This window comes from Rattus rattus, chromosome 13 (assembly GCF_011064425.1).
Source record: "Rattus rattus isolate New Zealand chromosome 13, Rrattus_CSIRO_v1, whole genome shotgun sequence".
Classification (NCBI taxonomy): domain Eukaryota; kingdom Metazoa; phylum Chordata; class Mammalia; order Rodentia; family Muridae; genus Rattus; species Rattus rattus.
Window position 1 is genome coordinate 44,530,826 of NC_046166.1, and position 72,089 is coordinate 44,602,914.

The 72,089-nt window shown below is 42.5% G+C and overlaps 2 protein-coding genes and 2 pseudogenes across 2 annotated transcripts in view; 2 read left to right on the top strand and 2 right to left on the bottom strand.

The window, feature by feature from the left end:
* Window positions 1-9,468: 9,468 nt before the first annotated feature.
* Window positions 9,469-18,694, bottom strand: Triml1 (tripartite motif family like 1). Its single transcript, XM_032919477.1, has 6 exons — window positions 18,269-18,694; window positions 16,525-16,620; window positions 14,729-14,959; window positions 12,780-12,802; window positions 12,504-12,601; window positions 9,469-10,007 (listed from the first exon to the last, which is right to left on the bottom strand). Exons 1-6 carry the CDS (start codon window positions 18,692-18,694, stop codon window positions 9,469-9,471), a joined length of 1,413 nt encoding a protein of 470 aa, XP_032775368.1.
* A 6,621-nt stretch (window positions 18,695-25,315) lies between these two features.
* Window positions 25,316-27,213, bottom strand: LOC116914322 (annotated as a pseudogene).
* Window positions 27,214-27,378: 165 nt separating this feature from the next.
* LOC116914323 lies at window positions 27,379-38,282 on the top strand (annotated as a pseudogene).
* A 28,220-nt stretch (window positions 38,283-66,502) lies between these two features.
* Triml2 (tripartite motif family like 2) overlaps window positions 66,503-72,089 on the top strand; it is a 10,622-nt gene continuing 5,035 nt past the window's right edge. The window contains exons 1-4 of the mRNA XM_032919314.1: window positions 66,503-66,691; window positions 67,007-67,102; window positions 68,286-68,474; window positions 70,774-70,914. Coding sequence (XP_032775205.1) covers window positions 66,503-66,691; window positions 67,007-67,102; window positions 68,286-68,474; window positions 70,774-70,914 — 615 coding nt within the window. The remainder of the gene's footprint in view (window positions 66,692-67,006; window positions 67,103-68,285; window positions 68,475-70,773; window positions 70,915-72,089) is intronic.

Here is a 72,089-nt window from a genome sequence, read left to right on the forward strand (position 1 = left end):
AGTTTGAGAGGATCTGACATTCTCTTATATTTCTTTGGGCTCCAAGTACCCACATGCAAGCGAAATACTTATACATATAAATAAATGTTTTAAAATTTCTAAATTCACATCCAGGAAATTGGGGTTGGAGAATGATGCCAATAGGGTTAGAAAAGTCAAAACCGAAGCTTTCAAGAAAAATCACTTCAATCCCATGGAAGAACTCATAGGACAATGCTCTTGGCAAGGTCAATTTGGAAGAGCTGAAGGAATTAAAGCCAGAAATAGCATGATACTTAAGTCTTATAAGCCAATATTCCAAACTCCCCTTCTCTGAGGCAATAATGTGACCTTAATCAATGAAGACGTTCCTTGTGGAGAAATCAATTTTATTTTGATGTGCTGGTAGATCTTGAGATTTCCATCTTCACTATCAATTCATCCAACAGATTTCATCTCGTTCTACTTTTGTGCTAATATGAGTACTCCAAGAAGCAGATACCAGACCGAATGAACTGTGCAAGGATTTTAGTAGTTGCGATGCTGAAAGGTAATATCAGATCATTGTTTTAACAACCAAGCATCTAAAAATGGAAGCAGAGCCTGAATAGTCAGCCTTGTCTCTTATATATTATTCCATTGCAAGTTTCCACTGTGGTACTACTGAACCCCAAATTAAGAAGAGATATTCAGGGCATGCTTGAGTGTGTGTCAGTCCTGGGAACTCTATCAAGATGCTCTCTAAGGGAAATAAAGGAGATGCTTATAATAAAGAAAGGCCACACCTAAAGTAAAATTCAAAGGGGAAGGGGAAAGAAATGGAAGGTTACATGAGTGTCTTGCTAATGCTCTCAATGATTTCATAAGTCAAACTCAACCTTCAGAGGTCCGTGTGTGCCCAGAATTCAGTTCACACTGTGACTCTTGCCACTCCTCGTCAATCGTAAGATATGTTGTAGGAGCTACTGCCTGTCCATGGATCTCAGCCCCCTAATTTGACTGCCTTGTCTGGCCTCAGTGGGAGAGGATGTGCCTAGCTCTACAGAGATTTGATGAGCCAGGGTGGGGGAAATATCCTGGGCGGTGGGGCCCTCAGGGAGAAGGGGAGGGGCAGATGAGGGGGGGGAGGGACTGTGTGAGGGAGGACCAGAAGGAGGGGGGAAAAGTGAACAGAATGTAAAGTGAATGAATGAATGAATGAATGAATAAATAAATAAATAAATAGGAAAATATGTTTTAGGAAGTCAGGCTGAGGTGAAGACATGATGGGCTTCAGAGCTCGGCAGCTCGAATCGCTTGTGAACAATATTCTCTACAATTAGCAGTCTTTAAACTATATCCTCTTGGACTGTAGACCTTACAGTCCATTTCTTCCCATCCAAACTTGTTTTTACCCAGAATTCCTTTATCTAGTAAAAGGTAAGTATGGAGATAACTAGAACAAGCTAATCAGAAAGACACAAAGAAATATGGAGCACAGATTAAATTAAAAAGTACCCCCCAGAACAAGAGGAGAATTCTGAAGAGAAACCAAAGTAGTCAGATATGGTGTTGTGCACTGGAGTCCAGTACTTGAACAGCATAGGCAGAGGATTACAGCTAGTTCCAAGCCAAGCCAACCTGGTCTACCTGGTGGTACCCAGTCTCAATCAATCAATCAATCAATCAATCAATAAATGCCAGTAAGTCAAATGTAGACAAAGGCAAATTTCAAGGCTGGATGAGGGGGTTGGGGATTTAGCTCAGTGGTAGAGCGCTTGCCTAGCAAGCACAAAGCCCTGGGTTCGGTCCCCAGCTCTGAAAAAAAAAAAAAAAAAAAAAAAGGCTGGATGAGAAGGGTGATACACTTGCCTTATAAGCATAAATGACCTAGATTCAACCTTTATAGTCCACATAAGAAAGCTGGATGAGGTAGTCTATACCCGCAATTCCAGTGATGTGGGATTAGGAGGATTCCTGTGCTACCCAAACTAGCCTAATTGATGAGGCCCAAGCACATGAGAAACTCTGCCTCAAAGGAAATCAGCAGTATTCCTAAAGACAATACTGAAGATTATTCTATCATCTGTACCAAATACACATTTGCTGGCATTCACACACACACACACACACACACACACACACACACACACACACATATATAAATAAATAAAAGGCACATGGTAAAAGTCATATACACATAAATATTATTATATAAGTTTGAAGTGACAACCCTAGCTTAAAGTTCTGTGGCAGAACTATGTGATCCAAATAATTTTAAAACAGGGCTGGCACATAATGCATATCTGTTGAGAGGCTAAACCTATTATTCTATCTTGGAACTGGCCTATATTGGAAAGAAAGAAAGAAAGAAAGAAAGAAAGAAAGAAAGAAAGAAAGAAAGAAAGAAAGAAAGAAAGAAAGAAAGAAAGAAAGAAAGAAAAGAAAAGAGAGGGAGGGAGGGAGGGAGGAAGGAAGGAAGGAAGGAAGGAAGGAAGGAAGGAAGGAAGGAAGGAAGGAAGGAAGGAAGGAACCCTGAGAACTTGACTCCCAGCTGAACCCAAGCTCCACTCAAGTACCAGGAAGATCCCCATGGCTTGTCCTTAGCCAGAGTTACTCCCTAGCTACTTCCTAGCAACAGTCAATCAAACATTAGTCTGATTGTTTCAGATGTAGTTTCAGACCCTTTGTGATTGTGTATGCTCTTGCTTCCAACACCCACCTGTCAGATTGCAGTAGACATTCAGTTAGATGCTTGCCAGGATGGACTCCCCCCCACTCCCCACCCCTTGATTGCCATTTCCTATAAAACCTTGTCCTGATGAGAGTTCGGGGCTGTTTCATAATGGATCATCCATAAGCCCAAACTCAAGTCTAAATGGCTCATTGGTGGTGTTTTGGGGTTCACAAATGCTTCCTGGCACAATGTCCGTAATCTCAGCACTTGGAAAAAGGAGGCAGGAGAATTACCAGAATCTCAAGACCTGACTGGTTTATATGGTGAATTCCAGAGCAGTCAAGGTGTTGCCTGAATTTGTACTGAGGAAATTTGAACAAATGTCTACTCACCAAATGGGGCACCCAAAACAAAGAAACAATTCCACCTAAGTTTGCTGACACAGTGAGTTTTGTTGTGGTCACTTGTGAGCATTTATACCACTGGAAAAAAAATGTCTCAATGATTATTATGTGTCTGTAAGTGCTTGAGAAGAAGTGTAGTTCACGAGCCCCCACTTTGTGTCCAAGTTGGAAAGTGAATATACCCATTTGCACAAGCCCATAATGACAGTTGCTAACAGTTCAAAGGACAATGGCCATGTCCTGTTCAGAGTAAAGTATTCTACAGCAGAGGGCCACATAGCTAGATCAAGTCTCAAATGTAAATAAACAAAAACCTGGTGTTCATGTGTTGAACGCATGAATTTATTGTATTAAAGAACTCACCTACTTGAATTTTGAAATAAATGACTAAAAAGGCCAGAGGTCTAGAGACAGCTCAGTTGGTAGAGTAGCACACATGAGGCCCTGAGGTAGCTGCCCAGCGTTATATAAAACCATGAAGGTGCTACAGGCCTGTGATCGTAGGCCTTGAGAGATTTAGATAGGTGGAGTCGACGTTCAAAGTCTGCCTGGATTAAATTAGCAAGGTCAGGACCAGCCTAGATTCTGTGGAAAGCTGACTAAAAGCAAACAAAAGAGAAACAACAAAGCCAGAAGAGTCAACAGACCTTAAACCTCAAATTTCCCTCTTTAAGTTGACCATGGTTATGGGGTGGGTCCAGATACCTCTCTCACATTTCCTAATGAAGAGACCTGTGCCTTTTGTGGAAGTAGCCTAGGTAGATAATCTAGGCGGCAGAGAGCTACCAGGCTAAACTCAATCCCATGCCGCAGTCAGTTGTGGCTCTTAAACACTAAGACATTTCAGTTCTGTCTAACAGAGGTTTTCAATCTGAGTTGGGACCACTTTGAGGGTTGAGTGACCCTTTCACAGGGATATTTATACCACTGGAAAATACGGATATTTATACCATGATTCATAACAGTTACAAAATTATAGTTATGGAATAGCAATGAAAATAATTTCATGATTGGGTGTTACCACAAGGTAAGGAACTGTATTAAAGAGTTGCATTAGGAAAGTTGAGAACCACTGGAAAGGGTCATTTTCGCTTTAAGGTGTCCTCTGTGTGGGACTGAGGAAGCCTGTCTCTAGACCTTCACCTTCTATTTAGTCTCAGTAAACAGACCTGTTTCTCTCCTGGATTTCAAAGACCTCAGACTTGAGGACCCTCTTTAAAAGATAAAAAATAAATGACCTGCACACTACACTTCCTCTCAGTATGTTTCACAGCAACTTAAACAATGATGAAAGACAGCCATGTTTTTCCCCTTTTGAAACTTTTTACTAAAGTACAATTTACATGCAGAAATTGAACATATAAATTTCCACACCATTGCATTTTCATAGACTGCACAATAGATGCAAGCCGTGCCAGATAAACACAGCAATCCCAGCACCTCGGAGGAGACAGCACATTTCACAATTACTCTTTAAAATACCTCATAAAAATTTAACTAAGGCTAGCAGTTCTTCAGACCTATTCTGAAGAAACACAAACTTCTCCACTGCTAATTCGAGAGTCCCAAGCTCAAGGGAATGAAACAATTTTCAATTTTTAAGGCATAGTGTGCAGTGTGGCTCTCTGTGTTTGCATCACTTAAAACTGGCTTTCAATGGTGTTCACTAATTTAAAAAAAACTCATTATAAAAATAACCAGCATAGAGTAAGAGTAACATGAATCCCTCTGGCTTAGCCAGGGTCTCCTGGTTTCTTCTAGGGGAAAATGGACTTGGGTTGGGAAAAATATCTCAAAGCATCAGTCTGATCCTCTCTGCAGGTTTTCTGAAGCTCCTCTCTCATAGTTACTCCAAGGACATTGGCTTCCTGAAGTGACAGAAACAAAGCGCCCTAGAAAACCAAATAAGACTCTCTCCGGTAAACAGGTTTGAGAAACAAGTAACTAAATCTAGGAAGACAGGGAGGATTGGGACAGAAGTGAGGACTTGAAGGGGAGGAACACACACTGAAGGGACAAGAAAGAGGACTGAGAAAGAAACCAGACTGAACTTCTGCAAGGGTTTTTCTCCTACCACAGGCCCTCAGCACACATGCATGCATACTCCCAAAACACACACACACACACACACACACACACACACACACACACACACACACACACACACACACAAACACAGGCTTCCAGCACTGCTCAAACTCTTGTCTCTCCAGAGTACACTGCATTGATCTTTCCATACTGAGGGAGGGTAGGGAATCAGACACTTTGCAAAGAGGTATCCTGAAAGCATAACAGAGACTCTACGGTGAGCAGGAGGAGGCAAAGGAAGAGTGGCCCAAGCAGTAATGGGTCTGAACATGAGCAAAGTAGAAATGTACACATGCATAAAAATGCCATGATAAAATCTGTTGTTTTTGTATACTAATCAAAATATTTATATAATTTTTCAAAGGATGTTTATTTAATGTGTATGAGTGTTTCATCTGCATGTATCTATTTACACTACCGGTATTCTTGGTACCCAAGAAGAACAGAAGAGATCATTGGATCCCCTGGAGCTGGAGTTATATTTGTTTGGGAGCCACCATGTGGTGCTGAGAACTGAACCCTGATCCTCTTCAAGAGCACCAAGTGCTCATACGTAGTGAGCCCTTACTCCACCCCTGAGTATAATTTTTTGAAAAGAAGATGTCCCTCACCAAAATGAAACCTAACAAATCTTGATAGAGGAGGCTTTCCCTTTAAACTAAGACCTGTAAATCCAGCATGTCTGTACAAAACATGACACAGCAAGAGAACGGCAGCTGTGAGCATTATGCTCGCCCCATTTGAACTGGAAGGGAAAGAATGAACACATAAAATAAAAATCAATAGTGAAGATGCTCAAAATGTTTCTAGAAAAATGCCTAATAGACAAGAAGAATTATAATTAGGCTTAATGTGATAACTCATGCATACGATCAATACTAGGAAGCTGAGGGAGAAGATAATCCACAAACTAAAGACCAGACTGGGCTACATCCTGAGTTCCAGACCATCCTGAGCTAGAGAGTCTTACTCTGTCTGAAAATAAGGGAAATAATTTAAAAATTAGAATTATGGGCTCAGAACAATGAGTTATGAAATGTCATGATCCGGTCTGTTGCCTGGGAGGGCTTCTGGGATGGGCAACCTGAAGGCTACATGGGGAAAGAGTCAAGGCAGGCAATCAATGAAACTGGAATTCCTGTCAGCACTGTAAGATAGGGGTATCAGTCCGGCTGGTGTGTTGAATGTCAGAATAAAGGATGGATAATTGACAGCTACAGTGTTAAGGGAGGTGATGTTCTCTGGGCAAGTATTTATGCCTTTGAGGTAGACATTTCTACCTCATTTTACTGAAGAGACTGGGGCACAGGGAGACTAAGAGCCTAGCTTGAGGTAGTTCAGTAGCTAGGTACAGAGCCACAGCTGGAGACTGGGCTGTTTCACAGCCTCTATCCTTTGCTTTTGCACTTGGCTAACCAGAAAGAGATGTGCCACAAAGGGAATTTCTTTGCTTGAGGTCCTGGTAATATCCCAACCCTGTTATACCATTTGTAATTTTATTAATATTGTTCATCTTTTAAATGATGTTCTTCACTTGTGTAGGCTTCAGGCTTCATAAAAACTTGCTCCATACTGGAAGCCAATACCTCTCCCTCTCCCTCTCCCTCTCCCTCTCCTTCTCTCCACCTCTCCTACTGTCCCTCTCCTTCCGCCTCCCTCACCTTCCTTCTTACCTTGCCAGTATCAGGATTGGATTGTAGATCGTCTTAGTCAGGATTTCAATACATGCACAAACAAGACCAAGAAGCAAGCTTGGGGAGGAGAGGATTTATTTAGCTTACACATTCAATTGCTGTTCCTCACCAAAGAAAGTCAGGACTGTAGCTCACACAGGGCAAGAAGCAGGAGCTGATGATGATCATGGAGTGATGTTACTTACTGGCTTGCTTCCCCTGGCTTGCTCAGCTTGCTCTTTTATAGAACCCAAGAGTACTAGCCCAGGGATGGCACCACCCACAGTAGACTGGACCCCATCCCCTTGATCACTAGTTGAAGAAAATGCCTTACAGCTGGATCTCATGGAGGCATTTCAAGGGAGGCTCCTTTCTCTGTGATAACTCTAGCTTGTGTCAACTTGACACACAGAACCAGCCAGCACACAGATGAATGCCACTTTTCCTGCTTGGCCAAAAGGACTTCTGTGAAATATAAAAACCTAATCTACCAGGTTTTTCTCTTTTTCTACCAACTTTTACATGACCGTTTTCCCTCTTTACATATGCTTTAAATGTTTTGATGCCTCTACATTCCATATTGTACACATATCTTGTGCTTTTTCTGACCACTTTCCGAAGAATTTTTTGAAGTGCTCTTTTGAAGGGCAGAGGAGAACCAACAAAACGTATTGTCCGCCATGAAGGATTTGTCTTCTCACAAAATCCCCACACTAGATACTTCCCGCTTTTCAGAAGAGTGAGTCAGATTCAGAGTTGAAATGCTTTGTGATAAATCTAATTCTTGCCAGGCAATACATCTTGGAAGGTTGTATGGCACAGAGTGGATGCATTTTCCTTTGTCAAAGATCTGTGACTCTAGTCCACTAACACTAAAAGTGAGTAATACCCTTAGGCTGCCTAAACCTTCATGAAATATCTGTAAGGGTATACACCCACAAACACAGGGCCATGGGGTCTGCTGGACCCTGTCCTGCTGCAGGAGAAACAGCTGAGGGATCTTTAAACATACTCAAAGCCTCAGGTATAGCCACAAATAGAGAACATTCTACATGTTCCACAGTAGGAGGAGGATGGCATAAATTGAAAGTGGCCAGGCTTGTTGTCACTTGACTTCAACCCCAGCAACTCAGGAGGCAGGGGCAGACAGATCTCTGAGTTCGAGGCCAGCCTGGCCTACAGAGTGCATACTAGGACAGCCAGGTACACAGAGAAACCCTGTCTTTTAAAAAAGCTATTAATAGTAAATGGGAAACAAATACAAATGTGCAAGGCAAATAAAAACAGAGCAGAGCGGATCGCCTGGCATCTGAATCCTGGCTCATTCTATTCCCTGCCTTTCAGCAACACAAGTGTGTCAGGATCAGAGAGACAGATTTTGATCAGTCAAGGTGATGAACTCTAGCACAAAGTCCAGTTGCGGACTTCATGTGGGCCTTTCATGAGTAAAGGGTTTGTTTTGGTTTTGAAGCAAGTTCTCATGAAGCACAGGCAGGCCTCAAGTTTGCTGTATAATCGAAATTGACTTTGAAATACTGATCCTTCTGTTCTGCCTCTATCCTCCCTACAAATGTTTTGATTATAGGTTTGCACCACCATGCTTCGCTCATGATTCACACACACACACACACACACACACACACACACACACACACACACACACACACACACACACACCCTTTCAATCTACATTCCACTTTAGATACAACCCATGACAATTCCCCTTTAGGAACCTGTAATCAGGTGCGTGGTGGCCAAGCCCTATCAGTTGGCTTGTCTTTTCTACAACACTATGACTGGTAACATTCTCTAAAATAAAATAGATTTCTATTTTTACAAATAGGGACAGAAAAATACTCAAAAGGTGATGTCTGCAAAAGCAGGACAAATCTCTACAGACCTACCTCCTCCAGCAAGTGGTGTGAGAGTCACCCACTGGAGTACCACCTCAACACCATGCCTGTCCTCCTCGGAGGTGGGCAAGGCTAGCACCAACCTTCCAGGGGCTAAAGGACTTCTGCTCTAGCCAACAGTCTCAGCTAAAACCCAAACCATTTAGCACCCATTGCCTTGATACATTTACTGACCAGACCTTTAGCTGCAATGAACTAGAGAATGTTCTAGGCTCTTAAGATTATACTAATATGAATGGTCCTGATGCTAACAAATATTTACGGCATCCTGATCTTGTAAGCTTTCCTGAGGATGAATATGCCAGACCTCATGGAAAAGTAGCTTTCAAGACAGAGGCGGCTTAGGACTCAGCCAATGGAGGAAGTCATTTACCAGGTGGCTACACAGGCAAAGGTTACATATATTATGCTAGGAAAGCAAATACACAGACTGAAAAAATGCCATATATTTATATAGCTGTCCTATGACAGGTAGGTAAAACAGGATACTAACAGTGCTGTCTGTATGTTGAGTGACCAGCACACACAGTGCCGCTCAGATAACTGGATTAAAAGCAGGGTGCCATCTTTCTAGTCTTGGTGTTGAATAGATTTTTAATTGGCTCTTCATTGCAGAACTAGGTTTGTGGAAAGCCTTTGGGGAGGGAGTATTTTTTTTTCCAGGTAATCTGAGGTATGATGTCTTTGAATGCAGTAACCACTTTAGTGTCTCCTTGACCTTGTCTTCCCTGAAGGAAGGTTCAGGGCATGCTCCGTCAGATGTGGCAGATGATAAGAGGGTCTGTATTTGTTCCCTCATTTGGGAGACAAGGAGAAAAGATAGGTCTGAGAGCTTCGTGGAAAGAGCATGGAGGGAAACTGTAGATGAGGGACTCATCGGTCACATTGTAGAATGCTATGTGTCCAGAGTCATAGTCCAAGAACACCCCAACTTTATGCACTGGCTCTCGGACATGTTGACCTTTCAGGGGCGATGAAACCCAGAGACTATAATCGTCACCGATTTTTAAGCCTATGAGTGAGAAGAGGTCCCCAGGAGGTTTGGGGAGATTCCCCTTTCTGTTCACAGAGTCCTTGCAGATACCCACTTCCCACTCCGTCTTCTTTCCCACTTCCACCTCCCAGTAGTGTCTCCCACAGGTGAAGATCTGGGCTCCCAACACAGTGGCAGACTGATCAAATCGCTCGGGGTTGTCAGGTAATTGCTGTTTGGTCCCTCCGTATCGCACACTTTTGAGATCGTCGGACAAAAGTAGGTAAGCGTTGGCTGTGGCTGGATCTAGAGTTATATCTGCTGCAAGAAGAGAAGAGAATGAAGCTTTTGACATCCTTGGCAACCTCGCTTATATATAAGTTTTAAGCTAAACTCTTAACAGATAGTCTTACTATTATGTATTTGCTTTGGAGTCAGGATCTAACCAAGTAGCCCAGGCTGGACCTTAAATTGATAGTTCTCTCTCGCCATAGCCTCTTCTGTGCTGAGATTTAGCTATGACTACCAAGGCAGCTAGGCCTCTTTCTTAACTTAGGTGTTAGGCAGGCAAATAATTCCAGCACTCGTAAGACTAAAGAAATGGGATATGAGTTCAAAGCCAACCTGGGCTACATAGTGAGTGGAAGGATAGTGTGGACTATACACAGCAATATCTGGTTTCAGAACCGAGTTTGAGGCCAAACAGCTCTATTTAATAAATTCAAGACCAGCCTGGTTTATACTGTAAAATTCTATTTCAATTTAACTTCAGTGGATTTGATAAGATAGCCTCCTTTAGAAAAGAAAAATTCCACTTCTAACTGGACTTAATATCTTATGTCATGAACTCCAATACTTAGGAATCTTAGGCAGGTGGATTAATATGAGTTTAAGGCTAGTCTGGGCTATATCATAAGACCCTATCTCAAAATAAACAAACAGAATACAGAACAGAATCTCTGAGCTTGTTTTTACCACTCATGGAACAGACAGTGAGGCTGTAAGAAGAGACATAGTAGAGTCATGTGAAGAGAGATTCGGCACATCTGTGAGGATAAGAGGAAACTGGGTGTAATAAAAATGGTTTTCTAGACAGTTTTAGAATTCTGGTTCTCTACACAAGGATGCCCTCACTGTTAGCCAGGGCAGAATTCCTGCAGTTCAGATAGAAGACATTCTATTGACATTTGTTACACTCCTTCACGGTGCCAATTATTTCCTAGGCATTATTGTATGTAATCATTGTTGCAATTATAATATTCTCATATTACCTGCAATAATACATAGCGAATAGATAAATAACAAGTGCTAGCGAGAAGACTCCATAGTGAGGAGTACATGATGCTTCTCCAGAGGACTGCAGTTAGATGCCCAGCACCCATGTCTGGTGGTGTACAACTTCCTAGAGTACCGTCTCGAGGGGACCTGACACCCCTGGCCTCCTTGAGCACCCAAATTCATGTACATTCACACACATACGCATAGTTTAAAGTAATTCTTTTGTAAAAATAAAAACTTGAAAGAAGGGTTAGAGGTACCACACTGTTGGTGGAATGCCTGTCTAAACATGTCCAAAGTCCTGGGTTCGATTCCCAACACTTAAATTAAATAAATAAAACCTGATGCGGTCACACAAACTTACTTACAGTCACAGCACTTTGGAAGTGGAAGCAGGAGGATCAAGATCATCCTTAACTACATACAGAGTTCTGGGCCAACTTGGCCACATAAGACCTCTTTTAACAAACACAAAACAGTTAAGTAAGCAAAACTAAATTTAAAAGAAAATTGAAATTCATACAGGTTAACTTTACTAAATTACAGAATCATTGAATATTATAATAGTAAATTTCTAATTCGTGGTTTTCACTATGCCATGGTCAAATGTAGCTTTGCGTGAGTTGGCACCCCAGTGACAATGTCATATAGCACATGTGAGCAGGAGGCCTTCATCCCCACCCACCTGTGAGGAGGTCACATGAGAGGACTCAAATTGTCACTGACTGTGGGATAATTTGCCCCGATTGAGGCAGGCAAGCATAGGGATTAGTCCAGTTTGGGACCCCATTTAGTTTTGAGTTATTCCCATACACATCCAATTATAATAATGTACTAGGCATTCTAGTTCCTTTATCTGCATGAACAGGGTGCACACACCCCTCTCCAAATAATGCACCTAGTAACCTCAGGACCCCTACTACCCGACATGCATCAGACTGTATATAACCTCATAATTGAATAATGTTATCAGGCTATACATCTTTGACCAATGAGATATGTTTCCCATCCCAGATTACAATCTAATTCAGTTTCCAGTCAAAGGTTCTCAAAGTATCTGGGTATGATAATAGTGGGCCTGCCTCAAACAAAGTAGAGTTAAGACTAACACCCAAGGTTGTCCTACACTCATACGAATACACCCATACCATGGGTGTATACCCCCACTGCCTGCCCACACATGGAGATTAAAACAAAAGAATTCAACCTAGCTTTTGTCCTAATAGGAATAGAGCTGACAAAGCAAGAGCCACTGTAAGAGGGCTATTGTGTGTGGTGGGAATGGTGTGGACGAATCACAGAACCCTTTGATAACAAGCAGTGCCTGACAGAACATCAATCAAGGCTTCTCGTGTCTTGACTCAAGCGTAGGTAGTGTTTGCATCTTGGCGCCTTAGCACTGGCTCTAGATACTGCAACTGGGAAGCTTGTGTCAGGAGGCTCTTTTATGGCAGAAGAAGCTGCCCAAGAGCTCAGGGGTACCCATAACATGCGCGTAACTATGGAAATCCCTGGAGATGTGACAAGAAGATGACTTACTACTGAATTTTCTCAGCATCTCCCTCATCCCGGTGATGCGACACAGACTCAGTTCCGTGATGGTTGTCTCTGGACACTGAAACAACAGGGACTCATACCTTCCGAGAGAAAACAGAGCCTCATTCTCTCTGTGGCACATACCACATAACACGCTCCAGCTGGCCAATCCACAGCATCTCTCCCCGGCAACATCCACATACTCTTCCCCGCACCATCACTATTTCATCAGCACCAGATTTCCATAGACTACACTATGGAGACCTAATAGAAACCTACCGATCCATGGCTCCTCTGACTTCCTAGGGATATAAAGAGAGAAAGGTTACTATGCATTCATCTCCATCACTATCAAATAGTGAACTGATCCTCATCACAATCTCACACCAGTTCCATAGACTCTACTTCCATGATCCTAGCACATCTGAAGAGGGGGTAACAGATAGGATAGGAGAGCAAAACCTCCGCCTCTTCTAAGGATGGTTTGTAATGAACATGAGATGAGATGTTTCTCACTCTGACCAGAGAAGACTTTGTTCTCTTTTTTCACATCCAATCTTTTAATTAAAACAAAAGCAAATCTTTTTTGTAGGGAGTAGGAAATGCACTTTGTCACAACATGAATATGGAGGTGAGAGGAAAAATTCAGGGGAGTCTGTTCTCTCAGATCACATGGATCTCAGCCATGGACAGAATTCATGTGCTTAGGCTTGACAACAAGCATCTTTACCCACTAAGCAATCTCTTGCAGGCTCTTAAAAAGTCTTTTTTACTAGTAAGAGCACCAGTGGAAGGGGGAAGCCCTGGGTCCTGCTAAGACTGAACCCCAGTGAACTAGACTGTTGGGGGAGGGCGGCAATGGGGGAGGGTGGGGAGGGGAACACCCATAAGGAAGGGGAGGGGAGGGAGATGTTTGCCCGAAAGGGAAAGGAATAACACTCAAAATGTATATAAGAAATACTCAAGTTAAAAAAAGTCTTTTTAAATGTATTTTAGCATATATTCATTGTGCATAATAATGGATTTCATCCTGACAATTTCATACATGTATATATTTGATGCATTCATATAAGTATATAATGTATTTTTTGTGTATCCATATATGCACATAATTTTGATCTTGTCCTCTTTCCACTTCTATTCATCCCCTTCCTCTTCTCATTGTGTCCACAAGCGCATGACTTTGTTTGATGAACCAAAGAGTTTAATTAGGGTTATTTATGGGGGCATAGGTAAGGGTTTACTCACAGAGCATGCACAGCTTACATCACTGATGGGCAGTGACTACATCACTGAAAAAAAAAAAGTCTCTTCCACCCGCCTACCCACAACCACTAACTGTCTAGACATGTTCAGAGATGACTGGGGACTCCTAAGCCCTCCTTTAATATTTGAATATTTAATACTCAAGACCAAACATTAACCTCATGTCTCAGGGAACCAAAGATGCGCAAAGAAAAATGCCCAAGTGAGAGCTGAGACCAAGCCCATGTTTCTTCATTCCAATTTTAATATAAGGGCCTCCAAAGTGAGCACCCATGTTATGCTTCTTATTGTCATTTAGTCATTCAGAAGACACAAAATTCGACAGCACTCTTTGTAGAGTCTGATCATGAATGGGACCTAAAGCTGAAGTTGGTCCTGTGGCTTATGACTGAGAAGATATTAATGAATGCAGTCGTCTAGGGGTGCATTAGGCAAAGATTGACAGTGGGTTGGGCACACAAAACCCATGGATTCTGCTGCTTCGTAGCTGTAGGACAATCAGGTCTCCTTAACAGCCATCAATGTGATTATTAAATAGTTGCTACCCAAGGTCCCTTTTGTAAGTGATCGTCACCTGTAGGCTACATGATACTAGTACTTAACCCTCATCAGGTCTTTGAAAAGATTAAGTTTTCCATGCCCAGAAGCTTACAAATAAAGCACGAATTTCTAGACAAAGCTGTGTTTGCAGAAGCGGGTCCAGGAAAAACTAGTCATCCCTGGGTTTGTTTATGAAATTGTTTTTGTTTTCTCTTTTCCTCGTTTGATTTCTCATCCTCTTCAAGAATTTTTAATACCCAGGTTGTCAGTTCCTTAGGAAAACTCCTTTTAAGGCAGAATTTAATTTTTCAGATGACTACAGAAAAATTTAGTTCCTGTGGCTTGAAATACCATGGATGGGCCACTGTGCATTTGGTTTTTTGCATTAATTGTTCCCAGTGTCCTCGTGAATTTTGCCTCACCTCAAAAGACTCTAAGGTCAAGTTCTGATAGATGGACTCGATCCGACCAATCATTTTGTTGATGCGGCGGACTTGCTGGGTCAGATGGATCTCGTTTTCCCTCAGCTTCTTCACGTTCTCCTTTTCCTCCTTCTCCAGAAGCTGGAGCTGGAGCTGCTCCTCTTCCTTCAGGAACTGGTGCATCTTCATGTACTCAGACACGACGACCTGCTTACAGGTCTTTGTCTCCTCCTGCTATCACATGTGCACAAAGTTCACACACGCGCGCGCACACACGTTAGCAACAGAAACAATCCTATAATGTAGAATTTATATTGATACGATAGATGAAGAGTAAAGTTTTAAAAGGTACACGTGTACCCGATAGTCAAGAAAATTAGATTTTCTAAGCTAAGAACTGTCATTTCTACTGAACAAAACAAACGAAGTCAAACAACGTGACACAGAGTAATCAGCACTATTTGGAAATAAACTGGAATCTAAGAGGAAAACAATTGAAAATAAAATTTAAATTAATAGTAGGAATACACAATGAACTAAAATTTAGAAGGAAAAATTATGAAAGGTGTATGTGTACATTATTAGACAATATTGGTTTTAAAAACAAACTTGGAATCGAATCACATACTAGAAATACATCACAAAACATTGCACTTAATTCGGGATGTAAGCCAGTCTGGTGACACATGTATATAAAACTAGCACTCAGGAGACAAAGGCAGAGAGGTAGAAGCATTATATGTAAATTTGAGGTCAGTTTGTTCATCTCCATGGCCAGTTCCCAGATAGCCAGGACACAAAACAAACAAAAAAGAATTCAACATGTACAATGAAGGGTGGTCTATCACATTTGAAATCCACTTACCACTTGAGTGGCTAAGGTAGAAAAAAAACAAAACACGAGTTTGAGTCTAACCTGGGCTACACAGGGAAAGGCTGTCTCAAGCAAATATTCCTCATTGTCTTCATTTATTGGGAGACAAATATTCACTTTGAATGCCCTAGGATGTATGAGAGTGTGTGTGTGTGTGTGTGTGTGTGTGTGTGTGTGTGTGTGTGTGTGTGTGTGTGTGTGCACAATACATCTGTGCAGGCCATAGGACAACCTCAGGTGTAACCAATCTTCACCTTTGATTGGTTTGAAGCATGGTCTTACTGCTGTGTACCTCAGGTTAGCCTGCTATTGAGCTTCTGATGATTGTTGTGTCTGTTTGCCATCTCCTGGACAGGATCTCAGGGGGCCGCAAATACTTGACCTTCTGACTTTTATGAGGGTTCTGAACAACCACACTCACGTCTTGAGGCTTGCATGCCAAGTGCTTTTACCTGAGCAAATTCCCCAGCCCTAATATCTATACTGTTTGTACCATATTAAACATTTCATTCTCTGCTTGAACTGCTAGACATTTCAAATCCAAATCTGTGACTAACCTCATACATTCGTGGCAGTATAAGTCAATCTACTATTTTGCCATTGTCCCATCCTCTTTACTTGCTTTTAATTGGTATGCATGTTTTCCCCAAGCTCCCGAGAGACATTTTTAAAACTGGGTTCCATCCTAACTTGCAAATATGTTACTTGTATTTGAAATAATATCAATTAGATGCATCACAATAGATCAACCAAGGAAGACAAACAAGGAAAAACAAATCTACCTGTGGTGAGTGAACTTGAGCTAAACACACAATGGCTGGCAACCAAAGAGCAGGGAACTGTCTATGACAAGATGGTCCTTTCTCCCTGACATGTGACTAAGTATCCCACACACAAGACCAAACACTAGACAGACGCTGACCTTACACAGCATTACACGCTCCTTCTCATGGTTCAGAATGGCTTGAGCTTCCTTCTTCCTTTTCCGTAAAATATTTACGATGTCCTGGAGTTTTTCCTGCAACAGAAACAAACCCCTTGGCAAACAAGCAAGGTATCCAGTGGTAAAAAGATCAGGAAAACTAGCCATTGGGAGATGACTGAGGCTCTCAAAGAAAGGGTGGAAGCAAGAACCACACTACATGAAGGTATGTACCCATGGTTGTCATTGTGCCCTGAATAAGAATTAGCTGATAGGCAGATGCTGGCTAGGATGTGGAGAAAGAGGAACACTCCTCCATTGTTCGTGGGATTGCAGACTGGTACAACCATTCTGGAAATCAGTCTGGAGGATCCTCAGAAAATTGGACATTGAACTGCCTGAGGATCCAGCTATACCTCTCTTGGGCATATACCCAAAAGATGCCCCAACATATAAAAAAGACACGTGCTCCACTATGTTCATTGCAGCCTTATTTATAATAGCCAGAAGCTGGAAAGAACCCAGATGCCCTTCAACAGAGGAATGGATACAGAAAATGTGGTTCATCTACACAATGGAATATTACTCAGCTATCAAAAACAACGACTTTATGAAATTCGTAGGCAAATGGTTGGAACTGGAAAATATCATCCTGAGTGAGCTAACCCAATCACAGAAAGACATACATGGTATGCACTCATTGATAAGTGGCTATTAGCCCAAATGCTTGAATTACCCAAGATGCCTAGAACAAATGAAACTCAAGAGCGGATGATCAAAATGTGAATGCTTCACTCCTTCTTTAAAAGGGGAACAAGAATACCCTTGGCAGGGAAGAGAGAGGCAAAAGATTAAAACAGAGACTGAAGGAACACCCATTCAGAGCCTGCCCCACATGTGGCCCATACATATAGAGCCACCCAATTAGACAAAATGGATGAAGCAAAGAAGTGCAGACCGACAGGAGCCGGATGTAGATCGCTCCTGAGAGACACAGCCAGAATACAGCAAATACAGAGGCGAATGCCAGCAGCAAACCTCTGAACTGAGAATAGGACCCCGTTGAAGGAATCAGAGAAAGAACTGGAAGAGCTTGAAGGGGCTCGAGACCCCATATGTACAACAATGCCAAGCAACCAGAGCTTCCAGGGACTAAGCCACTACCTAAAGACTATACATGGACTGACCCTGGACTCTGACCTCATAGGTAGCAATGAATATCCTAGTAAGAGCACCAGTGGAAGGTGAAGCCCTCGGTCCTGCTCAGACTGAACCCCCAGTGAACTAGACTGTCGGGGGAGGCGGCAATGGGGGAGGGTGGGGAGGAACACCCATAAGGAAGGGGGAGGGAAGGGATGTTTGCCAAATGTACATAAGAAATACTCAAGTTAATAAAAAAAATAAAAAAAAAAAAGACTATACATGGACTGACCCTGGACTCTGACCTCATAGGTAGCAATGAATATCCTAGTAAGAGCACCAGTGGAAGGGGAAGCCCTGGGTCCTGCTAAAACTGAACCCCCAGTGAACTAGACTGTTGGGGGGAGGGCGGCAATGGGGGGAGGGTGGGGAGGGGAGCACCCATAGGGAAGGGGAGAGGGGAGGGGGATGTTTGCCCGGAAACCCGGAAAGGGAATAACACTCGAAATGTATATAAGAAATACTCAAGTTAATAAAAAAAAAAAGAATTAGCTGATAGGACCAGTTCTGTGTTCTGAAGTTGCCATTGAGCACCTCAACTTACTTTGTGCTGCTCCTCAGCCTCAGTTGAGAAATAGACCCTGTTCATGCCATGATTTGGAGGTGAGAAATTAATGACACTCTGCTCATCGTCAGAGAACACCCTACTGGGCCCCGGTGCTCTCCCACTGTTGCTCTGCTCGTCCTCGCTCAGCAGCACCTGGCATCTGAGCTGTCTGCCAATGTTAGCCAGTCGTCCCAGGCGCTCATTGGCTTGGAAATGAGGGGCTCCCAAAGTCCTCCAGCACTCGGGACAAGACAAAGGTGTGTTGTGCTCCTCCCAGCTCTTCAGGAGGCACGTCAGACAAAAGCTGTGCCCACACTCGGTGGTCACTGGACTGCTAAAATAATCTAAGCAGATGAAGCAGGTGAGCTCTTCCCTGAGGTTCTCCATCAAATCTGCTGTGGAAATTTTCTCATGGACAGACATCAGGACAAGGCGACACTTCTCGTCTGGGATTACAGGAGTCCTCTTCCGTCACAGCTGGATGTGCCGGAGCTGTGTGCTTGTTACAAGAAACGCTTGATCTCCTCTGTGCCTGAGTACACCAAATGATACATGTTCTCCAGCACAAAGCCAATTGTGACTTAATGTGGAACTCCTGGGCACTGACTCATCACCAGCCCCAACCTTTAATTGAATGTTTTTCTACGCATGTCACATGCTAAATGCTGGGGATCTGATATAATTGGATTTGTTTTTTAGCTAGTTCCTGTATGGAAATGATACCACAAAACCATTTACACACATGGGTTTGGGGTTCAGAAGATTAATTACTTAGTGTAAACCACCACAAAAAGTGTAGAAGTCTCTGCTATGTCAATAGGAAGTGTCTAAATCTTTCAGTAAAACCACACTTACAAAACTAGTTGGGAAAGAAGAAAATTACAGCATACATCCTTTTTCTTGTTAAACCCTTTTCTCTGCTTCACCAAAGCTTAAGGAATCACGTAGTCTGTGCATTTGTTCAGTTGTATTCATCTTAATAACTATACAATTAAATTATTCCTTGACGTTAGACAAACAATGAATGGACAGCTATGCTTATCCCTCTCCATGGAAAGACCATGCAGTTCACATGACCAAGAAGATCAAGTGATAGTCTTGAATATTTCCTGAAGACACCATTGCACCATGGAATGGATAGAGATAATTCTATCTTGGTAGAAATATAATTGTGTTGCTGATTTCCACCTAGAAATGTTCACACTAGTCATAAACCTCCTGACTCTCTTTTCTTACTTGGCAGAAACTGAGTGGGCAGACATTTTTCTTTTGATGTTTGAAAAAGCAAATGTGTAGTACAGGGATTTATGTACAGGGACCTCTACAATTAGTTCCAAGTGCTATAAAACCACAATGGCATGTGACCGTGAGTCGTTCTTGTCCTGCCCTCTACTTACATGCTATTTTCCAGGGTGTGTATCTAATGCTTCATTCAGTGCACCATACCAAGTTTATAGCCCCTGTTGCTATCCAGCTTGGCAACCTCCTGCACATCTATATAACCAAAGTTACCCCATTAACCTTTTGTCCCTGACTTTTAAGAACTGATCCTCTTTCCCCGCTCAATTCTTGAAGGCTATTGGGTGTTGTCTTATCTTCAACTTTGACAAGCCAAAACTTACCTTCCTGAAGTCACTGAATTGTCACTTCTTGACCTGGTGGCAGAGATCCAGGGTGAAGGCATTGATTCAAATATTTTAAATATGTGCGATTTGCACACCATTTTCAAAAATTAGGATTTGAATTTAAACGCACTATTAAAGAGTTGTATTCTCCACAGGAAGAGACGTGGCCTCAGGGAGACACCATAAAAGCACGTGGCTTAGGTGATTTCCAGACTATTTGGACACAGCTTCCCAATAACTGTTAGAAATTAGTCATAAGCAAAACTCTTCCAGAAAATTAATATACAATAACTCTAAATTAAATGCATCTTAGTAAAATGAATTTATGAAATGCTGCCACCATTCAATGTAATTCATATCCCAACCTAGAAGGAGTCCTAGAACAGGTCTCACAGTTGAGTTGGAGTACGTCATAGAGCCCACATTCCGATTTGGAATTAGGAGACTGACATCTTCTACCTTCAATTCACACTACTGTTCCATTTCACTTCTTTCTTCCAAATACATATGTGTCTTTTATAAGCTTCATAAAAGACTATCTGTGCCTTATTCATTTCTGACCAGGAGAATATTTTCCTACATATCAAGTGATAAAGAAATTTTTCAAATAAGGAATGATGAACCATGACCATAATTCTAGCACTCAGGAGGCTAAATCATGATGATTGCTTGTTACAAGCCAGCCTGGGGCAAGGTCCAAGCTAGACCAGCTTACAGCCTAGTGAGACTATCTCAAAACACGAAAATTAAATGTTTTAAATGAACAAACAAAAGAATCGCATTACTACATAGTTACAGTCTTCACTTGGCTGAAAAAAAACTCTTACACCCAATTACCTTCTGTAGATGAAAAAGAAAATTGAGGTTCCAATAAGTTGAGCTGAACCTCCATGCTTCGGTCAAATCAGGCTGGGAAAACTGGATTCCTCTCCACAGTCACTGTCTTTGCTCAGCAGATTACAATACATCTTGCTTGTTGCATTAACACGAAAACTTCCAATTATCTCAAATAAATGAATTCTCGCTGATGGTATCAGAAGTAAGTAGACAGCTGTCATTAAGGCATGAGTTTTACACCCAATGGCACATGTCCTTGTTGGGAATGCAGCGTTTGGTATTTCTCTAAATACACTGGGTAGGTCAGTCTGAGAGTGAGCTAAATCCTCAGAGAAGCCCACCCCGCCTAAAATATCCTCCACAGTCCCTCAAGGCATAGCGTTGCCTGACTCCTAAAGCCAACACCTCAAGTATCTTCCTCTGTAGTCTTACCTCTGTGATGAGTCTGTGATGAGGTCATGCTAAGGGATATCCCACGGTGTGAGCTGTCCAACTGTCACATGTGGCTAAAGTTGGAACTATAAAAAAAGAGAACGAGAGAGAGAGGGGGGGGATGACTAGCAGTGAGTTTAATGTAAAAGTGATAAGTTAAAAAAAATGAAATTTAAAAAAAGAACTTGAAAAATGCAAAGGTAATAATATCAAGCCCTTCATGCATATTAAGGGTCATTGGGATAGATTATGCTTATTTGGAAAATATCTTGTATGAAAGCCTAGTTTTAAAAATATAACTGTCATTTCACATCAGAGTGTAAAAGATAGATTATTCAACTAACGGTTTAGGATAAGTGAGTGTAGGCATCTGGAAAAATAAAGTAGAATCTCTATAAACAACCTACCCAATGTGTGTTCCACACGAAGCTGTGTGTGCCTGCATATGTTCCTCCCAGTGATGGACTTCAGACTACTTCCCGTTGACTTAATTATTTTATTTTGTTTTATTTTATTTATATGTGTTTTGTTTTAGATCAGGACTCTGTAACTCTTTTCAACTTTGAAATATTGTTTCTCCCAAGAAATCTGTATGACCCTGGGAAGATAGGTATATAAAATAGTTGTGCAGATCAAATATTTACTGATGATAAACAGAACAAGATGTTTTTAAGCAATTCTTAGCAAAAATACAATTTTTACCACTTATGAAAGATGAAAAATTTCATATTAATGAAATGGATGTGCTCATTTATTTTATATAAAAGATAAAATCTTAACTGAATAGCTGATACTGAAGGGCTATAACATACTCAATGTTTTTCAGAATTTATCTGTTTACATATTTATTTATTTACTCTGGTTTTTTGTTTGGTTCGGTTTGGTTCGGTTCGGTTTGGTTCGGTTCGGTTTGGTTTGGTTGGGTTTGAGAGGGTTTTGTTTGTTTGTTTGTTTGTTTGTTTGTTTGTTGTTAGAATCCATGTGGCCCAGGCTTTCTTCAAACTTGCTACCTAGCTTCAACTGGCCTTGAACTCCTGATCCTCCTATCTCACCTCTCACGTTCTGGTATTATAAATGTGTACTACCATGCACAGTCTGAACAATATTTTGATTTTACAATCATCAAGTTTTAAATAGTATGAAATGGGAGACATATGTTTAAGGGCCTTTTCAGAAATCATTGAAAATTCTGTCCTAATCTCAAATCCAAATATATTTATCAAGGACTAAGAAATGGGTATAAGGAGCTGTAGCACAGAGTGTAAGACATGTGACTGAGACCTGAAAATTCAAGAAAGCTAAAGGAAGAATGCATCATGTTTGAGGAAAAGCAACCCAGAAGCTTGAAATCCTTATACAGGACTGAGGCCAAGCCACGTCAGCCCAGCAAGTAGAAGGTAGGGACAGTGTGACCTCTGCAACACCACCTAGCCTGGGCCAACCACAAAACATTGTTTTTCTCAAAAAATAAGGAGGAGGTGAAGAAAATGAGGAAAAACAAGAATGAGGAAGGGGAAGAATTTTTTGAGACTTAAAGCATATTTTATGGTTACAGTCTAGACTAGGACTCAGATGTCAAATGCATGCTGACACCACCTTCCCCTAGTAGACTAGATGTCTGCCTGCTGGATCTAGACACACCATCAGTCTCTCTTAAACGTTAATTCTTAACAGTGTAGTAACTCCCTATCTTAACCCCATGTATGAGGCATCTGGAAAGGGAAAGGAAGAAAGAGAGCAAATTGAATTGTCATGGAGGAGGACTCAGATGGTGGTGTTCCATATTACCTGGAAGTTGCTAGAACTCTAAGCTGGAAACTCTTAGACCAAGACCCAACCTACAGGACCCATGACTTTTGATGACTCTGGTGTACTATAAAGTTTGGAAGGCGCACATTTGGTATCAAAACTGATATAACTCTCTGGGTGATTCTAACACTGTAAGAAATCTACGATCAAGTCTACAACTCAAAAATGACTTACCCATAAGGGCTGGATTGCTAGATATCTGGGGGCTAATCTCTAGAACACTGTTTTACATGCTCTCCTGCCAAAACCATTTTGCTTCTCCTGTATTACAGAGTTCCCAGAATGAACTGCAAGAGAGTAGTGAGACATTTAACGTCTCAGGCAACTTCTCTATCAGGAAAGCATCAGAAAATGAAAATGCATTCTGTCTCAAGAGCTGACAAATGTCTGGTGTTGAAAGTTAGGCATTCCTAGTTGAGCCTAGGCATGTGGTAATCTCTGCACTTGGGGAAACTGAGTCAGAGATGTATGGCAGAACACTCTCACAACAGAACATCACTTTTATTTAATCATTAATGTATTATTTTATCTACATTGTTTTTATGAAATACATTGATCATATACTTCCCTTTCCCCAATACCTCCCAAGTCCTCCCCACCTCCCTACCCACCCAACTTCATGCTTTCTCAAAGAAAAAAAAAAACCAAGCAAACTAAAAGAAAAAGAACCGAAAAACCCAACAACAAAATGTATACATGTGTGCTCAAGGACACACACACACAGACACACACACATACTACAGCACATGTGCAGAGAGGTCAGAAAACAACTTTTGGAAGTAGGTTTTTTTTTTCCCTTCATCTTTGTCTCCATGATCGAATTCAACTCCACAGACTTAAGCAGCAAACAGTTTTATCTTTTACTGGTTGACCCATATCTCCTGTCTAATAATGTCACTCTAGACTCAGAAAAATGAATGATAACTCCCCTTGCAGTTTTTCCAAGGAAGATGGTCACAGGCTGGAGGTATAGTCAAATCACCTTGTTCAAATGGGAAGACCCAAGTGGTACTAAAGGCTGGAAAGTGTAATAAGTTCCTGCCTGGAAGAGGCTAGCCCATTAAAAGAACCAGTAAAGTAGCTGGCCAGTCATGACTGAGAACTTATACCAAAATGAGTTTAGTGGGGCTACCCAGAAACGTAACCCAGGCACGGTTTCCAATAAATATTTAATGACTTGCTTGGCTCAAGCATAACTTTTTCCAACCTAATCAGGTTTGGAGAAAGGAAAGTAACAAAGCCACTGTTGGTGAGCACACAGAATTACAAAAGAAAGTCAATCAGTGTTCTCCTATTAGATCTAGATCTTCAACTCCTAGATCCTCCTGCCTCAGCTCTCAAATTCTGGGAAAATAAATGTTCACTGCCATGCCCACTTTGATCAATATTTTGATTTTTAAAGTTACAAATTGCTAGAATTCTACTTTGTACTGTTTGATTTTGTTATTAGGATGAGAATCTTAAGGCAGATTATTAGAATGAGAGGTAGGGGTGGAAGGAGAGATGAGGGAGGACAGAGGAGGGAAGGAGAGAGAGAGAGAGAGAGAGAGAGAGAGAGAGAGAGAGAGAGAGAGAGAGAGAGAGAGAGATTAGGCAGGCAACTTAGGACTGCAATCCCAAGTAAGATTATACATTCAAGGCCTACCTGGGCAATTTAGCAACCATTTGTCTTAAAACTGAAGCAGAAGAAGAGGAATTGGCAATACAGGTCAGCTTGCTAAGCATGCTCAAGGCCTTAACTTCAGTCTCCCTACTGCGTAGGAAGAGGAGGAGGAGGAGGGAGAGGAGAAGGAAGAAGATTGGAGGAAGAGGTGAGGAAGAAGAGGAGGAGGAGCGAGGGGTGGGCAGGAAAGAGTGGGTGTCGGGAGGAGGAGAGGAAAAATGGAAGGAGAAAAGGAGTGAAAAGAAGAAGAAAATTCTTTTGAAAAAGTACTATTGTTATTGTTAATTATATGTAGGAGCGCTCTGTCTGCATGTACACCCCCATGCCAGAAGAGGGCATCAGATCCCTTTATAGATGTCCATGAGCCGCCATGTGGTTGATGTGAATTGAACTCAGAACCTCTAAAAAACAGCCAATGTTCTTAACTGCTGAGCCATCTCACCAGCCCCAAACCGAAATGTCATTTCTTTTTTTACATTTAACATCAAACACCTCTATTACACAAGCTATGAAAGATAGTTTATTTGTCTTTCCGGGTTTCAGTCTTCTTTACCTTTCTTTTTTTTGGTTCTTTTATTTTTTTTTTTTTCCGGAGCTGGGGACCGAACCCAGGCCTTGCGCTTCCTAGGCAAGCGCTCTACCACTGAGCTAAATCCCCAACCCCCGGGTTTCAGTCTTCTACAGATAGAACTCCAGCTCCTTGCCTTTGAGCGCATAGCCATCTGCTCCACCACACGAGCCTGGTCTTGAGGCAATACAGGTGAGAAGCTTGCCCTGCTGGAACTGCTCCTCCAGAGACCGCTGGTTTTGGCATTCTTTTTCCGTTTGTCATATTTCCTTTGAATTTTCTTTGATTTTTTTTGTTGTTTGTTTGTTTGTTTGTTTGTTTGTTTTGTTTAAAATCTCTTCCTCCTCAGGAGTCGGCTTGGCCCCTTCCTCTGGTCCAGGAGCAGTGCACAGTAGGACTGGCACCACGGCCGATAGAGTGTGCTTGACGTCAATAAGCACAATGCAGTTCTTCACCGGGGTCTTGGTGTGGACAAGCTCGTTGTTGGATGCATTTTAGACAACATCAATGATCCTTGTTTTTTGAGGACAACACTCGGAGCCCAGGAAAAGTCCCCTACATCCAACCTCAAGGCACAGTACTTCTTACTGCTTCCTCGAACTCAGACTGTATGTATGTGGCGAGAGGCAATCTTAGTGTTGGCAGCCGGCCATCCCAGATCACACTTCCGCTTCTTGTAGTAGGGTTTTCTCTTATCCCCGGTTTGCGGCGCTTATGCCAGTAGTCCCGAGAGATGCCTCTCACTCAGCTCTAGCTGGAAAGAGCTGAAATGTAATTTCTTAAACTCCTACTTTTAGAGGCTAAAAAGTCCAAGATTCGAGGAGGTCATTGCTTCACCCTTTGGATGCAGGGCTGCCAGCAGATAGAATCGTGCCTAGTGCTAGACCTTGCTTCTTCAGTAACCCCCAAAGGTTCGTGTACGAGAAGCTTATTCCCCACCTTTGTGATATAGACAGCTGGGGGAAAAGTTTTCTTCGAGAAGTATGGCCTAGAGGTTGGGGAGATAGCTCTGTTCCTAAGAGAGCTTGCTGGGCAAACATGGGGACCCAAATTCAAATCATCAACACTCAGGTAGAACGCTGACCAGGACAAGGGACACCAGTAAACCAGGTGCTGCGGGACCAGGGTAGAAACAGGAAAAACCCTGGGGTTTGCTAGGGTCAGCCTAGCTAGCTCCAGCTTGGGTAGCAGACCCCATCTGGGAGGATAAGGTAGAAAGTCATAAAGCAGACAGACACTGGGTCTCTATGTCCTCTTCTGGATGGCACATGCATATGCACAGGGCATGCACTCTCTGACGTATGCACACACACACACACACACACACACACACACACACTGCACTCACATCTACATACATTTTTTTTAAATGAGGTTGGAAAGCAGTTAAGAGCCTCGCTGCTCTTGCTGTGACCAGAAGTTGATTCCCAGCATGCACATCAAGTAGCTCACAATCATGTGTAACTCCAACTCCTGGGACTCTATCAATGCCTTCTGGCCTCCACCAGGTACCCACACTCATGTACACATATGGACATACAAACACACACATACATGTAATTAAAAATATAAAATAAATAAATAAAATTTTCCTTTTTTGTTTTCAATCTATCCCTACCACAATTTCCCCTCCCTCCACTGTTCCCAGTGCCTCCCCCAACCTCCCTTCACACACGATCTCATTGTCCTCAATTTCCCTTCAGAGAAAGGCAGGCCTCCCAGGGATCTCCACTGAACAAGGCACAAGATACAGTAAGACTAGGCATATACCATCATATCAAGGCTCAATGAGGCAACCAGTAGGAGGAAAAGGGTCCCAAGAGCAGATGAAAGAGATTAAAATAAAATGAAAAATCTTTTTAAAAAAATGGAAGTGCAACCCAGTAGGGGTGGCATATTAGGTTTGGGCAGTGTGCCAACAAGGAGGACTGAGGTCCTTGTCTCTTCTTATTCTTTCTTGCCAACCATGTGATGAGGGGCTCTGTTGTTTTCCATGTCCTCACATCATTGCGTGCTGCCTCTCCACAGATCCCAAAGCAAGGCCAACTGATGACAGACTGGAACAGATTAATTTAAATAACCATTTTATCTCTAAGTTACCTAAGGTATTTGCTAAGGTATCAGATGGGAAGCTAACTGATACCTGCTATGTGATTATGGATGGTGGCCAGAGATGGTATGGTCAGCCAGAAATCCAGACAATAGTAAGTGTCAGACTCCTGTTAGCATAGCCCTCTCTGTAAGAACCAATGAAGGAAATCCCTTGAAAATGACTTCAAATCCCCTTGAGGACAACATGCACATATTTGGACAGGATGTCCCACAGATGTTCCACCTCTTAAAGATCCTACTATCTCTCATACTAACAACCAAGCTGCTAACACATGAGCACTTGGGGAGAAAAACGCATCCCAACCATCAAGTCTATTAAACCAAGGTAAGTTGTCTGGGGGAACAAATCAGCAGGGCTTTGCAAATATAAAGGCATTTTATTTCATTTCTGAGCAAGTTCATATTTGCAGATTGGTATGATCAGAGGTTAATGACTGTGACGATTGGGTTCAAAATAATTAAAACTGTCGCACAGCTTGACAGTTGGTTGCAGTTCTCAGCTAAAAGCTAAACTGGGGTGATAGGAGTGGGAATAGAGAGGAGTGAACTTTCCTAATGAAATTTAAAGGAGACTAGAAGTGCTAGGGCCTGATTAACTAGAGAATTGCGAAGGGGATAGTCCCTTGGAGTCAATAGCAAGACTCTTGCTTAACTGAGAGGATGTGTTCAGTTATAGAGAGAGGACAGTGCCTTTTTATATTCATAGACATCAGCTATGGGTGTGAGGGCTTTGAGATACCTGCATGGATCTCAGGATACTTTCAGGATACCTGAATGGAGATTTCTAGTTAGTACATATACATACGACTCAAATGATCAGAAGAAATACCTAAACTTTAAATGAAGGCTTGGCATCAAGGAGGCAACTGGGGAGTCGCCAAGATGGCTCAGCCAGTAAGTACAAGCACACACTACAGATAGATAGATAGATAGATAGATAGATAGATAGATAGATAGATAGATAGATAGATGACAGATAGATAGATGATAGATACTTGTTGAGAAAGAAGTGAATTGAAAACCAGAGTACAGATAATTATCCCTGAAAATCATGTAGAATGGAAAGTCCAGGTTATATTTTATAGTTGCTGGCTGCTATTGCTATTTCAAATAGAGCCTCGGGTCTAAGTAGAGTCAGCCTCTCGTTAGTCTTGAGTATTGGAGTCAGGTGTGGCCAAAAGAGAATCAAGCATCTTGCTGATAAAATAGAAGCAAATGGCCATTATTTATTGGATATTCCTGGTTTCCCATCCATAACCCCCATGCCCCTTCTCCCTACTTCTCTGAGGATGTTCCACCCCCAACTACCCACCCCTTCCTGCCTCCCTGCCCTGACATGCCTGTACACTGGGGGTCTAGCCTTGGCAGGACCAGGGGCTTCTCCTCCCATTGGTGCCCAAAAGGCCACCCTTTGATACATATGCAGTTGGAGTCATGTGTCTGTCCATGTGTACGCTTTGGGTTGTGGTTTAGTCCCTGGGAGCTCTGGTTGGTTGGCATTGTTGTTCTTATGGGGGTGCAAGGCCCTTCAGCTCTTTCAATCCTTTCTCTAACTCCTCCAATGGGGACTCAATTCTCAGTTCAATGTTTGCTGCTACTATTTGTCTCTGTATTTGTCATGCTCTGGCTAAGCCTCTCAGGAGACAGCTATATCAGGCTCTTGTCAGCATGCACTTCTTAGTATCTGCAATATTGTCTGGGTTTGGTGGCTGTATGTATATGGGCTGGATGCCCAGATGGGGCAGTCTCTGGATGGCCTTTTCTTCAGTCTCTGCTCTAAACCTTGTCTCCATATCTCCTCCAATGAATATTTTTGTTTCCCCCTTTAAGAAGGACTAAAGTATCCCCACTTTGGTCGTTCTCCTTCTTCTTGAGCTTCATGTGGTCTATGGATTGTATCTTGGGTAATTCGAGCTTTGGGGCTAATATCCACTTATCAGTGAGTGAATGCCATGTGTTCTTTTTTTGTTTGTTTTGTTTTTTTTTTATGATTGGGTTACCTTACTCAGGATGATATTTTCTAGTTCCATCCACTTGTCTATGAATTTCATAGAGTCATTGTTTTTGATAGCTGAGTAGCATTCCATTGTGTAGATGTAGCACATTTTCTGTATCCATTCCTCTGTTGAGGGACATCTGGGTTCTTTCCAGCTTCTGGCTATTATAAATAAGGCTGCTATGAACATAGTGGAGCATGTGTCTTTGTTATATGTTGGAGCATCTTTTGGGTATAAGCCCAGGAGAGTTATAGCTGGGTCCTCAGGTAGTACTATGTCCAATTTTCTGAGAAACCTCCAGACTGATTTCCAGAATGATTGTACCAGTTTGTAATCCCACCAACAATGGAGGAATGTTCCTCTTTCTCCACATCCTCACTAGCATCTGTTGTCACCTGAGTTTTGGGTCTTAGCCATTTTGACTGGTGTGAGGTAGAATCTCAGGGATGTTTTGATTTGCATTTCCCTGATGACTAAGACTTTACTGGAGTTGCCTCAGGACTGAAACCCTCTCCTTCCTCAGAGGAGGGACTCTACACTAACAGGTCTCCCATGAACTTGTCCCAGCAAAAGAAAAGTTTGAATTGGGATGTGAATATTAATGCCTTATAGTACTCATAGTACTACTATAGTATCTCATAGTACTACTGAGATTTTGAACTTTGTTCCCCATTCCTCCAGCACATCACACCTCTGTCACCCCAGCATGGCCTACTACTCAGAGTACCCATCTGCCAATCCTGGTAACAACTTTAAGGACCCACCCCTTCTTTCTCAGTTCCTTTCGGGGACAATACCTTCTCACCAGTATCCTTGGAAGCAGCTGACAACCTTCATCCCCAAGACACAACACTAATCTTCAAGTTGGGAACCAAGAGTTTTAGATCAATGGTACAAAGAGTCCCATGGGGCTTACCATCGATTCACAGGAACTATATGATTCTTTTCTTGACCAGAATTTTGAGGTGATGCCCAAATGGACCCCCAAGTTTTTTCACCTCCCCAAAGACTTCCCCAATATTGGGGTCTGGTATCTAGACCTTTGCACCTTCCTAGAATGTAAGCAATGACATCTATCCTGATGAGGCAGCAGAAAAGGAGTGACAGAAAATGGTACTGACTTGGTAGGCAGCCTGGAGCTGGAGGAAGAGCAGCCAGAACTAAAAATATGTGGCTACAATGGTTCTGACTCCTCTGTGGAGTCTTTACACCAAGAAGTCTCCACTCTGGTCTCCGATCCCACAGTGAGCTGTTTAGATGATCCTTCTCATCTTCCTGATCAACTAGAAGACTCTCCAATCTTCAATGAAGACTCCCTCATGCCCTATGACTCTCAGGCATCAGAGTCAGTGAGTGAAAGACTTTATGGTATAGATGACAAAGCGCTGATGGGTGCAGAGGACAAGCTGCCACCGGAGGACAGCCCTGTGATCTCTGCCCTCAATTGTTCTTCTCTCAGTAATGCTAATGCCTTCAGTCTCCTGGCAGACGACAGCCAAACAATTAGCTTCCATCTTTGTCAGCCCAACCTCCCCATCTGTCCTACAAGATAGCAGCTTTGTCCTGTGACTCTGAAGAGGAAGAAATGGAGACCCAGTCTTCAAACTTTCAACGTCCCCTGACTGAGCCCCTGACCAGCCACCTCGTATTCAACTACATCCAGCAGTCTCACCAACAGCCCCTCTAGCAGACTCCTTGGCAGCATCTGCAGAAGTCTTTCCAGCCTTCTCTCCAGTAGCATCCTCCCCTGACCCTCCTGAAATCTTTCCAGCAGTCTTTCCAGTTTCCTCACCTGCTCTCTCAGCCATCTCTTTGGAAGCCACTATAACAGCTCCAGTGACTTCTCCTCAAGGTTCCCTGAACCTTCTCCAGCATCTGCCTTCCAGTCTCCCCAGCAAGTAAAGATGCCAGCAATGCTCCTGAAGCTTGTGCTGATCAGGCAGAAATGACTGGACAAGCATCCACAGTCTCTGGTAGTGGTGATGTACTGAAAAGGCATATTGCTACCCCAGAAGAAGTTTGTCTTCCCCTCCAACATGGATGGTGAAGAGAAGTGTACATCAAGAAAGGCAGCCATCAAATAAAATCAATTTTCAACTAAAAGTCATCAAAAAAGATAAGGAAGGACACTTCATATTCATCAAAGGAAAAATCCACCAAGATGAACTCTCAATCCTAAATATCTATGCCCCAAATACAAGGGCACCTACATATGTAAAAGAAACCCTACTAAAGCTCAAAACACACATTGCACCTCACACAATAATAGTGGGAGATTTCAACACCCCACTCTCATCAATGGACAGATCATGGAAACAGAAATTAAACAGAGATGTAGACAGACTAACAGAAGTCATGAGCCAAATGGACTTAAGGGATATTTATAGAACATTCTATCCTAAAGCAAAAGGATATACCTTCTTCTCAGCTCCTCATGGTACTTTCTCCAAAATTGACGATATAATTGGTCAAAAAACGGGCCTCAACAGGTACAGAAAGATAGAAATAATCCCATGCGTGCTATCAGACCACCACGGCCTAAAACTGGTCTTCAATAACAATAAAGGAAGAATGCCCACATATACTTGGAAATTGAACAATGCTCTACTCAATGATAACCTAGTCAAGGACGAAATAAAGAAAGAAATTAAAGGGCTGGAGAGATGGCTCAGTGGTTAAGAGCACCGACTGCTCTTCCAGAGGTCCTGAGTTCAAATCCCAGCAACCACATGGTGGCTCACAACCATCTGTAATGGGATCCAATGCCCTCTTCTGGTGTGTCTGAAGACAGCTACAGTGTACTCATATACAAAATAAAATAAATAAATCTAAAAAAAAAAAGAAAGAAATTAAAAACTTTTTAGAATTTAATGAAAATGAAGGTACAACATACCCAAACTTATGGGACACAATGAAAGCTGTGCTAAGAGGAAAACTCATAGCTCTGAGTGCTTGCAGAAAGAAACAGGAAAAAGCATATGTCACCAGCTTGACAGCACACCTAAAAGCTCTAGAACAAAAAGAAGCAAATACACCCAGGAGGAGTAGAAGGCAGGAAATAATCAAACTCAGAGTGGAAATCAACCAAGTAGAAACAAAAAGGACCATAGAAAGAATCAACAGAACCAAAAGTTGGTTCTTTGAGAAAATCAACAAGATAGATAAACCCTTAGCCAGACTAACGAGAGGACACAGAGAGTGTGTCCAAATTAACAAAATCAGAAATGAAAAGGGAGACATAACTACAGATTCAGAGGAAATTCAAAAAATCATCAGATCTTACTATAAAAACCTGTATTCAACAAAACTTGAAAATCTACAGGAAATGGACAATTTCCTAGACAGATACCAGGTACCAAAGTTAAATCAGGAACAGATAAACCAGTTAAACAACCCCATAACTCCTAAGGAAATAGAAACAGTCATTAAAGGTCTCCCAAACAAAAAGAGCCCAGGTCCAGACGGGTTTAGTGCAGAATTCTATCAAACCTTCATAGAAGACCTCATACCAATATTATCCAAACTATTCCACAAAATTGAAACAGATGGATCACTACCGAATACCTTCTACGAAGCCACAATTACTCTTATACCTAAACCACACAAAGACACAACAAAGAAAGAGAACTTCAGACCAATTTCCCTTATGAATATCGACACAAAAATACTCAACAAAATTCTGGCAAACCGAATCCAAGAGCACATCAAAACAATCATCCACCATGATCAAGTAGGCTTCATCCCAGGCATGCAGGGATGGTTTAATATACAGAAAACCATCAACGTGATCCATTATATAAACAAACTGAAAGAACAAAACCACATGATCATTTCATTAGATGCTGAGAAAGCATTTGACAAAATTCAACACCCCTTCATGATAAAAGTCCTGGAAAGAATAGGAATTCAAGGCCCATACCTAAACATAGTAAAAGCCATATACAGCAAACCAGTTGCTAACATTAAACTAAATGGAGAGAAACTTGAAGCAATCCCACTAAAATCAGGGACTAGACAAGGCTGCCCACTCTCTCCCTACTTATTCAATATAGTTCTTGAAGTTCTAGCCAGAGCAATCAGACAACAAAAAGGAGGTCAAGGGATACAGATCAGAAAAGAAGAAGTCAAAATATCACTATTTGCAGATGATATGATAGTATATTTAAGTGATCCCAAAAGTTCCACCAGAGAACTACTAAAGCTGATAAACAACTTCAGCAAAGTGGCTGAGTATAAAATTAACTCAAATAAATCAGTTGCCTTCCTCTATACAAAAGAGAAACAAGCCGAGAAAGAAATTAGGAAACGACACCCTTCATAATAGACCCAAATAATATAAAGTACCTCGGTGTGACTTTAACCAAGCAAGTAAAAGATCTGTACAATAAGAACTTCAAGACACTGAAGAAAGAAATTGAAGAAGACCTCAGAAGATGGAAAGATCTCCCATGCTCATGGATTGGCAGGATTAATATAGTAAAAATGGCCATTTTACCAAAAGCAATCTACAGATTCAATGCAATCCCCATCAAAATACCAATCCAATTCTTCAAAGAGTTAGACAGAACAATTTACAAATTCATCTGGAATAACAAAAAACCCAGGATAGCTAAAGCTATCCTCAACAATAAAAGGACCTCAGGGGGAATCACTATCCCTGAACTCAAGCAGTATTACAGAGCAATAGTGATAAAAACTGCATGGTATTGGTACAGAGACAGACAGATAGACCAATGGAACAGAATTGAAGACCCAGAAATGAACCCACACACCTATGGTCACTTGATTGTTGACAAAGGAGCCAAAACCATCCAATGGAAAAAAGATAGCATTTTCAGCAAATGGTGCTGGTTCAACTGGAGGTCAACATGTAGAAGAATGCAGATCGATCCATGCTTATCACCCTGTACAAAGCTTAAGTCCAAGTGGATCAAGGACCTCCACATCAAACCAGACACACTCAAACTAATAGAAGAAAAACTAGGGAAGCATCTGGAACACATGGGCACTGGAAAAATTTCCTGAACAAAACACCAATGGCTTATGCTCTAAGATCAAGAATGGACAAATGGGATCTCATAAAACTGCAAAGCTTCTGTAAGGCAAAGGACACTGTGGTTAGGACAAAACGGCAACCAACAGATTGGGAAAAGATCTTTACCAATCCTACAACAGATAGAGGCCTTATATCCAAAATATACAAAGAACTCAAGAAGTTAGACCACAGGGAAACAAATAACCCTATTAAAAAATGGGGTTCAGAGCTAAACAAAGAATTCACAGCTGAGGAATGCCGAATGGCTGAGAAACACCTAAAGAAATGTTCAACATCTTTAGTCATCAGGGAAATGCAAATCAAAACAACCCTGAGATTTCACCTCACACCAGTGAGAATGGCCAAGATTAAAAACTCAGGTGACAGCAAATGCTGGCGAGGATGCAGAGAAAGAGGAACACTCCTCCATTGTTGGTGGGGTTGCAGACTGGTACAACCATTCTGGAAATCAGTCTGGAGGATCCTCAGAAAATTGGACATTGAACTGCCTGAGGATCCAGCTATACCTCTCTTGGGCATATACCCAAAAGATGCCCCAACATATAAAAAAGACACATGCTCCACTATGTTCATCGCAGCCTTATTTATAATAGCCAGAAGCTGGAAAGAACCCAGATGCCCTTCAACAGAGGAATGGATACAGAAAATGTGGTACATCTACACAATGGAATATTACTCAGCTATCAAAAACAACGACTTTTATGAAATTGTGAGGCTAATGGTTGGAACTGGAAAATATCATCCTGAGTGAGCTAACCCAATCACAGAAAGACATACATGGTATGCACTAACTGATAAGTGGCTATTAGCCCAAATGCTTGAATTACCCTAGATGCCTAGAACAAATGAAACTCAAGACGGATGATCAAATGTGAAGGCTTCACTCCTTCTTTAAAAGGGGAACAAGAATACCCTTGGCAGGGAAGAGAGAGGCAAAGATTAAAACAGAGACTGAAGGAACACCCATTCAGAGCCTGCCCCACATGTGGCCCATACATATACAGCCACCCAATTAGACAAGATGGATGAAGCAAAGAAGTGCAGACCGACAGGAGCCGGATGTAGATCGATCCTGAGAGACACAGCCAGAATACAGCAAATACAGAGGCGTATGCCAGCAGCAAACCACTGAACTGAGAACAGGCCCCGTTGAAGGAATCAGAGAAAGAACTGGAAGAGCTTGAAGGGGCTTGAGACCCCATATGTACAACAATGCCAAGCAACCAGAGCTTCCAGGGACTAAGCCACTACCTAAAGACTATACATGGACTGACCCTGGACTCTGACCTCATAGGTAGCAATGAATATCCTAGTAAGAGCACCAGTGGAAGGGGAAGCCCTGGGTCCTGCTAAGACTGAACCCCCAGTGAACTAGACTGTGGGGGAGAGGGGGGCAAGGGGGGGAGGGTTGGGAGGGGAACACCCATAAGGAGGGGGGGGGGGGAGGGGGATGTTTGCCCGGAAACCGGGAAAGGGAATAACACTCGAAATGTATATAAGAAATACTCAAGTTAATAAAAAAAAAAAAAAGAAAGGCAGCCATCGGGGCTGGGTATTTAGCTCAGTGGTAGAGCGCTTTCCTAGGAAGCGCAAGGCCCTGGGTTCGGTTCCCAGCTCCGAAAAAAAGAACCAAAAAAATAAAAGAAAGGCAGCCATTAGTGATAGGAGGAGACTTGGTATTATAGGAAGAAAATAAAGCAATTTCCAGAAGTCATCAAGTACCTGAGCCAAAGTGTGGTGCACAGTGTCCACCGTGAGCACTTCAGCCTCAGTCCCACATGCCTGTTGGATAAACACCAGTGGGCTTGCAGTGGGTCCAGTTATCAGCAGAGGAGACTCCTTCCAGAATTCAAGCAATCCTGGCAAATGGGGCCGACCTCGAAACAATGAGAAGGCTAAGAACAGGAAGTCCCCAAAGTGAAGTGGGGCCGAGATCGGCCTCCTAAGATCCGAATGCATGAGCTGTTGAATAAAACAGCTTCTGACTTCCAAAGAAACTGGAAACCCAAGAACTACTGAGTGAGGGGGATAAAATAAAGATGACTAAAAGCAAAGACAAGATGAGGAAGAAGATACAGGGGGAGAGACTCCTAACCAAGGGTAGCCTAAGCAGAGGTGCTTTCAGAGTTTGAGGAGAAATGACTTCCCTTATGGTTTACAGGCCAGAAACAAGAGGAAGCAAAACACCAAGAACTTAAAGCAGAAGGACACTAAGAAGAAATTCAAGACTGAGAAGGAGAAGCTGAGACAAAGCAGGAGAAACCGAAGGGAAAGGTGAAGGGGGATAAGAATAAAAAGGTAAAAGCGAAGGGAAAGAAAGAGCCCGGAGCGAGGCCATACTGTAAAGCAGACAAGACTCTTGCCACATGAGGGGGGTGGAGGAGTGGCAGAAGCAGCAGGTTATCTTGGAGGGGATGAAGAAGCCCACAGAGGAAATGTGTCTGCCTGACCACGAGCCCCGGCCTGACTTCACACACATCCCTGGTTTGAAGTGTCAACGTCCAGTAGGGCTTTCTCAGATTGCTTGATCATAGTGGAGTTCCTGCACAGTTTTGGCAAAGTGCTGGGCTCTGACCTTACCAAAGATGTTCCTAGTCTCATAGTCTTGCAGAAGGGACTTTTATGTTAAGGTTACAACTTAGACAAATTATAAGACCTGCTGGTACAGCTCCTGAAGGCTGCACTCTACAATCCTGGTCTGCCCTCCCATTGTCAGTTCCTAAAGATCTTGGGGGGGAAAGGTGTCATAGATCCATTGACCTATGTGAAAATGTGCCTAAGATACTGCACTGCTTCCTCATGGCATATAGAAGGGAGCCATCGGTCTATGAAGTCTGCATACCCAACCTTTTCAGGCCCAGCCACCTCAACAGAAGGCTGCTATTCTAGCCTTCCTTATGCATGAGCTCAACAGTTCCACCACTATCATCAATGAGATTGACAAGACTCTGGCAATATGTCTAGCTACAGGAATAATGAATGGATTGTTGTAGACAGACTCCAGAGACTGAAAACTACTCTGGCCAAGCAAACTGGGCGGCCTGAAGTTATGATGGAGGGGGCAGAAGATGGTCTGGGACGAGGCACAGTGCTAGGATTATGGAGGAAACTAGACAATCCATCCCACAGGATGGATTCAAACCCGTGGCATAGAAGAGGAGGAAGAGGAGGAAAATATAGCAGCTGCCCATGGTCACGGGGTCGAAGAGATGAAGAGGTTGATGTTGCAGCATCTAGTATTCCAGAGCTAGAGGCCAGATAGAAAAACCCAGTAAACGTCAGCTCTTCTTCAGAAAAAAAAAAGCTGTATCACTCATCCCAGATGCTTCGAGAAGTGTCGGTGGATCAAGACGCCATTACTGGGTATTATCTTATCTACTGGCGTCTTCGTGGAAGGATTGGAGGGGAGCACAGTTACTGAAGATGGAATAAAGCACGAAACTGAGTCCTTGACAGAAGCAGTCACTTCAACGCCCAACTCTGCCCGAGTCTCTGTAATGGGGGAGTTTTAACTGGCTCCACCGTCTCTACTTCTCCTACCTGGTCCCGAGCCTAACCTCGAAAGCCTAAGCCTGGCTCTCTGCAGCCTCAGCACTAGGGACTCAAGTTCACCCAGGACCTCAGCCCCAGCCCCAGCCTCGGCCTCAGGCCCCTACCCAGTCCCATCTTCAGTCGAGTAGCAGGTTCCTAGAGCCGGAAGGTTTCGCTTTCTCTCTGAGTCAGAGTCAGCACAAACTCAGTCAGTCTGCCTTCCTGTCTTGGCTGAGCCAGACTCAGAACCGCAACTCCCTGTTGAGCAGCTCAGCCCTCAAGCCCCATAGCAGCCCAGGAAAATTAGACTCTGCTCCATCTCGGGGCTTGGAGGAGCCAGAGCCTGATGAGGCCCCATTCCCTCAATTCTCAAAATTTTAACCCAGGATTGCTCCTTTCTAAAGGAAATACAGGGACAAAGTGTGGAGCAGAGACTAAAGGGAAGGCCACCCAGAGACTGCCTCTCCTGGGGATCCATCCCACAGGTAGCCACCAAACCCAGTCACTATTGCTGATGCCAAAAAGTGCTTGCTGACAGGAGCCTGATATGGATGTCTCCTGAGAGGCTCTACCAGAGCCTTACTGATACAGATGAGGATATTGGCAGCCAACCCTTCGACTGAGCACAGGGACCCCAAAGTTAGGGGAAGAGCTGAAGGAGCTGAAGGGGTTTGTAACCCCATAGGAAAAACAATATCAACCAACCAGACCCCCCCACCCAGAGCTCCCAAGAACTAAACCACCAACCAAAGAGTCCACAATGGAGGGACCCATGGCTCCAGCTGCATATGTAGCAGAGGATGGCCTTGCCTGGCATCAATGGGAGGGGAAGGCCTTGGTCTTATGAATGCTTGATGCCCCAGCATAGGGGAATGAGATAGGAGTGGGTAGGTGGTTTGGGGAGCACCCTCATAGAAGCAGGGAGGAGAAGGGGTGGGGGATAGAGGATTTGATGAGGGAAACCAGGAAGAGGGATAACATTTGAAATGTAAATAAAGTAACCAATAAAAAGTTTTTAAAAAACACATTTGATAAAGAAAAATAAATAAAGGGTTGGGGATTTAGTTCAGAGGTAGAGCGCTTACCTAGCAAGTGCAAGGCCCTGGGTTCGGTCCCTAGCTCCGAAAAAAAGAAAAGAAAAAAAAAAAAAAGAAAAATAAATAAGATTAAGCCTCATATGGTCCAGGTAGGGCTTGAAATCATTAAATAATCAAAGCTGACCTTGAACTCCTTAGCCCCCCCCCAATCTCTATTGGAGAGCTGGGATTACAGGTATATAATATTATGCATAGCTCTAATTAATTTTTTTAATTTAATTTTTTAATTAATTAATTTTTAATTTATTTTTTTAATTTATTTTTGTAGTGCTAGGGATCACACTTACAGCCTACTGCATGCAAAGCAAACCCGCAACCAAGTGAGCTCCATCTAAAGCCAGCACTCGGCCAACCGAGCTACATCTCCAGCCTCAGCAGTCTCTGCTTTTGTGATCATAGGCAGCAGGTGAAATTCAAAGTTCAATGAACCACAGAACATGCGTGAGGGAACCACTCCCACTGGACTGCACAACCAACTGATAGGCTAGAAATGACATGCAAAAAAGAGGGGCATCAGATTAGAAAATCACTTGGGTTTAACCATGGCTTTCCACCAGCCCGCTGGGATTTCTTTCCATGTAAAATCACGTAAACAGAGTACCTAGATCAGCAAAATTTACAATGCTGTAATGAGGGGACCTGTTTCCACAGTAACCAGCAACCCCACCCATTCTGTCTAGGAAAAGATTTGGGGTGTTTGGAATATCACAAGGCTTGACTATGTAGTCTACATTTGCTTTGAACTCACTATGCAGTAACTCATTTTGTACCCCAAATTCAGTGAGCTTCCTACCTCAGCCTGCCAAATGTTAGAGCAGGTAGGCAGGAGGTTTGTTTTGCTTTTTTCCACAAAACAGATTCTGCCTTTGCCACACTAACCCCAGTATTTCCTCATTTCCCTAAACTGTCAAGTAAAGGTTATTTCTAGAAAGCATTGCTTCAATATCTAATACATATTTGGTTGTTGCTGGAACTTCTGTCTTTGGCTCTGGGGTGTGTGTGTGTGTGTGTGTGTGTGTGTGTGTGAGAGAGAGAGAGAGAGAGAGAGAGAGAGAGAGAGAGAGAGAGAAAGAGAGAGAGTCAGGGTGGGGGGCTATTAACATTTTTAAGCATCTAGATTAAATTGACTAGTTATTGAATTTTCTGCTCTAACACATCGAAACACTTATTTTTAGTATGTGATTTGGCAGAGTGTGGGAAGTTGTGTTTGCTCCACAGGAAAACATGTTGCATACAGCAAAGATGCTACGTCCTGGAAAAAAATATCATTTTATCAGGATCAAACTCTAGGTGTAAATGAAAAGGTTACTCAAATGTATTAATAGCCAAAAATATGCAAAACTTCCCCAATGGCACGTGCACGCACTTCCACAATCCTGCACGTGTGACCTATGTTGGGAGGGAAGGATGTTTCAATCTTTATTAGTAGAAATGACAAAGGTCATGGGGTCACCAATGTATAATTAAAAATTCAGAGGTTCCTAGGAACGAGAGAGGGTGGCTCAGCAGTTTAGAGCACACACAGCTCTTAAGGAAGGTACAACTCATTTCCTAACACCTACATCAGCTGGCACACTACCACATGTGGCTGCAGCTACTGGGAGATCCTGACCCTTCCGGTTTGCTCAAACACACAATTAAAAATAATAAATAAAAATAGAGACTAGAGAGAGAGAGCTCAGCAGTTAAGAGCACTGGCTGCCCTTCCAGAGGACCCACATGGCACCTCATAACTGTCTGCAACTCCAGTTTCAGGGAATCTGACACCTTCATGCATATATACATGCATGGAGGCAAAACAACAATGCCCATAACATAAAAATAAATAATTTGTTTAAAATAATAATAATAATAATAATAATAATAATAATAATAATAATAATAATCCTTGAAAAGAAAATGATAGGACTGGAAGAGATGACTCAGTTGTTAAGAGCACATGATGAACTTTCAGAGGACCAGAACTAATAACCCACCCACCAAAGGGTGGTTACCAACCCACTGTAACCCTAGCTCCAAGGGATTGGGCACCAAAACACATATGATAGACACACAAACATGCATAAATATACATAAATCAAAATAAATCTTTAACAAGAAAAGAGGAATCTAGTATACCATACTTGGGCCTCTTATAGGGTTCCAATCAACAACCTAGTGGATATCTATCTGCTCGTTAGGAACCTTTAAGCAGGCTGCAAAATAAGTGGGCTATATATGATGTTGTCTCAAAAACTACTACTACTATTACTACTACTACCACTACTACTACTACTAGTAGTAGTAGTGCTACTACTCCTACTACTAGAAAAAATAAAAACATGATAGTAAATACCTCTGGAACCAGATACTCAGGAAGCTGAGGCTGGAGGATTCTAGTGTGGGAAACCAGGTTGGGTTTCAGTACTAGAAATTATCTGAAAAAGGAAAAGAAAAATGTACCTGCTTAGGGAGATTTAAATCAAGAAATTTATATAATAAATACTTAAATATATTTACTGTAAGGCTGGAAAAATAGTTATTTAGTGTCTTGGGGTTTCCATTACTGTGAAAAGAGACTGTGACCAAGACAACTCTTATAAGGGACAACATTTAATTGAGGCTGGCTTACAGGTTCTGAGGTTCAGTCTGTTATCATCACAGCAGGAAACAGACAGACACAGTTTTGGAGAAGGAAACAATGGTTCTACATCTTGATCCGAAGTCAGTCAGGAGAAAGCTGTCTTCAGACAATTAGGAGGAGGGTCTCAAATCCCACCCCCACAGTGACACACTTCCTCCAACAAGGGCACAACTCCTCCAACAGGACCACACCTTCTTATAATGCCATTCCCTGGGCCAAGAATATTCAAAGCACCACATTTAGTATCTATGCGGCTCTGGGTTCAGTCACCAGAATGGTGTGTGTGTGTGTGTGTGTGTGTGTGTTGAAATTGATGACTACATTTTTATAAATGCCCTAAACCATGGTAGAACTTCATTTCTGATATGTCTGTTGGGCTGTGTCTAAATGAGATTACGTATGGCTCTTGGAAGGTAAAGAAGATTCGTCTTACTCTAAGCAGACACCTGACAATCAGAAAGCAGCGACAGAGAGAACAAAGGCAAACTGGAATCTTCTCTGCGAGTCAGTTTACAGTTTTCCCCAACTGTTTTAGATGCTAGAACCACAGACTTATTGTCCTTGTACCCAGGAATACCTTAAGTATTACTAATAGGTTCTCAGAAAGTTGGCCTTTGGTGTAGAATTCCATCACTGATTTCCCTCATTCTAAAAGTCTTCCCATTTGCACAGAGGCATACCGCCAGCATCCCAGGACCTCCAACTTGGATGCAGCCATTCTTGGGATGTAGCTTCCATGACCACATGTGCCAATTCTTCATTAAATCCTCTGTCCTTTACCAAAATACTGTATGCTCCTGATTCTATCTCTCAAGGGAAGCTTCACCGATCAAATGAAATTACAGTTATCCACTAGTCATCAAAGAAACCCTTTCAAGAGCGAATGAAAAGATAACAAAATGCAGAGTCAGAGTGCAGGAGTCTATCAGACTCTACAGGAGAGACCTCTGTGGGAGATACTCTTGGAGGATCTAGTCTGAGGGGTGAAAGAAAAACTGACCCCATAAACAATTTGTGTTCATTTAACTAAATATGTGATTCACAGCACTGTCTTGTATGGATGGGGATAACTATAAACAAAATGAATATCTGCAAAATTAATACTTTGTATCTTTGCCTTTTGACTCAGGAAAGGGTTGTCCCCTTCACGAAAGAGGGTAAATTTTATTCCTCCATTATGCAAAAAAAATCAAATACCACCTGAGAATATTTTTATTTCAGGTTGAGTTCTCATCCATAGCTATCCTTGGCTTGCTTCAGACTACCACTCAAGACTAATAAAATAATTTTGTAACTGAGAACAGAATGCTTGATCTGTTCTCCAGGTCTGTTTTCTGTTTTATCCAATATAAAATGATAGTGTTGCTTAGAGAATCCATCTCTAACTCCATTTCTTTTCTTCCCTCAGGCACCAAGAAGCAGTTCACTGAAGTAAGTGCCTGTATTCATTTTCTATTGAATGGTAACAGATTACGAGAAGTTTAGCATCCTACTGCAGCACATACTCATGAGCTCACAGCTCTGTGGATATGCTGTCTATCCTGCGGTGACTTGATCCTCTGTTCATGTCTCAGGAGGTCACAATAAAATAGTGGCCAGGACATATTCTCTTCTGAAATCTAAGGACCTCTCCCACGTTCATTTATATTAATCAGGATTCCTCAATTCCTTAGGCTATACAACTAACCTGCCCCCCTCTCATATCTACTTTTTTTAAAGATTATTATTAATTATGTATACGTGGGTGGGTGGGCTTATGAATGCAATTGCCCACAGAGGCCACAGTCATTGGATGCTCCTGGATATTGCATATTACAGGTGGTTATAGCTACCCAATATAGGTTCTGCAAACTCAGTTTGATTCTTCTACAAGAATAGTATGTGCGTCTGGCCCCCAAGCCCCAAAGACACCATTCTTTTGATATCAGATGGCAGTTGTTTATACTCATCCCTCCTCAGAAAATATGTACTATCCAGGCATGGTGGCTGTTGCCACTCATCCCAAGAGGTTAAAGCACACAAAACAACAAAAGGATACATGGGTTAATGGTATCCAAAAAAGGAATGGAGACGAGGAACTATTTTCTGTTAAGAATTTTCAAGAAAATATCATCCTGAGTGAGGAAACCCAGTCACAGAAAAACACACATTGTATGCACTCACTGATAAGTGGATAATAGCCCAAAAGCTTGAATTACCCAAGATGCAATCCACGGACCACATGAAACTCAAGAAGGATGACCAAAATGAGGATGCTTCACTCCTTCTTAAAAAGAGAAACAAAAATATCCATAGGAAGGGATAGGGAGGCAAAGTTTAGAGCAGAGACTTAAGGAATGGCCATTCAGAGCCTGCCCTACGTGTGACACATATATATATATATATATATATATATATATATATATATATATATATATATATAAATGGATGAAGCTAAGAAGTGTATGCTGACAGGAACCGGATCTAGATCTCTGCTGGGAGACACAGCTAGAACATGTCAAATATAGAGGCAAATGCTAGCAAACCACTGAACTGAGAATGGGACCCCCGTTGGAGGAATTAGAGAAAGGGCTGAAAGAGCTGAAGGGGCTTGCAACCCCATAAGAACAACAATACCAACCAACCAGAACTTCCAGGGACTAAACCACTACCCAACGACTATATATAGACTGACCCATGGCTCCAACTGCATATGTAGCAAAGGATGGTCTTGCTGGGCACCAATAGAAGGAGAAGACCTTGGTCCTGCCAAGGTTGGACCCCCAGTATAGGGGATTGTAGGGGTGGAGTGTAAGGGGAGATGGATGGGGAGGGGAACATCCTTATAGAAGGGGAGCGGGAGGGGTTAGGGGGCACATGGGTAGGTAACTGGGAGAGGGAATAGCATTTAAAATGAAAATAAGAAATACCCAATTAAAAAGGAGAGGGGGGTGGAATTCTCTAAACTTGCTGGATACGGTGGTGCATGCCTGTAGTTCCAGCACTTAAAAGGCAAAGACAGGTAGATCTCTGAGTTACAGGCCAATGTGGTTTAGACAGTGAGTTCCAGAACAGTTAGGGCTACACAAAGAGATCCTGTCTCCAAGAACAAACAAACAAACAAATAAATAAAGCAAAACAACAACAAACAAACAGTAAAACGACTGTCTAAATGGAGACTAACTCTGTATAGACCCTATTCTGTGATTGTTAACTTCCCTGGGGTGGTCCACAGTCTAAGGATGATTAGAAAGGACAAGAGCTTTCTTGATTAAAGCTAAGCAATATTGTATTTTCACGATGAATATATCCCTGTGTGGGAAACCAGTCTTATCTCACTGTGTCAATTGACTTGGAGTGTATAGTTAACAGAGCCAAGTGGGACACAGAAGACTGTCTTGACAGATTTGTGTCCAAGTAAGTGGATGAATACCTTTAATCCTCCAACTTGGGAGATGGAGACAGGAGAATCAAGAATTTAAGTTTATTCTCACCTACACACCCTGTCTGAAGGTACCCTCAAAACAGGATATATAGAAATGAGAGAAACCCATACTGACAGATTTCTTTTCTGGCTTAGAGCTTCTTTACTGACTGACCCACGTCCTTAGCCCCACAATGACGCATATGATGACTCTGTCATTATGGGAACTTGAAATGTTACCTCTGGACTGTATTATTGGGAGGCAGTTGTGAGAGAGGGGAATGGGTTAGAAGCAGGAATCCGTAAGGTATCTTCAAGAAGACAGAATATTTCTCTCTCTGGCTGAGACTTAGAATTTGCGCAAACATTTGGCAAACAAAGCTTGTTACAAGGAGGTATGCTACTTAACATTCAGGAACTGTTCTACTCCACAACAGTATCAGAGGCAGCTTGCCAGCTCACTTGCCGAGTTTGACATGAAGACACTGCCTCTCATTGCCTGGGAACCCACAAGCCTCTCCAGCCAGAGAAGCAAGGAGAAGAGCAGACCTTCACCTATCTTTCCTCTTCTCCAATCCCCAAGTCGCACCCCAAGCTCTGTACAGTGGTCACTTGCTGTTGCTGTCCCTTCGAAACTCAGGGTTAACATCCATAAAATAGAATCAAACAGAAAACAACACAAAGACTCGATGAAAGAAAGAGTTAGTTGTTTAAGGGGAAAAAAAATAAGATTGGCAAACTTGATCCAAATTCACTAAAGTCTAGAGAGATGTCCAAGTTAACGAAATTAGAAATGAAAAGCAGAACATAACAACAAACATCAGGGAAATCAAGGGAATCATAGGACATGTTTTCAAAATCTATATGCCACCACATTGGAAAATCTCTTTAAAACAAAACACTTTTCTCGATATATAAAACTTGCTAAAGTTAAATCAAGATCAGGTAAGCAATTTATTTCTTGGTTTATTTGTTTGTTTTTCAAGACAGAGGTTCTCTGCCTATGCAGCCCTGGCCATCCTGGAACAAACTCTGTAGACTAAGCTGGCCTAGACCTCAAAGATCTGCCTCCGCCTCTCTCCGCCTCTCTCCGCCTCTCTCCGCCTCTCTCCGCCTCTCTCCGCCTCTCTCCGCCTCTCTCCGCCTCTCTCCGCCTCTCTCCGCCTCTCTCCGCCTCTCTCCGCCTCTCTCCGCCTCTCTCCGCCTCTCTCCGCCTCTCTCCACCTCTCTCCGCCTCTCTCCGCCTCTCCCCGCCTCTCTCCGCCTCTCTCGCCTCTCTCCGCCTCTCTCCGCCTCTCTCCGCCTCTCTCCGCCTCTCTCCGCCTCTCTCCGCCTCTCTCCGCCTCTCTCCGCCTCTCTCCGCCTCTCTCCGCCTCTCTCCGCCTCTCTCCGCCTCTCTCCGCCTCTCTCCGCCTCTCTTCGCCTCTCTCCGCCTCTCTCCGCCTCTCTCCGCCTCTCTCCGCCTCTCTCCGCCTCTCTCCGCCTCTCTCCGCCTCTCTCCGCCTCTCTCCGCCTCTCTCCGCCTCTCTCCGCCTCTCTCCGCCTCTCTCCGCCTCTCTCCGCCTCTCTCCGCCTCTCTCCTCTCTCCGCCTCTCCGCCTCTCTCGCCTCTCTCCGCCTCTCCGCCTCTCTCCGCCTCTCTCCGCCTCTCTCCGCCTCTCTCCGCCTCTCTCCGCCTCTCTCCGCCTCTCTCCGCCTCTCTCCGCCTCTCTCCGCCTCTCTCCGCCTCTCTCCGCCTCTCTCTACATCTGCACCACAAGAACTGGGATTAAAAGACTGTGTTACCACTGCCCAACTTTAGATAAGCAATTTAAAGAGAACTATAATAACACTTAGGGAAATAGGTGCAGTCATTAAAAGTCTTCTAACCCAAAATTGATGGTTTTAACATGGAATTCCTTAAATTACTCCACAAAATAGAGACATAAGACACAATGCACAATTTGTTATGTGAGGCCACGGTTGTCCTGATTCCCAAACCACAAAAATACACAATAGAGAACAAGAATTACAGACAAATTTCCCTTGTGAATATTCATGCAAAATTTTTTTAAAAAAAAATTAAAAATATTTGCAAACTGAATCCAACAATTCACCAAAACGATCATCCACCATGATCAAGTAAACTTCCTCCCAGGGTTGTATTCGTGGTTCAACATAGGCAAACTGATTAATATAATCTGCCACATAAACAAACTGAAAGAAAAACTATGTTATCATTTCATCCGTGGCTGAAAAGCCTTTGATGAAATCCAGCACCCCTTCCTGATAAGCATCTTGGAGACATCAGGGATACAGGGACATACCTAAACATAATAACGGCAATGTGTAACGAGCCTACAGCCAACCAACGTCAATTTAAATGGAAAGAAGCTGAAAGCAATCCCACTAAATCAGGAACATGACGAGGTTGTCCATCCTTTCATACCTTCTCATTATAGTACTTAATGTCCTAGTTAGAGCAATAAGAAAACTGAATGAGATTAAGTCTAGACAAATTGAAAAGAACATGTCAAAGTATCTTCATTTGCAGATGATATGATGATTAGTATATATAACTGCCCACAAAAAATATCCCACTGTGAAATTCCTACAGTTGATAAAAACTTTGAGCATAATTGGCAGACACAAAATTAATTCACAAAAATCAGTAGCCCTCCTACACCCAAATGACAAATGTACTGAGAAAGAAATCAGGGAAACACTTTTCGACAACAGACTCAAATAATATAAATGTCTTGAAGTAAGACTAACCAAGCAAGTGAAAAACTCATGAGATAAAAACTTTAAGACATGGAAGAGAGAATCAAAGAAGATATTAGAAGATAGAACAATCTGTCATGCTCATGGATTGCAAAGATTTATATAGTAAAAATGACCATCCTACCAAAAGCAACCTATAAGTTAAATTCAATCCCCCTCAAAATTCCAACATAATTCTTCATAGATGTTGAAAGGAGAATTTTCAGTTTCATATGGAAACACACACACACACACACACACACACACACACACACACACATACACACGCACACACTGACAGCTAAAATAACACTGAACAATAAAAGAACTGCTGTAGGTGTCACCATCCCCAATTTCAAACTATGCTACAAAGCTATAGTGATGAAAGCAGCATGGTATTGGGACAACAACAGACACGCTGACCAATGAAATTGAATTGAAATCCCGGGCATAAATTCACACACTTATGCATACTTGATTATACTTGATTTTTGATAAAGCATCCAGAAATAACACTGGGGGAAAGGGGGAAGTTTAACAAATGGTGCTGGTAAACCAGATAGCTACATGTAGAAGAAATACAAACAGATCCATACTTATCGTCCTGCACAAAGCTCAATTCCGAATACATCGATGACCTCGATGCAAAACCAGATACACTGAACCTAAGATATATAAAGTAATCAAGAACCTAGAATCAAGAAAAAAAAACAATTTTAAAAAATGAGGTACATTTGGAATCAATGTCACGAATATGAGGATCCCTTGAACAAATGCACTGTGACCCATGACAGTGGATCTGGGGAGTAAGAAGCCATGAGGTGGAGTGAGTGTGTGTGTGTGTGTGTGTGTGTGTGTGTGTGTTGATGGAACCCAGGCTGTATGATACAAGGCAAATGCTTTACCACTGAGCTTTTGTTTTTTTTAATTCAAGCACCAAAATTGCCAAAAGGAAATGCAGAGTTTCTGGATAGGGCTAGAGGTCAAGTTGGAGGAGAAGAAGGTGCAAGGCCAGGCCAGGACACACTCCTGCAGCCTGTTAAACAAACAGCTTCCTCCCCCAGAACTCTGAGCTCCCTCGAAGCAGAGGAGTATGGCATCATCATCCTTTTACTGAAGGGGAAAAGATGTGATTTTAGCTCAGACTAAGGATGACGTCTCTGACATTCAACCCCAACACTGCAAGGCTTCCAACTGTGAAGTATCACTCCTGTCTCTGTATCCCCTCTGATGAAACAGGACATAAACAGCTTCAGCTATGATAAAACTGTCTCCCACCATACAAGATCCTTAAGGTCAAGGCTATCTTAGGAGATGAGATACACTCATGGGATGGATGTGCATCGTGAGCAGGGCCTCGTCGCTCCCAACAGGATGGTTCAAAAAGTTATGGTGTGTTTGTGTTATGCTTTATGATCATTCAGACCTGTTGCTCCTAAGAAATGCCTAATGGTGTGAGAAAATGTTCACAGAACATGTATTATGTAAGTCCAGTCTGATAAATATGCAATAAATGAATTTATAGGCACACACAAAAATTGAGGCACAGGTCTAAATATAGAATTCTCAAAAGAGAATTCAAAAGCCAATGGTTGAGAAGCATTTAAAGAAATGTTCGACATCTTACGTTAGCCATCAGAGAAATGAAAACCAAAACTAATTTGAGAGTTCATCTAACACCAGCCAGAATAGCTAAGGACAATAAAACAAGAGACAGTCAGCTCAGGATGGTGAGGATTTTGAGTATGGGACAACTCATTCATTGCTAGTAGGAGTGCACACCTGTATAACAGCTATAGAAATCACCGTGAGAATTCCTCAGGAAAATAGAAATCAGTCTACATCAAGATCCAGTTACACCATTTTGGGGCATATACCCACAGGACACTTCGTCCTACCACAGAGACACTTCCTCAAACATGTTTGTTGCTGTTCTATTCATAACAACCAGAAACTGGAAACAAGCCAGGTGCTCCTGAATGGAAGAATGGGAAAAGAAAATGTGGTACATCTACAGGAGAGAGTATTACTCAGCCTTTAAGAAAAACTAAAATCATGAAATTGGCAGGTAAATGGATGGAACATAAAAATAAAATCAACTTGAGTGATGTCTAGACCCGGAAAAAGAAATATGGTGTATATTGGCATATATGTGAATATTGGTTGTCAAATCAATGATAATCAAGCTATAATCCATAGAACCACTGTGGGTAGTTATAGAGTAAGGGGCTAAAAGGTCCAGATTATTCTTATTATGAAAGAGAAATAGGATAGTTGTGATGGTTTGTATATGCTTGTCCCAGGGAGTGAAACTATTTGGAGGTGTGGCCCTGTTGGAGCGGGTGTGTCACTGTGTGTAGGGGCTTTAATACCTCAATCTTAGCTGCCTAGAAGCCTGTATTCTACTAGCAGCCTTCAGATGAAGATATAGAACTCTCAGTTCCTTCTCCTGCACTATGACTGTCTGGATGCCATGCTCCCACCTTGATGATAATGGACTAAACCTCTGAATCTATAAACCAGCCCCAACTAAATGTTGTAGTTATAATAGTTGACTTGGTCATGATATCTGTTCACAGCAGTAAAAGCCTAAGACAATAGTTATGAATAAGGAGGATAGAGTGGGAAAATCAGATAGGGAGTGGGAGAGGAGAGGAAGACAAGGGAATACAGGGAGAGAGCTCAAAATAAGGGCCTTGTGAGGGATAGTATGGAAACCTAATGCACATAGAAGCTTCCTAAAATATATACATATATGATGATGATCTAACTGCAGTTAACAAAAATGAAAATAAAATGGGTAAGACAGAGCCCAATTGGCCATCTCTTGTCACCAAATGAAGCTATGAGTCCCAGGATTGGGTTACTTCTAATTGAGTTGTTGAACAAAGGAGTCCCATGGGAATCCCCAACCAAACCAGGCTGTTGCCAAGACTATTGGTTGCTCTCCACAAAGAAGCAGCAAGACTCCATTGCTCAAGACAACACCTAAACCAATGGACCATTGACCATGGAGAAGTTAAGCCAGTGCTTATATAGAGCCTTCACGCCTATTTGCAAGTGTATTTGGTATAGGAAGATACTCTGCACAACACCAAGAGAATAAAGTAAAGATCAAGCCAACCACAATGCCTTTGACCTACAATGGTGTCCTGCCTGCAAGGAAACCTAGTGTGATGGTGGCACAAAGCTAGTGGGACTAACCAACAAACACCTAAAACTTAAGACCCACTCCATGAGATGAAACCCATACTCGGTACTCCTTGACTGGCCGTGAAGTTGAGACTAGATAGCCCAGAGACCGAAAGTAAAACCAAATATTATTGTTCTAAAAAAATGGAGAGAGAGAAGGAGGAAGAGAAGAAAACAAAGAAAAGAAGGAAGGAAAGATGGATGGACAGAGGAGAGAGAGAGAGAGAGAGAGAGAGAGAGAGAGAGAGAGAGAGAGAGAACCCACTACCAACAAAACAGCAATAAAATGATTCTTATGGTTATTCTGCTAATATTCTGCTTTATTCATAAATAAGTGCCTTTTTCAGCCATTATCATCAGTAAAGTGCCCCTTTGCAACAGGTAAAAATGCAGAGAACCACAGTCAGAAGTTATGTAGAGAATTAGAGACCTTGAACTCAGAGAGGCAGGAGGCACAGGGCCCTATAGCCCCCCCCAATATATATATATATATATATATATATATATATATATATATATATATATATATATATATATATACTAGTTTTGTGTGTCAACTTGACACAAGCTGGAGTTATCACAGAAAAAAGCAGTCTCAGTTGTGGAAATGCCTTCATGAGACCCAGCTGTAAGGCATTTTCTCAACTAGTGGTCAAGGTGGGAGGACCCAGCCCATTGTGGGTGGTGCCGTCCCTGGGCTGATGGTCTTGGGTTCTATAAGAGAGCAAGCTGAGCAAGCCAGGGGAAGCAAGCCAGTAAGTAACATCCCTCCACGGCCTTTGCATCAGCTCCTGCTTCCTGACCTGCTTGAGTTCCAGTCCTGACTTCCTTTGGTGATGAACAGCAATGTGGAAGTACTCTGAATAAACCCTTTCCTCCCCAACTTGCTTCTTGCTTCTTGGTCATGATGTTTGTGCAGGAATAGAAACTCTGACTAAGACTATATATATATGTGTGTGTGTGTGTGTATATATATATATATATATATATATATATATATATATATATATATATGGTTTCCAGTTTAGTGTTTTTATGGGATTCCTGAGTTACAAACAAGTGAGTTTCTGAATCTCAAACCTTCTCTTGGGCTCTTTTCCTCCTTCTCCCCACCCCATGCATTATTTCTGTTGTTGTTGTTTTAGCTTATTTTATTTTATTTTATCATTATCCCTTAGAAGCCTGCTTGTTTACTAATGAGAAACAGAGAGGAAATGGACCTGAATGGGAGGGGTGAAGAGGAGGAGCTGGGAGGGATCAGAGGGAGGGCAAACCATAATCAGGATGTCATGCCCAGATTCCAAGGTCCCCAGAGACCACCAGGAGTCCAACCTGAAAACAAAAGCAAAGAGTATTCAAGCTCCAACCTCTCTAGCACTGTGGATGGTGCAGAAGGTGCTGGCTGGTACAAGCTTTACTTATTATCATGGTTCCGGACAGGGTCAGAGACTTTCCAACTTGGCAGTTACATGATTGGTTGACATTTGTTTGGTGGACTTCTATTGGCTAGTAATGATTTCAGCTTGATATGAACAATGGCTGCTAACTTAATCAATCTACTTTAAGATATTAGGTATTTTCCCCTTAAGAACTGATTGGTTGTTGCTATGGAGGGAGTAGCTATATGCTCAGGGAAACTGTGACTGTTACCAGAATGACACGGTTCCTGGAACAAGTTGGGGTTTTTCCAGTGGCTGAGTTCATTCAGAGGGCAAGTTAATCATAAAATGGAGTCTGAAAGCAAAATGGAGTTTGTAATGTTAAGCTGGACCCTTCGCTGATATATTATGTGTGTGTGTTGGTGGCGGGCGGGGGAGGAATCTGTTTTTAATAAATGGAAAAAAACAAAACCTCTGTATCTTAGCGTAGTATGGTGGTGGCACATCCCCTTAATTCCAGCACTCAAGATGTCGAGGCAGGAAGATCTCTATGAGTTTGAGGTCAGCCTGGTTTACATCGCAAGCTCTAGGTCAGCAAATGCTACATAGATCCTGTCAAAACACAAAATAAATTCACCCATTCAAATAAACAAATAAAATCTTTTCTTAGGAATATAATAGGAACAGAATTACTTTTAAGAATTCTTTAATTCTTTAAGAATTACTTTTTTAGAATTTGAAAAATCTAAGTTGAGGCTGATATACTTGTACAAAGCAAAGTCTTAAAAAGTAGGCATTTGTTTAGGGTAGCAGATAAAGGTGGATTTCGGTTTGTTTTTGTTGTTGTTGTTGTTGTTGTTGTTGTTGTTTTGTATTGTTTTGATACAGGCTTTGACTCTGTAGCTTAAATTGGCCTTAAAATTGCCTATCCCCCTGTCTCCAAGTCTCCTCCATGCTGAGATATAGGTGTGTCTCACTGACACCTGAACTCTGTCCTCTTTTATGATCATGGATGTTCCGTTACTAACAAATCATCAGGAGCTCTCATCTACTGAATACCTGATTGAACCGAACGAATAGCTGGTTAAGTCTTACTAACTAACATTCCTATCGTCTCTGTATCTTCTGTCTTGGTGATCTTTCTACCCTGGTAAACATTGACCTGTAGCATAGTCCACAGCTAACTATCACCAATAAAATCATCATCACTGTGTCCCCCTTTCTAACACTCACCTTACCATGTTAACAAGAGTGCAAAAGGAAAAATTCCTTTATTACTCAAGTGAGTTTCGCTGCCACTCAGCAGAGAGATCCCCTCCCACCTAAGCTAAGCAGTGTAAAATTTAGACAAGGAATTAAGGATGTTAAGGAAAAGCCTTAGTTCACACTACTTAGGAATAATATGCAGGCTAATAAGACGTTAGATTTACCTTTTGGACTTTAAAAGATGATGCCTAACTCTGATTTTGTTGTTTGTCTCCTGACACTACCTTTGTTTGCATTTCTCCGGCAGTGAGGATGGGTAAAAAACAATACTGAATTTTCCATTGTCAGTAGCCCTGACCTTCATAACTCACCCCAGCTACATGCAATTCTGTGAGACTAACGCCCAGATTTTATACAATAAAATGAAGAAAAACATTTTTTTCAAGGAAAAAAAATCTATTCAAATTGATTGCTGCTGACATAATACCAGCCACTTAAACAGATTTGTGAAACTGGTTTTTCCCTCAAATCCGGGAGTTTTGACAATCCGTCCTAACAATGCTACCAGTTGTCTTTCCACAAGTGTGCTCCAGGGTCCTGAGGCCTGCAGCAGTAGTCAGCAGACCTTAGGCATTAATGGCAGCATCCGGAAGAGACAAAAGGAAGCCTCAGCAGCATAGCAAATTCAAGGCCAGCCAGGGCTATATGAGAACTGCCTCAAATTCAAGGCCAGCCCGGACTACGGGAGACCTGCCTCAAAATAAACAACAAACCAAGTAGAAGCAAAAGAACTGTGCCAAGTGTGGACAAGCACCCACTGACTTCAAAGGCAACTGTCATGGCTGTTCTTGGTTGTCAACTTGACCACATCTCAAATTAACTAAAATTCGCAAGTAGAGGGGCACACCTGTGAGGGAATTGTGCTTAATTTGAAGTGAGGAGTTCCACGTCTGATCCGGATTGTTTTTTGATGTGGGAAGACACACCCTTAATCTTTTTCACTGGGAAAACACACACCTCTGATCTGATACTTTCAGCTGGAAGTCTAAATAAGGGCATGGAAGAAGGAAGCTTTTGCTCTTTGCCTGCTTGCTCTCACCTGGCTGGCAAGTGCATCCCTTCACTGGCATCTGTGCCTACTTCTTTAGGATTCTAGGAGATACTCAAAACCAGGTGAAACTTTCAGCGTCCTAGACTAAACAACTACTGGATTCTTGGACTTTCCATTCACGGACAGCCATTGTTGGATGACGAAGACTGCAGCCTCAAAGTCATGCAAATAAATCCCCTCCTTTTTTTATAGGGGGATTCATTCCGTAAGTTCTGTTACTCTAGAGCAGTAGTTCTCAACCTGGGAGTCTCAACTTCTCTTTGGGGTGTGGGGAGAGGGTCAATGTTCCTTACACAGGTGTCACCTAAGACCATCAGAAAACACAAATATTCAGAATGGCTAAGATCCAAAACACAGGTGACAGCAGATGCTGGCGAGGATGTGGAGAAAGAGGAACACTCTTCCATTGTTGGTGGGGATTGCAGACTGGTACAACCACTCTCGAAATCAGTCTGGAGGTTCTTCAGAAAATTGGACATTGCACTACTTGAGGACACAGCTATACCTCTCCTGGGCATATACCCAAAAGATGTTCCAACATATAACAAGTACACATGCTCCACTATGTTCATAGCAGCCTTATTTTAATAGCCAGAAGCTGGAAAGAACCCAGATGTCCTTCAACCAGAGGAATGGATACAGAAAATGTGGTACATCTACACAATGAAGTACTAATCAGCTATTAAAAAACAATGACTCCATGAAATTTGCAGGCAAATGGATGGAACTAGGAAATATCCTGAGTGAGATAACCCACTCACAAAAGAACACATGGTATGCATTCAGTGATAAGTGGATATTAGCCCAAAAGCTCGGATTACTCACAATACAACTCACAGACCATATGAAGCTTAAGAAGGAAGACCAAAGTGTGGATACTTCAGTCCTACTTAGAAGGGGAAAGGGACCTGGGAGGGAGTAAGGAGGAGGGGGGAAGAGTGGGCAGGATCAGGTATTGCAAGTGACAGGAGAAAAGTACAGAGGGTCAGGAAATTGAGTAGAAATATGTAGGGGGGGCTGAGGAACTGGGGGTAGCCGGCCACTAGACAGTTCCAGACACCAGGGAAGCCTAATACCCACCAGTGGGGAGATAGAACCTGAATAGACCACCTCCAGGCCCCCAGTAGAGGGATGGGGCCAGTCACCCATCTCAAAATCATTAACCCAGAATTGTTCCTGACCAAAGGAAAGACAGAAACAAAAAAATGGACCAGAGACTGAAGGAAAGGCCATCAGAGACCACCACCCCACCTAGGGATCCATCCCATATGCAGACAACAAACAAACCCCACAATATTGCTGACACCAAGTGCTTGCTGACAGGAGCCGGGTATGGCTGTTTCCTGAGAAGTTCTACCAGCAGCTGACCAATACAGATGCTGATACTCATAGCCAACCATCAGACTGAGCCTGGGGGCCCCAGACAGGGGAAGAACTGATGGGAGCTGAAGGGGACTGCAACTCCATAGGAAGAATATCAACTAACTTGACCACTCAGAGTTCCCAGGGAATAAACCACCAACCAAAGAGTATACATGGAGGGAGCCATGGCTCCAGATACATATGTAGCAGAGGATGGCTTTATCTGACATCAGTGGCAGGGGAGGCCCTTGGTCTTGTGAAGGCTTAATGCCCCACCATTGGGGGATGCTAGATCGGTGAGGTGGAAGTGGATGGAGGAGCACCCTCATAGAGCCAAAGGGGACGGGGGAGAGGGGGGATGGGGTGGGGTGCTGTGTGGAGGGGAAACTGGGAAGGGGGATCACATTAGAAACGTAAATGAATAAATGATTTTAAAAAAGAAAACACAGATATTTACATTACAATTTGTAACAGTAACAAATTATAATTGTGAAATGTAATAAAAATAATTTTATGAATAGGGGAGTCACCATAACCTGAAGGACTGTATTAAAGGGTCACAGCCTTAGGCAGGTTGAGAACCATTGCTCTGGAGAACCCTGACTTTCTAGTCAGGAAATGGCATACTGCTCTGGTCAACCACATGTTCCATTCTTTTAAAAATTCATTTATTATTGCGGGTGCGTGGCATGTATATGTGTGTGTGTGCACATCGTGTACACATGTGGACATCAGAGGAGAAATCTGTGATGTTGGTTCTTTCCTTGAGACTTTACGCACGTAGGGTCCAGGGAAGACACTCTGCAATGCTAGAGCCTTTGTCTGCTGAGCTATCTCATTGGCCCAAATGTTCTTTCTTCGATGCCAACCTTTTAAAGGGCACAGCTGAAAGTCCTATATGGATTTCTGTACTGATTGGTTTTGTGTGTCAACTTGACACAAGCTGGAGTTATCACAGAGAAAGGAGCATCAGTTGTGGAAATGCCTCCATGAGACCCAGCTGTAAGGTATTTTCTCAACTGCTGTTCAAGGGGGAAAGGACCCAGCCCATTGTGGGTGGTGCCGTCCCTGGGATGGTGGTCTTGGGTTCTATAAGAGAGCAAGCTGAGCAATCCAGGGGTAGCAAGCCAATAAGAAACATCCCTCCATGGCCTCTGCATCAGCTCCTGCCTCTTGCCCTGTGTGAGTTCCACTCCTGACTTCCTTTGGTGATGAACAGCAATGTGAAGTGTAAGCTGAATAAACCCTTTCCTCCCCAACTTGCTTCTTGGTCATGATGTTTGTGCAGGAATAGAAACCCTGACTGAGACAACCTCTTAGAGATAAGCAACGACAAATAGATATGAAGGAAGCTAATGAAATCTAAATGTCTGTTTCTTTCCCCAGATTCATTTGTTTATGAAGATTTTGGCTGGTTGTAGTGGTGAGTGCCTTCAAACACCATGCTTGAAGGCAGAGGTAGGTGGACCTCTAAATTCAAAACCAGACCTGACTACACAGCAAGTTCCAGACCAGCCATGGCTATACAGCGAGAACTTGTTCCAAAAAGCAGAGGAGGTATGTGCACATATGTGCAGGTGAGTTTGGAGGCCACAAGAGGGCACCAGTTCCCTTGAGCTGGAGTAACAAGCACTGGTCAGCAGCCTAATTTGAATAACCGTGAACTCAACTCTGGTCCTTTGCAAGAGCTTTAAAGACTGATCTGTCTTGTCTCTGCTTCTAATGAACAAGACAAACTTCGAGAAAATGAGACAGATAGAAGCCAGTCCTTCCTTTCAGTGCACAGTGCTGTACACCTGAAATTTTCAGCACTATGGAAGCTGAGGCAGGAGGATTGACAGAAGTTCAGCTTTCTATACATAGCAAAAGGCTGTCTCAAAAATAAAAACAAGCAAACAAAACCCAAAAAAAGGTGAAAAAAAAGGTAAAAATTCTCACACATGCTTGTTTCCCAAGGCTTAGAAGAGATCGAGTATATTTAAAAATAAATAAATAAATAAATCCTCTCCAGACTAAAGGAATGTAAAAAAGTGAAGGTGGTTTATCTGAGAAAGGCTGGGGAATTCAGTTTAGGAAGAGGGTGTGGAGAGATAGGAGAGAGGCTGTGCTAGATGCTTAGGGCTGAATCTTATCTGGAAGATCACAGAGCCAGGTAGAAGGATTTGCACGTTGTCATGTCAACTGCTTTAAAAAATAAAATTAAATTTACAAAACCTCTCTCCTTTGCTTAGCAAGGATTAGTATATGATATAATCCCTGTCAAAGACAGGACTGTAAGATTAGGAAACTAGATAGATTTTCCTCTTCACTGGGCCCAGACCAACAAACACTAGCTGGGATTGTCCCCATCTGGGACAAAGTCCTTAGGCAGGCAGTTATCTTAGCATAGAGCAGTGACCCTTCCCTGAAGCAAGCACCCTGCAGACCCACAGCAGGGTGAGTCATTCTTCTCTAGTGAACAAGTATTTAGCCATTAAAGATAAGAGGTTAAGGCTAAGGGGAGAGCAAGCCAGACCTGCATATTAGTTTCATAGCCTGCGTTCCCATGAATGGCCGCTCTACATACCCGGGATGATCCATTTTAAAAGTACCTTTCTGCTTTGCTATATATTTTTTCTAAAATGTATTTTTAATTACTTTAGAACATGGCAGGTTTCTGTAAGGAATTAAAAAATATATTTTGCTTGAGTTGGCCCCCTTCGCCTCCATGTCCTTGGGGGATTCCTCCATTAAATCCTTTTCCCTCTGCTCCCATGCTCCCATTTCCTCGTTCATACCCCCATCCCAAAGTGCTTTCTCTCTCTCTCTCTCTCTCTCTCTCTCTCTCTCTCTCTCTCTCTCTCTCTCTCTCTCTCTCACACACACACACACACACACACACACACACACACACACACACACTTAAAGTCATTGTTTCCCTATTTTGGACTCCCTTCTGGTTTCCTGGCCCCATACACAGTCACCCTGGCATAAGTAACACTTAGAAACTACAGTCTGCGTCTGAGAGAGATCTTTCTGAGCCTGGGTCACCTCGATATAATCCTTTCCACTTCTGTCCATTTTCCTGATATATACCTGTCTTAGTCAGGGTTTCTATTCCTGTGCAAACATCATGAACAAGAAGCAAGTTGGGGAGGAAAGGGTTTATTCAGCTTACACATTCACACTGCTGTTCATCACCAAAGGAAGTCAGGACTGGAACTCACACAGGGCAGGAAGCAGGAACTGATTCAGAGGCCATGGACAGAAGTTACTTATTGGCTTGCTACCCCTGGCTTGCTCAGCTTGCTCTCTTATAGAACCCAGGACTGCCAGCCCAGGGATGGCACCACCAACAATGGTTCCTTCCCCCTTGATCACTACTTGAGAAAATACCTTACAGCTGGATCTCATAGAGTCATTTCCTCAAGGGAGGCTCCTTTCTCTGTGATAACTCTAGCTTGTGTCAAGTTGAAAATAAAAGCAGCCAGTACAATGTATTCCCTCCCCTCACCGACCCCCACCAAACAGGGACTATCTAGGTAGCTTCGGCTGTCCTGGATTTTTTTTTTTTTTTTTTCGGAGCTGGGGATCGAACCCAGGGCCTTGCGCTTGCTAGGCAAGTGCTCTACCACTGAGCCAAATCCCCAACCCCTGTCCCGGAATTTCTAAGTAGGCGCAGCAAGAAACACTGAACACAGCCCATCTCTGTAGAAAGAGCTAACAGGTTTTACTGCAAACTGATGAGCTCCTCCTCTGACAGCAGAAGGCAGTGCTGGCTGCAAAAGCTTATTGGGGTTTATAGCCTGAAAGAAGTGGGCATCTCAGACACAGAAACCCGGACTGTCAGAGAGGAAGTTCTGGGAATTGTGACCGGATAGATTAAGTGAGGGCTGCTGTGGCAAGGAGCGGTCCCCTAGTTGTAAAGGGCTTCTGAGAAATGCTTTTGGGGTTTTCTGGCATAATTAACCCCAGGTGGGACCCAATCCACCACCCTAAAAGCTTGTCATCAGTACCAATAGTTTGGGGCCCTAAGGCTCAACAGAACTGTGTAGAGGCTGCCCTCGATCGCATTGAGATCTTTCCTCGTCCCCCTCCCCTTCCCCTCCCCCTCCCCCTCCTCCCCCTCCTCCTGCCATGCCTGCCCTGTTTGTTTGTTTGTTTGTTTGTTTGTTTGTTTTGTTGGGGTTTTTTGTTTTGTTTTGTTTTTTGTTTGTTTCTTTGCTTGCTTAATAGAATTCCAGAATGAGTGAGTAGCATTTTTTCTATTCTCAGAATCTCTGTCTGTGGTCCAAGCTGGCTTGGAACTCACACTTTACCCTTAGCCCACTTCAAATTTGCAGCAATCCTCCTGCCTCAGCCTTTCCAAATCAGGGATTACCAGCACTGTGCTAGCCAATCCAAGAGGGACGGAGGTTCAAGGCCAGATTCAGTGTTTTTCCGGAATCTTCTTACAACTGTTTAGAAATGTAAATTAACCTACCCCAACAGGGCTCTACTGAGTCAGCAGCCTAGGAGGTGGGGCCAGATAAAGGTCAAAATGGCAGACTTATCTGCTGCCGCTGTGAGAGACCCTGAGGCTGCTAACTGACCTTTGCACAGAAGTCTCTGGTCTCCACTGGCTGTGATGTCTTTCCCTAAAGGAAATCCTTAAGATTTCAGGAAAAGGAGGTGAGTTTTCCACTTTGCATCATCGTTTCCACAATCGTAACTTTGTTCAACTGCTAAGCTTTATTTTTAAGCATTTCTTCTTTGTGAGCTTGTGTGGGGGTGGGGGTTTCGGGATGACCCGGACCCCGCTGTGAGGCCAGGCTTGTGGAAGTCGTCGGTTCTCCATTTTCTCCTTCCCGTAGGGCCTGAGTATCGGATTTAGCCTATGGGCTTGTCCGAAACCATTTAATATACTGAACCATCGGTGGCCCAACTTTTTTTTTTTTTTTTTTTTTTTTTTGGTTCTTTTTTTCTGGAGCTGGGGACGAACCCAGGGCCTTGAGCTTCCCTAGGCAAGCGCTCTACCACTGAGCTAAATCCTCAACCCCAGCGGCCCAACTTTTTTATGTTAAAATTAGTTGATTTATGTATGGGAGCATCGCTCTGCAAACATAACTGGTGCCCGTGGAAGCCAGAGGACAGTGTTGGATCCACCTAGAACTGGAGCGGCAGATGGCCGAGTCGACTTGGGGACACTGGACTTGAACCTCCACAGGTGGCCCAGGCTGGCCTTGAACTTGAGTACGTTTCTGGGCCACTATTAAAAAACTTAAACTTTCTTTTTTAAATGAGACAAGGTCTCGTTTTTGGTCTGTTGAACTTTCGAACTCCCAGGCCTGTACCTTAGCTGCTCAAGTGCTGGAATTAGAAGCCCGTGTGAGCTCTCCTGCCTGATCAGATTCAACAATGTAATTTTGGATGGATGGTTGATTGACAGATGGTAGTGGGGGGGGCAGTAAAAGAATAAATGAACACGGGAGAAAGGCAGGACAATAGGAAAATAAAACATTTGGGAAAAGCAAGCCCAGGGAGGCAGGAATTTCTTTTTGTTTTGTTGTGTTGTGTTTTGTTTGAGACAGGGTTTCTCTGTGCATCCCTGATGGCCCTCAACCTTCTCTGTACGTCAGGCTGACCTCAAACTCTCAGATCTGCCTGCCTCTCTGCCCTGCCACCTGACGCTAGGATTAAAGGCCTGTACCACCACAACTTGGCCTGAATTTCTTGTCTTTTTTTTTTAAAGATTTATTAATTTTTATTTATGTGAGTACACCGTACCTGTCTTCAGACACACCAGAAGAGGGCATGGGATCCTGTTACAGATGGTTGTGGGTCACCATGTGGTTGCTGGGAATTGAACTCAGGACCTCTGAAAGAGCAGTCAGTGCTCTTAACCGCTGAGCCATCTCTCCAGCCTGTTTTTTTGGTTTGTTTGTTTTTTTTTTTTTAAATTAATGTTTGACCTGTCCTTTGATTTGCTTTAACATTTTGCTGACTGGTAGAAGTCTTCCCCACCAAAACAAACAATAAGAGAAAAAAACCAACAACAACAAAAATACTGTTTTTAAGGATGGATGTGATGGCACACTTAATCCGAGTCCTGGGGAGACGGAGGCTGGAGGATCGCTGAATTCCAAGCCAGCTTGGTCTACATAGCAGTTCCAGGACATAGAGAAACCCTTTCTCACCATATATATATTATATATATAATATATATACAGTCTTTATAAGACAGGGTCCCATGTAGCCCATGGCTCTCTTGCAGAGAGCTACCTGCTCCTGCCTTCCTCATTGAAGAAAGATATCATCGCATGTCTTTATTATATTTTGAAATATTTGAGTACCTAATATGCTGTATACAGAGATGTAAGGAACTTGATTCCTTGTGAAGAATGTTCCATGGGTAAACCTTTTTCAGACACCCCAAAAATGGCGTCTCGAGACATTCCAGATCTGAATATTCACACCTTTAATCCCTGCACGCACTCGGGAGGCAAAGGCAGTTACATCTCTGAGTTCCAGACCAGCCTGGTCTACAAAGTTCCAGGACCGCTAGGAACCCAAAACAAAAAAAAGAGTGGGGAGGCCGTATGGAGCCAAAGACAGGAGGCTGAGACGCTAAACCAGTCAGTCTGAGTTCTGTCAGCAGATAGGATCTGAAAAAGCCTGGAGGAGGGGTTGGGGATTTAGCTCAGTGGTAGAGCGCTTGCCTAGCAAGCACAAGGCCCTGGGTTCGGTCCCCAGCTCTGAAAAAAAGAAGAAAAAAAAAGCCTGGAGGAAGGTCAGAAGCCTGCTACTGTGGCAGAAGGAAATAGGGAACCTGAGTGTCTTAAGTCACTGGGGCAGGCTCTGGAAAGCCAGACGATGGAAATTCTTCAAGAGCTTAAGAGGCCTGGGCAGATTGTGACTAGAGGAAACGCATTTGCAATTCCCATGGCTGCTTGTTGGACTTTTTGTTTTTCAAGCCTGGGTTTTAGTTTATGCGCAGGGCTGCCCTTGCTGGTGGTGATCCTCCTGCCTCCACTTCTCCTGCTGAGACTACATGACCTCCTACTTCTTCATACAGGCTACTGTTAAGTAGATAAGTATCTCTTTAAATTTGATTAAAAACCTGATAGAAAAGTGGATAAGAAAACTGAGCAGGCTCTTTTCTGTTTGAAGGTAAAAGAATAATAAGAAGTACTTGTGATAGTATTTCTTATCCGGCCAGTGGGCAGTAAAAAACGTTTGCCGCCTTCCTTATACATTGCTTGGAATTCATGTTTGTATAGCACTTGTGGCTAGGAGTTACAACATTACTAAAATCATAAATGAATTGCCTGAAACCCCTTTGAGAGAATTTATTCTTCAGGGCCATAATTCCCAATGATGAATGGCTGGATTTTATGTAGCCCAGGGTGGATTAAACTCCTGATCCTTGCCTCAGTTTCCCAGATGCTGGGATTACAGACTTTAGTCACTTTTTTTTTTTTTTTTTTTTTTTTCAGAGCTGGGGACCGAACCCAGGGCCTTGCGCTTCCTAGGCAAGCGCTCTACCACTGAGCTAAATCCCCAACCCCACTTTTTTTTTTTTTAAGACAAGTGTATGGTTTTTCTGTTTTGAAAAGTTTTTCCACTTAAAGCTTCTCAAAAAAAAAGTCGTTTCCTAGTATGTGCTTGACAATCTGCCTTTAGGAATAAATGGCTTTGGTTGGTTGTTTGAAATCTGACCTCACACAGGTAATAATTGGGAAAAAATTAGAGAATATTATTAATAGCACCTCCCGGTCATTGCTTATTTTCCTGTAATCTTGTCAGCTGATTTTCTTTTGCATGCTTGCATTAATTTTTATTTACTTTCTTATAGCTACCAGGGTTTTAAGTCCCGGGCCTCATGAATACTAGGCAAATATTCTGCCAGTGAGTCCCCTCCCTAACCTTGCTTTCTTTCCTTTGCCTTTTTAATAGAAACCTCACACAGGTAGACCTTGGACTCATCACCTGTGACCCAGGTATGTCTCAATTTAGGATCCTGGCCTGGATTCCCAAATAGCTTAAATTCTGTGCCCCTACACCAGGCTATTCTGTCACTTGAATCCTTCCTTCCTCCATGCCTAGTTGTGAAACCGCATACGTTAGTCATTTGGAAAAGGGCTCTCACGTTTGCAGTCCTCTCAAACACTTAACATATCAAATTCCTATCACAGCAGTCCCAACTCTGCAGGGATGTACCACCAACATAGCTTCAGTTCTTTAAAGGGTTAAAACAACAACAACAACAACAACAACAACAACAACAACAACAATACCTGTTACTCCGGTGTGGTGAGGCTGGTAATCCCAGCATTTGGGAAGAGGAAGGATGGCCAAGGGTTTGAACTGAGACACAGCCAGATTCGGGCAAACCTGGGCTATAAAATGAGATCTCGTCTCAAAACAAACATACAAGTAAAAATGCTATTAATAAATAGTGTCTCACAAAAAAAGTCAAGTAAAATAAAATTGGGACTGCTAGTGCATACCTGTAATTCAGGCACTCAGAAACTGAAGGTACCGTGATCAGTAAGGAATTCAGGGCTAGTCTCCACTGGCTAGGGAAGGAGTCAGAGACCAGCCTAAACCAAAGAAACAGCTCTGATACAACGTACCACCCAAACGTGTCACAGAAATATATTTTCTGTAAGCAACCATTGTGTTTCCATGTAAGGCATTAATAATTGTCTAAGAGTTTTCCCACTTTGTCACCAAGACTATTAAATCATATACTTTTTTTTAATTATTTAGAGAATAATTTATTCATTGCTATAATCAAACCAAAGCTATTTTCTCTTTGTTTGTTTGGCTTTTTGAGACATCTCACTCAATAGCCCAGGCTGGGCTTCAGATTCTAGGAAATCCTCCTGGTTCAAGCTTCCTGACTGTTGAAGTAATGAATGGGCCTATGTTGCCAAGCCAGCACAGTGTAATACTTTACTCTTCAAGAAAACAGAAAGCTATTTCATTTTTTCTTTTGTGGTGATGAAGATTAAGGCCAGGGCCTCACACATGCTAACCAAGCACCCTATGATGGAGCTAAATTCCCATCCCTTGTGAAGTATGCAGAGTAAAGACTACTCATTTGCTACCAGTCCTGTTTTTTTTTTTTTTTTTTTTTTTTTTTTTTTGGTTTTTTTTTCGAGCTGGGGATCGAACCCAGGGCCTTGTGCTTCCTAGGCAAGCGCTCTACCACTGAGCTAAATCCCCAACCCCATGTTTCTTGATCCTTAATGAGTCATCCATTTAGCAGCCATCAGAAACAAGTAACTGGGGTTGAACTAGCGCTCTAATTCTTCCTCAGCCTCCAGAGTGATGGTGATTACAGAATGAGCCACCAACCCTGGAAAGTCTTTTAGAAAAGCTCTGCTTTCCTAGATGGTGATCCCAGCACTGTGGAGGCAGAGGCAGGCAGATCTCTCTGAGGTTAAGACTAGCCTGGTCTATAGAGCAAGTTGTAGGACAGCAAGGACTACACAGAGAAACCCTGTTTGGGTGCTTTTCAAAACACAAATAAATAAATAAATAAATAAATAAATAAATAAATAACATCTACTACTTTAAGATATATGTAGCTGGATGTGGTGGCTCATACTTTTAAACCCAGCACTAAGGATGCAGAACTGCATAGTGAGACTCCATCTAAAAATAAAAAGATATCTAAGTATAATGGTCTTTTTTAAAAAAGAAATCAATGTATATCTTTCAGTTGTTTGAAACAGGGTCGATCTCAAACCCATATATATCTGCCTGCCTATCCTTCCAGGGTGCTGGGATACAAAGTATGCACCATTTCACCCTGCAATATTTATTTAATTTTTAATTAAATATAGCTTAGGAAGAGGGTAGCCATGGTGCAGGTATATCTATGTACCTAAGGGTAGGCACCCAAGGAAGCCAGAAATTTTGGATTCCCCCAAAGCTAGAATTACTACTGTCTTTTGTGAACTCCAGTTCTCTACAAGAGCAGTACACACTCTTAACCTCTGAGTCAACTCACTTGACCAACAATACATTCTTTAAAATATATGTACCAAACTATTGCACTTAAATATTGTAAAAAACATTATGTCTAAAGCATTAATTCGAAAGTTAAAGGATCACTGGGTGTAGCTGTCGGATGCCACCTACAATCCCATCTCAAGAGGGACTGAAGGAAGAGAGGTTAGTACACTGTGATATTCACATTTTGCCTCCTGTTGACTTGTAGAGAAACGTTCTCTTCTGCAATTGCTTACAGTTAATCTAATCTTTAAAGCTATTGCTAGATGGTCAGAAGCTTAAACCTGTCCAGCTAGGACCGCTGCAGTAACTCTGCCTCCTTCCTCACTCAGCCCAGGATGGCTGAAAAGCTCGTTGGATTCTGCTGCACTGTAGCTCCTGAGAGTACCAAGTGGACCTGCTTCAGATAACAAAATACACCGACTTCTCTCCTCTTCTTCATCTGCAGGGAAGAGGTCCACATCAGAAACAAGCAACCTAGTCTTCATATGGTGGTACTGACCAGAATGTCCCAAGTGCCCAAGCCCCACTTACCATGCAGCATCACAGAGAAGCCACACTGTGGGACACACCCGGAACCATCGCAGCTCTTCAGTGACGAGGACCAAATCATAATTTCCAGCAAATGTTTCCAATCGCCAGAGCACAAGTGGCATGAGGCATGTGGTATCCAAGAAGCTGCTGAGTATTATAGGGTAAGCTTTAGGGGGAATCTAAAGGAGTCTGGCCAACTTCTGGAAGATTGATTGATTACACAGATAAAGTGGTTCTCCAGAAACCATCCCTGGGTGTTGATTAAGAAATACCACAAGCCCGGTGGTGGTGACACAGACCCTTTATCCCAGCACTCTTGGAGACAGAGGCAGGTGAATCTCTGAGTTTGAGGCCAACCTGGTCTATAGGTCAAGTTCTGGGGCAGCCAGAGCTGGTTTGCGTTGGAGTCGGATGGGGAATCCTCCTCTTCTTACACAATGAGTTTCTCTGCAACCCTGTGATCTGTTTGTCTGTAGAAGTTATTCCAGGAAACCCTGGTTACACTGAAGGAGAAGCTTGAAGCAGCTGCATGCTTACTGGCTGAAGAGCGAGAGAGAATGGTGACGATTCAGGTGATGGTTTGCCCTGACGCTGGGGAGGGGAACCTGCCACAAAGATAGCGAAGCAGGAGAAAGTATTTCAAGTCCATAATAAAGGAAAAAAGCTAATTACTTTTAAGATTCATTTTAAGGTTTATTTACAAATATGTGTGAGCACATACATTTGGTGCCAAAGGAGAACTGTGGAATTTAGATCCCCTGGAGCTGGAATGATGGGCCTTGTGAACCACTTGATATGGGTGACGAGATATCCGGTTCTCTGCAAGTGCTCTTTAAGCACTGAACCAGCTCTCTATCCCAGAATGCTCATTTCTTGATAAGGAACTCTTCAAAAGTGAAAAGAAAGAAATTTAATTTTTAAAAATTACCAAAGAAACAAGAAAAGTGTGAATAACTTTTTGTATGTTAGAAATAAATCTTATTTTAATTTTTCTTTTGTTTTTAATATGATTTAACAAAAAACCCAACAGTGACATAAACCTGTAGCTCCCAAAGTTAGGAAGGTAAAGCTTGATTTCCAGGCTAGCCTGAGGTAAATTGGTAAGACGTGTCTCAAAAGGACAGCTCTCCGAAAGGAAACCAATCACATCACACATGTACATACTTTGAAAGCCCAGGGTTTGGTTCCCAGCAAAACCAGGCATGGTGAGAATATCTGTGGTCTCATTGCTAGAGAGGGGGAGGCAGGAGAGTCAGAAAGACGTTCGCCGACATTACAGTTACACCTCAGTTACAAACAAGTTTGAGGCCAGATTTCATCCCACAAAGAACAAAAGAAAGTGTGTTTGCTTAGAACTTTGCTCATGTGAGAGAAAGCCCCTGTCGTTTTTAGCCACAGGTCACAGTTTCCACAGCTCCTTTGGTTTTTGACACCAGGCTTTCAAGTAGCTCACACTGGTCTCAAACACATCATTCCCCTGCCTCAGCTTCAGCTACCCTAAGACTATATAGCATCACACCGGGGCTGCTTCATCAGCTTTATAAAGTCAGTGAACATTCCTCCATCCACAAAATTGAGTTTATGATTTTGCTGATATCTTAACTGGATTCCCTTTATCCTTCCGTTGAGGCTTTTACTTCTTCCCTCGTGTTCTATGTCTCCTTGCGGTTGCGCTATGGTTAATGAAAGAGGGACAGAACTGTTGCCAGTTTATCCTGTTTAACCTGACATCTGTAACCTCTGCCTCTGAGGAAGGAAGAGGAGCAGAGCTTTAAAGAGATGATCGAGGCCGATTATAAGATGAGATTCCAGTTACTGACTGAGGGGAAGAAACTGCCGTTTTCAAAACTGCCAGGCTGCAAATTTGACCTGAACTTAAACGGGCCTAACCAGAACCAGCTGATGAAGTTTGAGCTCATGCAGAAGTCTCAAAAAATGCTACAGGTGAGAGAATATTCTGGATGGAGAATAACTAGGCAGTGTATCTATTCTTAAATAAATTATCCAGTGACACAGCACTGGGGGACAGACACCTTTAATCCTAACACTTGAATGGCTGAGGCAGGTGAATCTCTTTGTGAGTTTGAAGCCAGCCTGGTCTACAAAGTGAGTTCCAGGATAGCCAGGGCTACACAAAGAAACTCTGTCTTGAAAAAGAAGAAGGAAACAATGTATTCAGTACAACAACCATGTGTGTAGCATGTACATGTGCACTTACCTGCAATTCTTTCATAAGACTCTATTCAAACACACATCTAAAGAGAGAAGCAAGGAAGGAAAGAGCCCCATACGTTTATTTGTATGTATTTATTATCTCCTATGACACTGCTAATATACTTGCAACCATGGAAAGACACAGGGCTAAGACAGCACTAATAATTGTTTCCGTTCAGAGCCACATTGAGAGAATTAACCTCAGAAGACTCCCAGGGATCTTATTGATGGTCTAATAGTTACTAGCGTTTAGGTAGCCCTGGGCCCGAGGCTCAGTGTCTAACTCAGTTCCTTTAGCTGTGAAGTGGACATAACAATGACCTCTAGTTCATAACGCTGCTGGGAGGCTGGACAGAGAGAATCTACAGAGAGCCCTAGACAGTGCCTTGCACATTTTCAGCAGGCCCTAAATAGCAGACACCGTTATTACAGTTGGGCTCTTTAATGGCAACAGGAGATTAAATGTAACCTATAGCCTTCTTCTATAAGAGACTTGCACAAGGGGCTGCAGCTGAACTATGGGATGCTGCTTGTCAGAAGGCTAGCTAGCATGACTATGTCAGTGAGGCATTCTCCAACACAGAAACAATTTGCCAAATGAGAAAAAAAAAAACCTCTAGTATTGGGTGGGGTTTTTTTGTGATTTTGTTGTTGTTGTTGTTCCTAATTGATAAAACCATGATCAGGTGGAATACATTTAGAAAGATAAAAGAAACACCAGTTATCAGTGGCCTCATTATATAAGCATCTCTGCTAATTATTGATTAAATTATAGATTTTAAAGTTTGCTCATTTTTCTTCTTTTTTTTTTTTTTATTAATCATTCCATTTATTTACATCCCATATGACATCCCACTACCTAGTTACCCCCTCCACCAACCTCCTATCCCATGATATCCCACTTCCTGGTTACCTCTCCCCCACCCACACTAAAATTTGTTTGTGAGTAGCTAGGCATGCTGGTACATTCCGGTAAACCCAGCACTCTGGAGGCAGAGGTAGGTTGACCTCTCTGAGTTCAAGACTAGCCTGTACCACATATTGAGTTACAGAACAGCCAGGGCTATGCAAACAGATCCTGTCCTTAAAAACAAAACAAGAAAATGTTTTTGAGATACTCTCGCTATTTAGCTTCAGCTGGACTAAAACTTGCTTTGCATACAGATTGGCCTTGAACTGACAAAGACACCTTTCTCTGTCCCTGAGGGCTAGAATTAAAGGGATACCATTCCCCTAAGTTACTATTTTAATTCGAGGTGAAACACTCAAGTTCTGAGCAAAAGGTCACACCCGAAAGAGTGCGGTGTGTTTTGGGTGCCTTGTTTGTTAATCTGAGTAAACTTGGAGAGATGCGTACCTAACTTTAGCATATCAAACAATAAGCATAAAATTGAATTTCTTTATTTAGAAACAAAATTTCCCTCTTCAGTCTGGGCTAGCCTGAACTCATGATTTTCCTGCACCTTTTCTCCCTTCTCAAGTGCAGGCGTTATAGGCTTGTGCTGCTGTCGCACGTGGCCTCTATGGAAAGGTACCCTGCTTAAGCATGGCTTGGCTTGATTAGATCTTTTCCTAAGACATTCAGGAATTCAGATTCCTGGCCAAGGCTGAATTAGTAAAGAAAAAGGAGTGCTATGGTGCACGGATTTAATCCCAGCACTTGGGAGACAGGCAAACAGATCTCTGAGTTTGAGGCCATCCCTGTTTACAGAGTGAGTTTCAGGACAGCCATGGATACAAAGAGAAACCCTGTCTCAAAAACAAAAACAAAATCAAAACCGAAACCAATCAACCAACCAAATCCATGCATATTTGGGGCTGGAGAGATGGCTCAGTTGTTGAGAGTTCTGTCTGCTGTTCCAGAGGACCCAGGTTCGGGTTCAATTCCTAACACCCACGTAACTCACAACAGCCTCTGGCGCTGACACCAGAGTATTTGATATCCTCACAGACACACATACAGGTAAACACCAGTGCACATTAAAAAGAGTACAAGTTGCTGAAAGTTAACGAGGAGCTGCATCTGCAGAGACTTAGCCTCCTGGGGAGCGAGAACATGGGCAAACTGAAGGCGAGCGAAGCCTGGCTTTCTGAGCACCTCTGCAGCCTCCAGAAGATCATCACAGACCTAGAGCGGAGCTGTGGAGAATCTGCCGTTGCACTGCTCCAGGTAAGACTGGGGAAAACAGTTCCTTAATAGCATTTGGAATGGCAGAGAGGACAGACTCATTAAGGGTCATTTCCAGAATACCAGATCCAGTGATCTTCAACCCAGTGTGAAAGCTATGCAGCCATTGTCCCCCTGCTAGAAGCATTGTGAATACCGTTGATGTCTGTAAATCAGTACAGACATTGGGAGAGCACTGGGCTTCCTCAATGCCCACACTGGGCATATGTCAGAAGGAAATGAAATTAACGTGCCAAAGAATCTTTTACAGAATTAGGAACAAGTAAGAAAATATAATACATGTAACTCATGTATGGGAAACTGTTAATCCATAAAAAAAGACAAAGGCATAATTTATAATTATAATTAAAGTATATATAATCATATATTTAATAATATATGATATACTTAATGATATATTAAATGATATATAATTACATATATACTAATTTAGATGAAATTTGGGATCCTTATGTTAAGTGTAATAAGCCAAGCACAGAAAGCAAGGTATAAGATTTGCATTCATATGTAGAACTTAAATTGATGAGATAGAAGTTGACAGACTGATGAGTAACAAAGACCAGGAGAAAACCAGAAAGGGGCAGTTGACTGTCCACACTGAGTTGTAGGTCAAAGCATAGATCGAAACAAAAAACAAAAAACAAAAAACAAAGGGGGGTTGGGGATTTAGCTCAGTGGTAGAGCGCTTGCCTAGGAAGTGCAAGGCCCTGGGTTCGGTCCCCAGCTCCGAAAAAAAAGAACCAAAACAAAAAACAAAAAACAAAGCATAGATCGATGACTGATGGATGGTAATAATGAGTTCTGGTGTCTTACTGTACATGGACGTGACAACATGATAATGGTAATGTACTGTCTTTCTTCTTATTAAATGAGTCCTTTAATGCTAATGGATCTCTACCAGTTCAAGCCATTCTGGTCTACAGAACCACTTTCAGGTCAGCAAAGCTACACAGTAAGACCTTGTCTCAAATAAGTCCTTTGGCAGTTCTGCATGATATGTTTTGATCATCTTGAAGGCCCTCAAACTCTTTCCAGATCCACTCCTTCCCACCCAGCTTCCTTCCTTCCTTCCTCCCTCCCTCCCTCCCTTTGTCCTTCCCTCCCTCCCTCCTACTCTTCCTTATTCTTCAAGACCAGTTTCTGATGCCCAAATATTA

What these genes read in the sequence shown, in the direction of transcription:
- Triml1 (XM_032919477.1), bottom strand. Translation starts at nt 18,694, where the DNA reads ATGTCTGTCCATGAGAAAATTTCCACAGCAGATTTGATGGAGAACCTC. An exon ending in AGGCTGAGGAGCAGCACAAA is followed by an intron (nt 16,621 to 18,268) that starts GTAAGTTGAGGT and finishes TTTCTGTTGCAG; the next exon opens with GAAAAACTCCAGGACATCGT. An exon ending in AGCGTGTAATGCTGTGTAAG is followed by an intron (nt 14,960 to 16,524) that starts GTCAGCGTCTGT and finishes ATGTGATAGCAG; the next exon opens with GAGGAGACAAAGACCTGTAA.